Here is a 57,373-nt window from a genome sequence, read left to right as displayed (position 1 = left end):
AAAATAGATAATTTCAGGATACTTCAAAGTACTGTAAAACACTTTGCTCAATAAATTCAGTGAGAGACTGATATGCCTGTTTTCAGGACCTCTCTGACTACCTACTGAATAGCAAACATTTTTACTGGATAGATTTGGAGATTTTTCAAAGTAAAGTCCAACATTTTCACTGTGGAATAGATCATTTCAGGATTTTCACTGAACAAAAAAAGTAAGTGACCGATTTGGACCAAACTCGATGGAGAGATGTGTCACTATTCAAAAAGAAGTACAGATTTAAAAGTTTGTAAGAAACTGAATCTCTTGTTTTCTTGTCGTCTCCGTTCCCTGGAGTTAATCCTCCGGGGCTCTGCCAAATGAAAACAGATTAGGATCTCATTAAAACAGGGGAGTTCTCAATTTGGAAGATGCTGGGCGACATGTGTGATGCCCAACTGCTGTGTGTTTGGGGAAAGCTGTCAGGGTGTGAAAACGGGGCGGAGAGCGTAAATGAGCACAAACAGCTCAAGCTCCTTTTGTTTACTCAATCTCTTGACTGACATTCCCTGATAATAGTCACAATATACAGAAGGTTTAGCAACATTATCACTCAGGTGCGACATTAATTAGTTAAATGGAGGTTTTCTGTTATGTTTATCTTGTTGATAAGACACCCAGCGTGTGCCAGGATCATGAGCCAATCCCAAAAATGCTGCTACAACCGGAGCAAGGCACGTTTTCCCCTTCGTGTCACAAAGTGCAGCATTGATCTGAGCCCTTCAAATGAATCTGTACAAAGCAGCTTCTAGATTAAAACGTGAAAAACTGGTTCAAAACAGGAGCCCAGTGAAACAGATAGAGGCTCAAAGTGCTCACACACACGGGAGGCAGCATCCTGAAGGGCGGCAGCATTAACACACCGTCCTCCAGGAGCAGAACAAAATCACTGTGCGTGGTTTAATAAGCAAAAATAAGAGGATAAGGTTTTACTTAGCCCATTACTCGAAAACGATGTCATTTGCGGTTGCCTGTTGACGTGGAGAGAGGAAATTTACAACAGTCTGTGTAAGAGAGGAAGTGTGAATTACTTGGAGTTAAAAGAGGGGATAAGATCTATGAATAATAAACCAAAAGAGAAAGCACACGATGCGACGGAGAGGAGAGTGGTTGCATGAGGGAAACTTGTGAAAAGGGTTCTGGAGTTGTCAGACAAGTTCAGGCCTTTGTTCGATCTGCAGCGGGAGAAATAAAATCATCACAGAATGTGTCATGTCGTCTTTTTATATTTACATTGTCTCAAAACCACATAGGCAGCTCATCTATGTCCCTTTATCCCAGTCTCCTCCTTTCATTACCTGTTCATGATGAATACACCAACGCCGGAGAATGGCTTTCTCATGGATCGCCTCCGTGATGAGTGACCTTAATATTTGTGTGTGGTGGATGAGGTGGGGAAATGTTCGTCTCTGGAACTTGCAGAGAATTTCAATATGGCTTCATTCAGACGTGACAGAGACATCACATGCTGTCCCTGCTGCTTTTGGTTTTGTCTTTTTATTCAATCTTTTTGATCCACTTTGCTCTGTTGTCACTGAACAAAAGTTTTTGCATTCATGGGGCTGCTCTGCGGACGTCATGGCCCGATCACGTTGCATTATGTGTTTGAATAGCAAGATGATAGCGTGTTGAGTCTGTACAGGTTTGCAAATGAAGCTCACAGCAGTGCATGGTGAGTCCAGTTAGGAAGAAGGACGGAAGGAAAGAAGGACAGAGAGAAAGGGAGGCTGGAAGGAAGAATGGAGGGATGGAGGGAAGGACAGAGGGAGGGATGGAAGACAGAGAATTGTTGGCATCTTTCTAATAAAAGGGAAGGCGGGAAGGAAGGCGGAAGAGAAGGAAAGAAGGAAGGTGGGAAGTAAGGAAGGAAGGAAGGGAGGATGGATGGAAGGAAACAAGGACAGAGGGACAAACAGAAGGGAGAATGGAAAGAAGGAGAGATGGAGGGAAGGACAAATAAAATGATGGAAGGAAGGAAGGGAGAAAAGAGAAGCCTGTGAGCCTTATCAGCGTCAAGCTCTGACTGTTTTTTTAGAGAGAGATGATGGGATGTGGATGGATACACACACACACACACACACACACACACACACACACACACACAAACAAACACACACACACACTCCCATTAGTTTTGAATGACAGCTGGAGAATCTGCTCTCTGACACATACACAAGTTGCATCACATATTTGGCACATATCCCTGCAGGTGGCCTCACGCTGCCCCCTACTGGTCAACTGGGAGGAAGCATCACTTCGTTCGAATTAATGAATGAATGAATTATTAAACGATGATGGATTTTAACACGTACAATCCCCACAATGCAACAAGCACTTCGTTTCTCCTGTGTGATGCATTCGAGCTTTGCATCTGCTGAGGTGCAGCTATTACCCCCCCTGCTATTGTATGAATGGGGGGGCTGGCGCGTGTCAACCCCCCCTCGCAGTGCACGAGCCTCCTTCCATCAGCCTCCCAGCGGGGGGGGCGACAGTCGGGCACGTGTTTCTTCACACCTCCTAGACTCAAATGGCTGCGCACACTGATAGCGAAAGGTGGAGAGGTTGAAGAGTTCAATTAGGTGTTTAATTAACGTTTTAATTTAATAAACCAAACTGAACCATTACTCAATTCATTAGGGCCACAGTTAAAACCTAATTAACATCGCGTCACCTTCCCGGTTCAGACCACAGTGGAACCTGAAGGAGAGCACAGTGGACCGAGCGAGTGCGTAAAAGGCCTTTTAACCCCAAAACACAGGAAACCTTTTATACAGAGTTAATCATAGGAAACTGTCTCAACCTTAGAGGAGAATATGTTTAAAATTCCACATTCAGACTTGAGGCAGAAAGTGGCCAAATGCTCGGAGTTTGCCAACGTGTGATTTCGCACCTCGCCATCGTGGCGCATGGAAACACTTGGGGACGCGTCAAAGCGCAATTTGGCACCGGCTGCGCGGGCCCCTGATAAATAGGAGGGGTCCTGGCAGTGGACCCTCACATCCTCTCAGGACTTTACCAAGAACAGACAAGCGCAAGACAAACCATGGAGAATAACGGTGGATTACCTTCTGCTTTTAACGGAGACAACGTCCCCACCCAGCAGTCCGACATGTGGAGACCTTGGACTGGAGAGGACAAGCCCGACGCACACAAGGTGGGTTCAGTTCACTTTAAAGTCTTAAGAGGCTTTAAATTCAAATGCGTTTTCAATTTTATTGGATAAAAAGTCTAACAAGATGCTTTTTTTCTTACTTTCAGATTTATTCCGAACATGGAGACCCCTCTGATCCCAAATCCTCAAAACCTCCTCAATTCGTCCACCCAGTCAAGTAAGTTCCGTTCATTACTTTGTTTTTTACAATACCGTTATTTCTAATGTTTTATATCCCCTTGTGTGCATCGTTTATTGATTATTTATTCCTTTTTTTGTAGGTTGTATTGGCCAAAGTCGAGATGCTTCGATTACCTGTTCCAGGACGCGGAAATGCTCCTGCGCAACTATCCGGTCCAAGCGACCATCTGCGTCTACGAGGACTCGAGCAGCGATGAAGACAGTGATGATGAAGAGGAGGAGATGGACAAGGAGCTGAACTAACCTTCATCCTGCAAAGACTCTCTGAACTGATCCCTAATGCGACAGAGCCTGAACTAACTGTTCTCCTGCAAAGACTCTCTGAACTGTTCCCTAATGTGACAATATATTATTTTATTATTAATATTATTATTATTCTACGTCTCTTAATTTATTCCTGTACATATATGTAAATACATGTTTCTCTTTTTGATACCAAGCATGAATGCTTTAAATTATTCATTTTCTACCTCATTGGGATTTTGTCGAGAATCACAATAAAATACATAAGAAATCACATCGTTGTCTGGGATCTATTTCTCTATCATGTCAGACTTTAGGTAAACTTTGAATTATATTATCTCTAAAGCAGTTTCCCCTCCTTACTATGAATTGAAATTTAAAACAGATGTATTAAGGTTTACTTCTGTGGAGTTTCCTGGGTTTGGATTATTCATAAAAAGTTATTAAAATCTGCTCAACACACCCGCCTGTTTGAAGGCTGAGCAGCTCTGTTCCCATGGAGAAGTGCAAAGTGGTAAAGTCGCCATTTCCTGCGCAGTGTGCGTGAAGTGTGGAAACTGTTTGACACGAGGAAGGTGCTAATAAGCAGAACGTGTCATGATCCCCACTGAGCTGGAGACAGAGGTGGGAGTTCTGTGTGTGTGTGTGTGTGTGTGTGTGTGTGTGTGTGTGTGTGTGTGTGTGTGTGTGTGTGTGTGGGTGGGTGGGTGGGTGGGTGGAGCATCAATTATAGTTTTGTTAAATTATTGATTTGGTCTCTCTGTAACTCCGAGTAGATTGAATGTTCAATATATTACAGTTCAGATTTTGGTCACTTTAAGATTGTCCACAAATTCATTCTAAACTTTGTCAAAACAAGACAACATGTGATCTTCAGAGCTGAATTAAACCACAAAGACATCCTGAGGCAAACGTAAGCTCGTGGGCCTCCGATAACTCACCCTCCCTCCTACACAGACATTTTGTACTGTGCACCATCAACTGTACAAGTACAAGTGCTGCCAATAAGAAAGCATCACAACATGATTATATATTACACCCAGAGAACCAGTGAATCACAAGAAATCGATTAACTCCTGCAAAACAAAGCCACATTTGAGGTAATATGAAAAAAAGAAAGACAAGTCTTTGTGGACCTGAACTGCAAATCAGCTGATATTGTGCTGTTTTGGTTTTTAACGACATTTGCAGCCATTTCAATCCAAAAGAATAAAAGAGTAGCCCCTGAACACAGAAGTAGTACTTTTATCATTTGTTATTTAGTTATTTTATTATTTTCTTTACTGTCATTAAGTGGCTGCAGATCAGAAGTGAGTTTTACAGGTAAATAATGGTCGGGACTCTATGTATTTCAGCTGAGCAGAATATTTGTGTAATATGGCATCAATAGAAATAAACAAGAACATGATCCTTTAGCTCAGTGCCCATGCAGGTCAATCTTAAAACCAAAATATATAAATTGTTTAAATCTGCAGATCATTTTCTTTATTGTTCAAATATCAGTTTCTGACTCAACTCTTCAACTGGCCCTGGTGCAAACCCTGTGAGCTGTTTCTGTGGGAACCCTGGGGATCACCTCTGGGTGTTCAGCCGGGTGCAAAGTCTCCACACCTCTCGTGATGGGAGACACGGCGGCCTCGGGCTGCAGCAAGGCGCCTACACTGAACTGGTGACCTCAACTGGACTGATGGCTAACTCCGATGGTTTCAATGATTTGACATATGCACTCGCATTTTATCTTTCACAGGGGAATACAGCTTATTGTAGATTTAGCTTCCATCCAGACTGAGGAGGTGTGAAGCAACAAAAACAGGGATGTGCTGCCTCCTGGAGAAAGATGTTTCAAAGTGGTTTTAAATCACAATGTGAGCATCACAATAAAAAGTAATGACCACATCGAGAGGTCTGATATCAGGAGATGTGATGGAGAGATGGAGCTCTGATAACCTCTGGACCCCCGGCCTGGACCTTCCCAGGGTTGGGTGTCAGAGCCGGTGGAGTGTCACTTACTGGGGTGTGAGATTTGCTCACCTCCGAGAGTTAAATAGAAAACCAGGGGCCTAGTCTGATGAACTTATAACCTCCAGTGCACAAAGCTGAGGTCAAGTGACGTTTAAACCCTGCAGCTTCTCACTGGGTTCATTCATATCAGCATCAAATCTCTGCACGTTTCAAAGGGTTTTCAAGTTACACGTGAAACACGGTTTAAATGTTCAACTGAAAGTGATGCAGTGACACAAAACTGAGCAGTTTCCTTCTGTAAATGTGTATGTGTTAGTGTGTGTGTGTGTGTGTGTGTGTGTGTGTGTGTGTGTGTGTGTGTGTGAGATTGGGAAAACATGCAAATCTACGGAGGACTGAAACTGCCAAAATTAATAAAGAAATAACTAGATTGATAAATGAATGCACATCTCAATTATGTCCAAATAAACACTCATTTATTTCTGTATTTCATTTCACTTCTCCATTTTTATTTTTGTTATTTTTGTCTGTATTTAAAATATTTAAAACATACTTATTACTTTATTTTTAGATTCCCTCATTCATTTATTCCTGTATCTATTTATCTATTACGGCAGCTTCGGTGATAACTGATATATTAACGTTATTTCAAAAGCAGTTTTTGTGATTTTGCTCTCTGCACAAGCTCGGCCATCTTATCCCTGTTTGACTTTGTGACCCCTGGTGAATTGCACAACCTTGTTTTGGACTTTTCAGGCACATGCCGCCCGTTTTCCCAGGAGCTGGTGTGAACGTGGGTGTGAGGAATGCACACCTCCAGGTACGGAGAGCGTTCGATCCCCGAGGTTGACCTCTGTGGTGACATGTGTCACCTCTGCCACACACCCTCTCTCCTACAGCGGCTCCTGATCAGCTGGAGCCAGTTTCTAATACAACTATAAAGATGTTGATATAAGTTCTTCACTCTTGTTGTTGATCTACTGATCTTTGTACATTCTACAAACATGTATAATTCCCTATGTAGGTGTTTTAAATCAACAGAATTTGCTGATGCTCATAATTGGATATTTATTATTATGCAAATTTCTTTCCCAGGGGAGATGTTCCTGTTTTCTAATTTGTGTTTCTTTATTTCTGCTGAGAGTTAATCTAGAGAGAGTGGGACTGGTGGCAGGACCCTGGGAACTTTGCTGGAGCTGCTGCGGGTGCGATCGCAGACACCAGCCGAGGTGACGAAGTGTGACTCGGCCGAGCTGAGGCCTCGGCCCACAGCCCCGGATTCCCACCGTCACACCTCTGCAGAGAGAGAGAGAGAGCTGTCCTGTCGTGACCATTACTGACTGAGCAGGTGATTTATGACTTGTTGTGCAACATTATTAATTCTCAGATGTAGTTCTATGGTCAGCCAGAGTGGGGGCGCTGTGTCTCTGCTAACATACAAATTTGTGTGCCCCTGACAGGAAGTGCTGGTTTGAATGGAGAAAGGAGAATGTGGCCACCTTCCACCTCAGTGTTTGGAGCTGAAAGTGTTTGTTAGTTCAATGTCAAACTGCTGTGCACATGGGAAATATGAGTTTCAAAGGGATTTGAGTTTTTATTTTTTTATTTTATTATTTATTTTGTTTGATTTACTTTGGTTCTTGTGGAGGAATCTTTTAAAAAACTTTTGAAGGTTTCCTTAAAGACACAACTTTATCAAAGAACCAGTGTCATATATATTGAATTAATTGTGATAATGTTTGTGGTGAGCAGCTGTGTGAAACAACCTGTCTGGTGGTGCTAGGTGTGAGTCACATGTACCTGACTGTGTATTTATACCAGTATCTATTCTTTGTTCATGGTGGAACCAGCAGGATTTCACGTTTCTTCTTATTCACAGTAAAATAAACAAGAGAATTCTATCAGGGCCCAAATCCACATGTTGTCTGCAGGGTACAATGAGTGCATGTGACCAGCAGATGGTGGAAGGGAGCCATCACCTGCTCAAGGTTGATGTGGTGCAACTTCGCAAAGTTTCCACCAGGGGGCTGTGTTGCACTTGCCCAGTTTTAAAAGTAAGGGAAATTTAGAGTCTGTATTAACTGGGAGGTTTTCAGAAAATTCTGCATGTTACAGAAAATAGTAGGTGTCATAAAATCTATTGATTTTGTATCTGTATTATCTAAAATGTATAATATAAACACTTATTACTGGTGAGTTGCTGTTGGAAAATGGTTTGAATGTGACCTTCATGGCATTTTTACAGCAATCAGATTAATAAGTTTCAAATAAAAAAATTACTTACAAAAAATATTTCATCTTATGTCAGAACTGAATTTCATTAGAGTAAAATACTGAACCAAAATTATACATTTTATGTTAGGTAGATCAAATATTTGGTTTTATCTACAGGTTTCAGCACTAATTACTTTTTGAGCTTGTAAAGGATAATAATGTGATTTAAATATAAATTATATACTGTGAATATAAAGAGTATATATTGTAAAAAATATATAAACATATTGGGAAATGTATTAGTTCTCTCTTTAAAAGGCAACTTCAATTAAGATTAGTATTTATTAATACAAACTGTAAAAATTATTTTAGCTTATAACATTGCATATTTATACTACATGATATTTTCTGTATATGCTGCTATAATTGGTGTTTTTGACATTTATTTATTTTACAAATTTCACTGTTCTTATTTTAGTCTTATCTAATCATTTCCACTTAATATGTTTGCACACTTCTAAACACTGGAGGCATCACAGCTCCAGCTCTTGTCATTCATGCGTTTCTCGCTCCAACGTGATGCACGAGCAGCAAACAGGTGTGATGAGCGAGTAATGAAGCCGAGGACGAGAGGCACCGCTCCGTCGGAGGAGAGAAACCACAGAGTTGCTGCTGCTCCTCTCTCTCGGCAACATAAAAGATTCAGGCTCTCGCCGCCGTCGCCTCAGACTTGTAGCTGTTGTGCTTTTCTATTCCTTGTTATCTCGCCCTCCACTTAAATAGTTAGTTTGGTCTCCTCTCTCTGAGATGTGTGCAGTGGAGATAATTACAATTTCAGCAGCGTTTGCCAGGTGATTACCTCATAATCCCCTATTTCATTTGATAAGTCACGCATTGATTTAACTCAGAGTTGGACCTAATGGAGTATCTTTTCCACCGCCACAGTGATTTGTATGCTGGGGCGAAAGGACAACGGCGGATTGGAGGCAGAAAAACAGTCGCCTGCCGTTCCCATTCGCTCGAGTCACCGGTGAAAGATGAGCAACGGAGAGAGGCCGGTTTATTCACAGCAACCTGAATGCAAACAGTAAATCACCGCTGTGGCTGATACAGTAATGTGTGCTGGTGTTGTTTAGAGTTTCTCTTTATTTTCTCCCCCCTCTCTCGGGCAGGCGGGGAGGGGGATGGAGTGATGAGAGCGGTGCATGAGAGATAAGGTGAGTGAAGGGAAGACAGGCCTGCTTGGTATTCACCTGTCTCTCTGGATCAATAAAGGTAATTTGGGCTGATTCCTCCCCGTAGGCCTCTTAGCAGACAGAAGGGGAGAGGGGTCAGCCACTGCTGAGCTGCGGGAGCTGGAATAACTTAGAAACACACTCTGCAAATTACTGCCCCTGTTTGAGAATCTCTCATTCAGCTGTTCCTCCGCCGTGACGAGAGCTGCAGTGTGATGCATAGTCCTCACGCAAATGTGCCTGGAGCAATAAGACGGGTGTGTGCAGATTCTCTTGTGTGTGTGTAACTGCTTTCAGACAGGCAAGGAAGATGTTTTCCTGAATTTTACCGGAGAGGCTCTGCAGAATTTACAGAAACTCCTCCTGCCAGGGCCAGAAATGTCCGGAAAATGACAGAGTGACAAAAATATCTCAGGTTTAAAAAGAGGTGACGTTCACGTAGGAGACACCAAGGAAAGATGTGAGCGAGATTCTAGAGCTTTCGGCGTTAAAGGTTCAGTGTGTAGAATTTAGTGACATCTAGTGGTGAAGTTGCATCTTGCAGCTGAATACCCCTCCCCTTCGGGTGTTTAGTTTGTCCAGTCTGGGCTACTGTAAAAAAACAGGGTGGCCTCCGTAGAGAGGATCCACTCCCGATGTAAATATGAAGTATTTAAATATAAATATACAAACATCTTGAGAAATGCGTTTTGTTGGTGTTGATGGTTAATTTACGACTTTATGGCCGAAGGGAAAGTTTCCCAGGAGAAGCTCTGAATGAATCCTTATCATAACCAGAACAAAAAGAGGGAAACCTTAAGTTTTTGGTCACGACTATCGGTTTTCGCGTTCGGGGCCGTGTCAGAGCTGTGGTGGTTACCAAACAGTTCAAAGAAGGGATGTGATACCCATGAAGAAGACGGGTTTTGGAGGTGGGACCTGGGTGTTCGCATTCACAGGTCAGGCCTCATAAATCACCATGGAAACAGGGCTTTGGGGTTGAATGAAGAAAGACAAAAAAAATTGCAATATGTACACAAACGTTCAACAACCCATACGGACAAATAACAAACAAAATTTAAGATTTTGCTCGTGTACTTTCATCTCATTTGCTCTGTACATTATCTGGCAACTTTTTCCATTTTTTTTCCCCCTTCACATTCCTGATCACAACCTCGGCCTGTCGGTCTCTGGAGGCGACCGCGGGTCTCATCGCTCGGTTATAGGCATGGAGGATGCCGTCCGTCATTGTGGGGTCACCAGTCTGGTAGGAATGCTCCATGTCAGGGGTGTCAGCAGTGAGGGGGGGTCCCAAGGGACACAGAGCCCAGGAAGGGGGGAACCCCAACTATGGCCGGTCACTTTTGCTTCTCCTACATGTTGTGTATTTCACTGGAGTACACAGGTGTAGCCCCAGCACCTGCATGAACATGTATCCACACAGTGTCAGTCTCCACCTTTAGCTTGTGTAGTATTTATATTTGAGAGCTCGTGTTTTAGTGCTTATATGTTAGTGCAGCACATGCTCCCTTTGAAACAGGTTGTTGTTACAGTCTGTGATAAACCAGGCCCCCTTGAGTTTTCATGCACTTCACTAAAGAGAAGGACGAGGGCCCTCGGGTTCCCAAACATCAAAACATCAAACTAACTGTCACCCCCCCCCCCCCCGGAAAACGTAACGTAAAAGTGCAAGAAGAGATTAAAAATGATTTAAACAAACAGAGTAAATAAACCCTTTGACATTCTGAAGAACTTTTCTGATGTTTCACAATAAAGTACGTTATCAAGACTAAATTCTGTGTTTAGAATAATTCCAAAATAAAATATGTTTTGGAGAATTTAGTTTGCTGTCAACATTGATACCTCTCACTGAGGTAATTTATATGAATTCATGTTTCTCTACATACACATTTATACAGCCCTTGTATAATGCTACTGTGCTTCTCAATCACTCTTCAATGTCATTTGGACAAATTTGGGGATGTGTCCCTCGTTCCATTTCACCTCGGAGCTCGGCCCTTTGGAAGGACATCACACCACAATTACCCGAGTTGATAGTATTCCAATGTTTACGTTAGCCAGTCAGCCATTGTTATCAAAACCAGTTTGTAATAACGCACTACGCGTCATTTCACACACAGTAACGCCAGCTTTCACTGCTGGTGATATACGGAGCGGCCATCTTGGATTTCGAATTGGCGGGTGGTGAGGTTCCTTCCGACTTGAGGGGTTGTTCCAGTTTCAACTTCTGATATACATACTTCATGGAATAATGAAACACGGCATAAGTGTCCTGCATGTTGACTGGAGGAGTCTGGGATCGGACCGTAGTTCTTATCCCACTGACGTTTGTTCAAGTTACTGACTGGCTCCATATGCGGAAAACGGCTTCTGCACGTCATAACATTTTAACGTCATTTCTGGATAGCGGCAGGAAGTGGAGACGCGTCTTCCATCTTTAAGTTCAGTCTATGATCCGGTATAACCCACATCCATCAATGACGTCTGTAGATTCAGAAAAAAGGACTTTTTTCCCCCACGTGCAACAACATCAGAGCTCACGTGTGAGGATTTTCCACGTAACATATTTAATATATAACATGAAGGATGAAATTAGGAGTTTTGCACACGTGTAATTTACGACCAGAACCCTGCTAAAGCGTCAAGTGTCTCGCATAAATTGCATTAATAGTCTCCTTTTGCTTCCGCTGCCTACTATCAAACTTCCATTATCTTCCAACATCATTAATTGTTTCTGGAGGAAGCCCGTCCAACGTGTGCGGAACCGTTTGAGGCTGACAAGTCATTTCCATTCTAGTACCCTGACCTAATCACCATGTCTTATTATCATTCACATGAAAACACTAATTACAAAGGCAGGGTGAACCTGATTTATGCTAATGGAAACGTGAATATGCGACGGATGCATTAATCTAGAGTATAGGACCCTGCGCTGGTGTTAACTGTGATTAGCATGTGATTACCATAGCATGGGTTATATCTACTGGAGGCCCTGCGTCTGATGGGCTGCGGAAAATCTCTGTGCTCACGGGCAGCGAATGAGACTGTGACTCTTCACAGCAAGAGGAAATAACATTAATAGTACAAAATGAACAATTTTGATTGTTTTCATCCACAAAAATATGTCATTAGCAGCCAGTCGCTTCTCTTTTAACACCGCCTGCGTGAGGACGAGTGTGGTAACAAGGCAGCTTGTTGTGATGGCTCATTTAGAGGATAAGGATGTAAAGAGGAGTGAGAGCAGCAAAGAAATATGTTAAAGGCTCAGAGCTACTAATTGGAGAAAGAAAAATTGTTTTTATTTGTTTTATCCGTCTGAGATTTCTGCCCCCACACAGATGTGCTTTTATAAGTGAGGGGAATCTTTTATTGCAGCACTGAAAAATAACAGAAAAAATATTTCTGAAATCAACTGTGTACTCGGTTCGTTCAACATCTTTGTGGCACAATACCTGCAGAAACCATTCCTTCCTCCTGAATCTGTCAATCTACAAAAACAAGTTACAGATGTGTCATTTCAATTATTAATGTAGAATGAACCATCCCACACATGATTGTCTTGTTCTCAGAATATAGAATATATAAGTACAAATATATCATATCAAAATGATGGCGGTCTAATTACCATGTTTGGAAAGGGACTTTTTTTTTTCTTTTATGGATTAGTTTGATAATGAGTGTTTACAACGCCAGTGAGATGGAAGGATGAGTTTGTGCTTTTCGTCTGTGGCCGATCAACAAGTTCTGCACATGTTGGGATTCATTAAGGATAAGAAAACACATCAAATTTATTCTTTAAATGCATTTAAGTGTATTGAGATGTAGGGTTTTGCTAAAACCCAGATAGAAAGCCATCAGCACATCCCTCCACAGTTTATGATCATTATAGTTTTATTACTGATGTGGACGTGTTGGACACGATGGCTCCTTTCAGTGCAGGTGTCTCCCAGCGGCCGTCCCCTGCACCATCTGTCCCCGCGGCCGGACCTCCTCCGTGCGGCTTCCAGCGGACAAGAGGATGCGTTTGTCTCGGGGAGACACGAGAGCACAAAGAGAGGGGGCCCATCCTTCCACTCCTCCTTTGATCCCTCCATTGAGCGGACCCAGGCGTGGCCCCGGCCTGCTTGCCTCCTGCCCGGATGGCTGGTCTGACGCCGGGTCCGAGGCTGGGGGGGGGGCTAGCGGAGCCCGGCGCCCTCGTGCACATGGCACTCCAGCAGAAGGGGCCTATTGACGAGGCGACAGATTGGCTTTGAGTGCACCTGATGGTTATCCCCCCCTCTTCTCTCTCTCTCTCTCTCTCTCTCTCTCTCTCTCTCTCCTTCTCTCAACTCAACCAAAGACAATCCCCGCGTCTCCATCTTTCTCATACAAATTGCCGGTGTGTAGTGGATTTAAGAGAGTGGCAGAAGCCATTGTCGGGTAATCTGCAGCAGAAAGGAGAGGTGATGTCGAGTGCCGTCCTTTTCTTAGTCGGGATTAGGCCTCGGGTTCGCCCTGCTCGGCTGCTGCGTTTGGCTTTAGCAGCAGCTTGGCAGAGATGGAACAACCCTGCGATGGCGACTAACCCAGCGAGCAGGCTGAGGATAAGCGTGTGTTTGTGTGTGTGTGTGTGTGTGTGTGTGTGTCTGTGTGTGTGTGTGTGTGTTTGAGGAGTGCGGAGGAGGGGTGGGGATTCATCATTAGCCGAGCACAGGGTCATCTGGCTTTAATAGGTGTTCTCAGGTGTTGGTTCTGATGTCTGCAGCAATGGTGTTGTTTGCTGTTGGGAATCAGATCCCGGCTCTCCACCTTCCCCCCCCCCCCGCTCCGGTCCCTCTGCAGCCCGGCTAATACCAGGCTCATTACAGCGCTATCGATCGGACCCTGCTGCACACCAAAGGGCAAAAAGAAGTCTCCTCTCTCCCCGTCCTTTCTCTCTTTTTGTCAGCATCCCCTCTTTTTCACCACTTTTTCACCCTTTTTTATAATCTGCTCTCTTTTCCTGCCTGCCCTTTCTCCTCTCGGCGCACACCGCTGTTATTGCAATTATGTTTCTGTCTGGAGAGATGAACGGTTTCGAGAAACCGAGAGTGCACGGGGCGAAAGCTGAGGAGATGCATGCACTGGAGAAGAAATGGCGAGGGCTTTGTCAGAGCGTTGTTTACGGCTCGTGTCGTGTGTGTGTGTGTAGCAATGTAGAGAAGCTGATTTGAGATCCCGAGGAAAAGAATACTCAACCCCCTGCCTCCGTCACTCCACCCCTCCTAGCTCCCTTGTCCTTCTTTCTCTTCCCCTTTTCTCTACCTTGCAAGAGATTGGGTGACTTGTAAAATAACACCCAATTTATTATCCAAATCTCTGTGAAAGAATGCAGCCTTGTGTGGGCTGGAGTGTAAACACTGCGAGAGGTGGCTTTGAAGCGAAGGAAGGACGGGTGTTGAATTACAACACTTGCCAGTGTAACGTGGTGGTGCAGTGAGTCGCATCAGATCTGCCTCATACCGCCGCTCACAGATGTGTCTGCATTACATGGGGACGTGCTGAGATTAAGCTAATGAGGGAAATTTGGTGGGTTGGGAATCTTGGATTGGGGATTTGTTGCTCATGGGATTCTATTATGAGGGAGAGCACCACCTAAATTAATTGTTGATAGAGGGAAAGAAGTCTAAATTCTATGATTTCAGCTTCTTAAATATTAATATTTTCTGGTTTCTTTGTTCCTCTATTGACAGATAAGTGAACTCCATGTTGGGCCTTGGGAAAATTCGCACATCAAAATTTTTTGACATTTTATGCACCAAACAACTAGAATAAAATAATCAAGAGTTTAATTCCGTAATGAAAATTACCATTAATTGCAGCCCTGTTCTCTTCAGGCTACGTCCTTATGGTGCTGGAGTTTTGTTGGTAAAGAGATAAAGTGAATCCTTCACAAATCAAAAAAACACTTTTGATGCATTAATGTATTGTGTTACTTCTCAATTCAGATCATTTCAAAGACGGAGAAAATCTGCTTTTGTTTTCAGTCAATACGTTGATATTGATATGATCTGATATTGTACTGCAGTTAAATGTTGTTTCATCTGTTTCATACAAATATCAATCTCAAAAATAACCACATGTTGAAAATGTAAAATAAACACATCACACTGAATCGTGGAGCAACTAAAACTATGTAGACAAATTCAACGGATCCTCTTTTCTTTTTTTAACTCTGTTTTTATAATGACTCTTTTCTCCGTCATGTGCAGTTAAAAGGCTCCACATGACACATCTTGCAGCGAAGACCTTCCCTTTATGTTGACAGAATTTATTTGAATTTCTGCGGCTACAGTAACTCAGCAAGGGGTCGCTCGTCCTCTGACCTCCGAGCTCACAAGCTGCATCGCATGTTTTACCATAATTGTTTGCACACCATATTACTGCCGACTTCGCGACTTTGCCGTTGTAGTTTTCTGGTGCATCCTTCAGTTACTTCACCCACGTTTACAGTCTTCTAGTTTCTTTAATAAAGGGCTGCTGGTGTTACAGAGGTGCTGCTGCTCGGGTCTCCTGTTGTTAGCCAGGTTGGCTACCTCTGACCCCCCGCTACCTCTACGTCTTTGTTTCACGGCTGACAGAAGGAGTGCCAGAGCTCCTCCAGCTCGGGTGATTTATGACCAGCAGCTGCTTTTGCAGCCCATGGCCCACACAGCTGGGTGTCAGATGTGGTCTCCCTGTAAGCAGAAACTTATCTGGCAACCCGACGTCGGTTGAGTGCCGGACGGAGAGGGAGGAGGGCTGAGAAGAGGAGAGAGAGAAGACCAAGTGGGAGAAAGATGGAGTGGCAGGAGGGATCGTAGAAAAAACACACACATTAGGAACGAGAAGAGGATGAGGCTGCGAGTTAGCAAGACAAATACTGAAAGATTAAACGGCATAGAATGGAGTGATAATGCTGAAAACATGAATTCAGTCCTGACAGAGGGAAAAAGAGTGAGACATGTGGTTCAAGACAATTGATTTGAATGCACCGGCTCAGCTCTGCATTGATTTCCGCTGGTGTAGAGAAAGCAAAATGTTTGTATTATGTCATAAGCCAATTAGCTGCAAGGAGACTTCTCTCCCCGTGTGCATATTGACCCACAGTCGGTGGCTGCAGCTTTATTGTCTGGGGGGTGCTCTATAAAAGATCAATAACAGGCGAGTGATTGGATTATGGGGTAATCAATGCATTGTACTAATATATCACCAGAGTGATTACAGAGCACTGGCTAATCGGAGGCCTTAGAGAGCTGTAATGACATCACACTCCTGCTGAGAAAAAGTGTGCATCTCAAATGAAGTGCGTGTGCGTGTGGGTGAAATTGTTGCACGTGTGCAGGTGCATTTCACATGTGCGCACCGGCGTGTTGTGTGTGTGTGAGTGCAGGGGGTAGTGTCGGGGGTAGATGATGGGTTGATTTTCTTCAAACAGGTAGGAGGAGTGCTACCAGATGGTTCTTAGAAGAGGCCGTCATCAGATTCCTGCTGCAGCTCTGACGCTCAGCGCAGCAACATGTGTGGAGACCGGGAGAGAGAGGGGAACGCACAGTGTGTGGACACCACCTCTGCAGTCGCATTTTCTCGATTGTGTATTTGTGTTTTTTGTTTTGGTCACATTGTCAATTCAAATCACCAATGGGCGATAAATCTGTTTTCTTTCTTAGAAGATTGTTTTTTGTTCGAACATGAACATTGACGTTCGTCTTTCTTCTCAGTGTTTGTGAGGGGAAATAGTCACCAGATGTTTCACAACACCAACAACCGTTTGGATGATTGTGTGTGTGTGTGTGTGTGTGTGTGTGTGTGATGTCCGTGATCATAGTTTTCTGTGCAGAAGACTCAAGAGAGTTAATAACATCAGAGGTTGTTTTTCCCCCCTCACATGCCACAACACAATTTTGTCAGAATATTTCAAGCTGTGGACATTTCCCTTTCAAATTAAATTCTGTCCCGGGCCTGAGAAAGTTATGCAGGTACATTTAGCTTAAACTTTACAGTCTTAAAGTTCCATTCATTCATTTAAAGGAGGTTATGTTTTTGCCCATGTTTGTTTGTTTTTCTGTTTGTTTGTTTGTTAGTTTGTTCCTGAGCAGGATTATGCGAAAAATACTTCACTGATTTGTATGAAACTTGGTGGAAGGATGTGTTATGGGTCAGGAAAGACATCATTAAATTCTGGTGCAGATCTGGATCAGGGAGCAGATGCAGGTTTTTTCTTTTTAACTTTCTTTTTGATTAAATATATGATTAAGAACATAATGCACATTGAGGGGACTGTTATATGTAAGTTTGTGCAGTTTATGTGCAGCCTGATTGAATCTAAGGGGACTGTTGGGTTTTGGTGTTTGATAAGTGACACAACATTTTAAAGAGATTTCAAGCTCTATTAACATTTCGGAGGAAGCAAGATCCATGAATTATCCTATGAAATCTATGAAAATGAAAGAAATATGAAAAATCTTGCAATGTTAAGGAAAGAGGAAAAAATACATCCTGGCTCTGACTCCTGATCCTGATCCGCACCAAAATTTAACAGATTCATCCCTGAACTAAACCAGATGTTTCCTCCTGGTTTTAGGGTAATCCGTCCGGAGGGGGGGGGGGTGGTGCCTAATCCTGCTAATTAACAAACAATAAAAACCCAAACACGGATTAAAACACAACATCTAACTGTTGGGTCTAAAATAGTTTCAACAAAACCTTATGGTATTAGTTTAACCTGAATGCACCTAATAAACTGACAACCTCAATAAGCATCACTTTACTCAAATTGGAGACGCGTACATTTCAGGAGAGACTGTGATCATTTTCACTTTTTCTCCCATCCTGGAATGTTTGTCCCAAAGTTCGGAGAGTCCGTGAAGAAGCGACGTGGAGGAGCCGGCAGCTGGTGAAGTCGTCCATTGTCTGCAGGACTGAGAGGAGAAACGTGACCGGCAGCCTAATCCTGTTAGACACTCAGCAGCAGAATGCCAGAACCTGATGGTGTAATGATGATGATGAACCTTTTCACGAGTAATTAACGCCGTCCAACATGTGTCGGCCCGTTTGCGTTAATAGACTGAGCGCTGGAGCCACCAGTCACTTTCCTGCCATTCATAACTTGTGTTCAAAAGCTGGACGGGCGATGATATCAACAGAGTGAGGTCGTGTTGGTGCAGCCGGCCGCCACACACTGGGAAATGTGGCGGGAGCTCTGCTTTTGTCCCTTTTTTATCCAGCGTTTTTATTCCTGAGGAGAGAGGAGAAAGTGGCAGGATGAATAAGATGTGGTTAAACACCTTAAATCCTCTTTAAGGTGTCTTTGTTTGGCTTCGTCTTAGCTGCTTTGTCCCGCGTCTCCTGCTCAAACACGGGGCCGAGACGTCAGCCCGGCCTGCAGACGTGGACCCGGAGAGGGGGGGGGGGGCTTTAGTAAAGTTCCTGTTTGCTCAAGAGTTTAGGAGGCTTTTCGGTGACAAAATGTAAAAAAGAGAGTTTTTAGAGGGCATAATGAAAAGCATGATCTTTTAAACTGGGGAAGAATAGTGGATTGAAATGTAAACGTGTTTAAATTGTAAAGTAAAACTTGGAAAGATTTTAAAAAAAGGGGGATAATACAAACAAGTCTGCCGAGGAGGTTGTTTTCCCTCCTCTCTGATTTTTCGTCTGAACTGGATGAATTTCCGCGAAACTTGGTGGAAGGAAGTGGTTTGGCTCAGGAAAGAGTCCGTTCAAGTTTGGTGTGGATCTGGAACACGGAGCAGATCCAGGAATTGTTTGAATCACTTTCTTACCATAGGACGTTTTTTATCATTTCCATCAATTTCCCAGGGGATAAAAAAATCCAGGCACATTTAGAGAATTGAAATCTATACGTTTGCAATTTGGCGAAGGTATATTATAGTTATTGGCTATTTTAATGGGTAAATATAATTCACTTTTTAAATTATTTATGATATATTTCAAAAAATTCTATAAAATAAATTCCACTGATTGACCATTACCGACTTTAAATATTTGTAAACGCCACACGGAGGCACTTCTTCTTATCGTATAGTTTAATATTGAAACTGGTAATTACACGCTCTGTGTGAAATCCGACACGTGTAGGTTATCTGAATCTTTATGCTTAACCCTTGTCTTCTTTAACACGACATGCACACCTCCGGTTTCCCTATCAGCGTGGCGCTCTGACGCCCGTGTTCCTCTGCTGTCAGTTCCCCGGCTGTTTAAGTGTCCGTTTAAAAGCTGCTCCGTCCCGGAGGGCTTGTCTTTTACCCGTCAGCCCTGTCGAAAACACTAATCACTGCTCAAAGCTGAGCGAGCGCCCGCCATGCGCTTGTTAGCCCTCGTCCCAATCTTCTGCCAACGTCCCCCTTTGACATCCACACGGGCACTTAATTCCCCCCTATTATGTTCTTATGTTTCTATAGCCTCCTAATGAGACAAGAAAAGGGAGTATCAGGTTGTGTCCATTGATGCGTCGGAGCCGGCGTGCGTTGAATGTGTGTGAATGCATGTGCCGGTGCGCCGAGCCATCTGCCCATCACGGGAACATGGCGTGTAATAACAGAATCATGACCGTGGAGATCAGGGCCGCCGCGGGGTGTCTTGTATTCATGGAGCTTTAAAGGCAGCCATCCAACACTGATCAGACACGCCCAGCTCGTACCCCCCTCCCCACCCCCCCCCCCCCCCCACCCTCCTCACTGCTTCTTTATGTGCATCCCGAACCCCTCACAGATCCCCCCCCCCCCGGGTTCCATCCTCCCAGCGGCGCGGGCCTCAGGCTCCATGTTGCCAGGGGTGACGTGGCCGTCGGGGTCAGAGGTGCTTGTTGAAGGTGAGGTTCAGACAGTGGGCCCATCTGATGCCACCATCTGGAAGAGTGACCTGACATAATTAGTTATTAATTCTTCTCTAGGGGGGGAGAGGAGGTGGCTACACTCTGCTAATGCTCTTATTCACACTGCTGCTGCTGCTGCTGCTGCTGCTGGCACCATCATTATGGATGTAACTGGTGTCGCAGGCCTGTACTGTCTAAAGCAGAGAGGGGGAAAAAACCCATGTGTCTACTCCTGAATTTGTTTCGAACACAAAACCTGCTCGGTGGATCTGTGTCAGTGTATTTGTTCTGTTGCTCTCATTCACTGCAGCTAAACGGCTGAGCTCGAAACAATGTGACTTCACAGTGAGATACTTTGAATCCAGCCGTAATTGAGTTTGAAGGACGAGCTCAAAAATGTTCAAGTCTGCCCTAAAACAACAGTGAAGTGCCCACGTGAAGCAAAGGAGATTTTGCTCATCGCTCCTACTGTAACTGTTCTTATCATGTAAGTGACGGGGGACAGAATCCTCTGTTGTTGTCACAACTTTAAGTATAATCCAGTTGAGCTTCACATGAACCTTTTAATAACGTTTTGCACATAATGGCAAACTGTAGATTTTGTCCACTGTCTTTTACATTTTAAAACACATTAGGAAGGTATCTAGATGAATTGGAGCCCTGGGTACACGGAGCAAAGCTTCTGCTTCATAATTGCTAACATGAAAAGTTGTGAACTTATTCTTTTGATGCATAAAATTGCTGAAATGCCAACAAACAGTAGATTCTGGTGCCAGTTGCTCATGGTGAAAGAGAAAAGGTATTTTTTACATCAAGAAGAAACAACATTCCCAGAGAAATTGGTCAAAATACCTATATATACCAATATCTCGCTATTTTAAAGAAAGGGGGAAAGAAATCCTGGATTTCTCCATGGAGGGTACTCTATCTCATAGTTTCGCTCTCTGCCCCAAACTTCAGAACTATTGGCATGAAATATTTGATTTCTTTTCGTTGATTTTGGGGATCCAACTAGATCCAGATCCTATCTTAATAATTCTGGGAACATCTGAGGGGCTAAGGAAGCTCAATAGTGCACAAAAGCACCTTATGACATATGGCCTTATAACAGCAAAACAACTGATCCTACTTAACTGGAAGAAGAGAGAGGTCCCTTCATTTAAGCATTGGTTGACTGATTTGACAGACACCTTACATTTGGAGAGAATTCGATTTTATTCTGAAAGACAAGTTGAGGGACTTTGATAAAATCTGGCAACCTTTGGTCTCTCATCTCGAAATAGAATCTGATTGAGTCCCTAGTTGGGTGCACTCCTTGGGGGGTGGGAGGGTACGCATTGTTGTTTTTTTTCTTTTCTTTTTTGTCCTGTCCTTTTTGTTTCATCTGTTTTGTTGATGCAGGGCATTGCTTGTTTACTTGCTATTCTTTTTTGTCATTAGTCTTTTTTGAAACATACCTGTCGACTGTTAATTTCTCTGTTATGGGATTGGTTTCCCAATAAGCAGATTTGAAACAAGGAATCCTGGATTTTCCCCTTTGTCTCTATCCACCCTAACATGTCACTGGTTCCTTGTTGACCTATGTCTCATCCTTCCACCAAGTTTTGATCAGACGTGTTCAGTAGTTTTTGCTCAATTCCGCTGACAAACCATCCGATGGACAGACTCGCTGGAACTGTCATCGAGCTGTCATCGGGCTTAAAGAACGACCGTGTGAGAGGTTTGCTCTGTGATGAAAAGGTGAAAGTCGAACTCAGATAATTCGATAATTCGGATCAATGTTGTCGTTACACACAGAGAAACATCAGCAGCCTTTTTGCTTTCAGTTTTTCTGGAATTTGTTATTCGACGACTCCTCCATGCTCTGCTCCTGGAATCCATCTGGCGTTCAGCTCTTTTGTGACGAGTGTGTAATGTGACCATCAAGGACTATCGTGGTACAGTGTCACCCCCCCCACCCCCCACCCCCCCCACCCCCCCCACCCCCCCCACCCCTGCTGCTGCTGCTGCAGGGGAATCTCCTCATTGGCATGCAGGGCGGCGACTTGGAGCTGTGGAGCACCGGCACCTTCTCTCTAGGGACTCTCTCCACGCACTTTCCCTCTCTCCTTCTTTCTCCTTGGCTGTCCCCCCCCAACCCAGCCCCCCCTCCCCTTACTCCTCCTCATGCAGCTGTCACAATATCTGCTCGGTACGAATGCTACAGGGATCGTACGAGTGGAAGAGCCTGACTGACGAGCCTGCATTCGAAAACGGGAAGATTTCAAAAGAGAACGGCTGAAAGGCCTCTCGTGAGGGGAGTTGAATCAATCTTAAGACTTCTGAACGATTTGCGGCCGTGCAGGTAGTTTGGTTGCACCGGGGGATTATCCTCCAAACTCTGCAGGAAATTACAGAATGAAGATATATATGTCAGGAAGACGTATGCGTACATATAATCTACATGAAATTAGTTTAAAAACACTGTCCAATGCAAAAATGACAGTATCAGAATCCACTCTGATCCGATCTTGGCAGATTGATGGGGTGTTTGCATCGAGAGGGAGCCGAATGCAAACAAACAAACACACAAACACAACTCCTTTGGCTTGTGTGAAGAGTGTTTATCTGCAGGGAGATGTTAGAAGGAACAATGGCAGACGAGAGAGCAGAGAGAGAGAGAGAGAGAGAGAGAGAGAGAGAGAGAGAGAGAGAGAGAGAGGGGACATGGATGGGCTGTGGCTCTGTGGATTTGGCAGCAGTGAAAGCAGTGAGAAGAGCGCTGATACCAGCCAGACTCAAGCTGTGGGCAAATCAAGTGTGAAATCAGGAACAAAGGGATTCACGGGATTGGGGGGCATTAGATTCACACTGTCTGAGCCCTGCTGGGGGGTGTGTGTGTGTGTTAAAGCGTGTGTGTGTGTGTGTGTGTGTGACAGGGGCTCAGGATGTTGTACTTGTACTCGCTTTAATAGCCTTATTGCTGAGAGATTAGCGAGTTTTAAATTAAAGGGGTTTTGTTACGGTTTTGTAAAAACTGATCACGCCTTTGTTGGGATTTTTGATTCAACACACAAAAAGATCCATCGAAATCATTTTCAGCAACTTTGTTCCTAAATTAGTTGGATTCATTGTGTGTGTTTTTGTCGATTTTAAAACTTTTGAATCACCTTCATGCAGTGGAGCTGTGAGATCTGAATCCTGCAGGTTTCTTTGGTCCAAAGATGATTAACTGACTGAAACCTGAGAGAGACAAACATTTCTAGTTTGTGTGGATGTTGAGATGAAGATTCATCCGTTCATCTGTTGGCTGTTTGGTGATAGTTCTGTATTTTTCACATTATATAGTGACTACTATTGGCTTTGATTTCCTCTGTGCCATAGACTTTCACTAAAAAAACACTAAAGCACATTCTGGCTGAAGCCTCATTTATATCGTTTAATTTGAATCCTTTTAAATAAGCAGTTAAACGTACAATATGTAACTTGGACCTCTAGGGGTCTCTCAAACAAAACAATAACGTAAGAGTTCTAAATCTATCTGACGCAACTCGGGCACAAATCCTGTTCTCGGGGGAAATCTAGTTAAGTTTTCTTCGCGTTACAAATGGCGATGAATAGTCGTGATCCACTACGAGTGACTAATACAAACAGTGGAAGGGAATCAACAGGCTAACTGGCTAACAGGGTGGTTTTCATTCGTCATTTGAATTTATCGCAGAGACGGTCAAAGCCACACGTAAAACAGGATGTGATATAAATGCCAACCAGAATGAAACGTCCTGTAACCTTGAATAAAATTTAGGATTTGTCTGTGTTTGAACATTGTTGGAAACATTTTGAATCAAGTAAGGCATAGCTGTTTTTATTAATCTTAGTATGTAGCCTTAAGTTAATGAAAGACATCATATAATTACCAGGAGTAAAGAAATTGCAACACATCAAGATAATTCAAAGATCTTAACTTGGCCTGTGATTAGGATTTCTATCTCAGGTGCTGTGCAATAAACAGAAACCCCATTTCCTCCCCACTTTGCAAACTGACCCCAGTCTCCCGGCTCAGCCAATCAGATCGACCAGGTGACCTCAATATCCCGGTCCACCCAATCAGAACATCTAAATGTGTCGTGGTGCGGTGAGCTCTGCTGTCGAGGTGTCACTAAGTGCCCTGGTTGAGTGGTTTTCCCAGGTCCTGAACTGTTCCTGCCCCTGGTTGACTGCTTGTTGATGGCTGCATGGAAAAGGCTTGTTGTGCACGGCTCAATATTTCCCTGATTTCTCACTTTGCAGTTATTTTTTTTTTTTATGAGCAGACCATCCAAAGGCTGCAGCTCTGTAGCGGAATAGTTGGAGACGTGAGAGACGGCGAAGAATTAAACAATTATACGATGTCAGTTCGCGAGCGGAGAGGTCGTAAAGTATGCACGAGCAGAAAACATGTTGAAACATTTTCCTCTGCTCTGGTCTGAAGCCGCTTCATAAGGATGACTCTTCGCTAAGTGCCAGGTTGAATTATGGAGGCACTAGCCCAGGAACACTTTAACTGATGTATGAATATGCAATCGTGCCTCAATCCCGGGCCTGAAATCAATCAAACAGACATTCAGGGGCTATTCTGAGCCTCCGCCACCTGCCCCCCCCGCACTCTGTGGTCGTCTGTGAGGTTAGGATCCGTCTCTCCTTCGCTGCTGTGCTAAAAACTCTGGGATCTGGTGGTTCTACAGTTTACCTCCGTATAGATTTCGACCGCATGACACGTCCGACATCTTTATCTCCTCTGACTGTTAATGCCGTGTGTTTTTTATTTTCAGTAGCGTATGGAAGCAAGATTAACTGCAAATGCTTTCATTTAGCAGCGCCGAGGTTCGTCGTGAGGGGTTCCTGAGAGTAAGGAAGTGATTAACATTACACATCTGTTCGAGCAGTGACATCATCACACAATCCTTTGTTTTATTCCTGATTGAAATTATTCCGTTTCTAGAATCGGCGATCCTCCAGTAACTTCTGGAATCACTCCTAAAAAATCGAATCCACCTCAGCTGTGGTTTAAGAAGGTCTCTCTCTCTCCTCCAAATTTAGTTTTTACTCTTTGGCAGTGCTGGATACTAAGACATTATTTTGCTAAAGTACTATACATTGGATTTGAAGGTACTTTACTGCAGTTTTTCCATTTTGTGAGACTTTACACTTCTACTCTGCTACATTTCAGAGGAGGGTTTTAACCTTGCAACCTAAACGTTGTTAAAACAACTGATCTGCAAAGATCTAGTGACTGATTCCATGTAATCATTAATAGAACCACTGATAATACCAGTTTCGTTTAGCTCCACCTTCATGAGCTACAATGTTACAGTTCTGCTTTACACATATTTGTAGTCATGCAATGATTGCGTACATCTGCTAAGGCCTCTTTTGTCACATTTTAATTCACTGTAACCAGAGTTTAATCAGGATTCACATTCCACATACTCATAAATACTAGTCCTGTTAACACGCCAGATTTTTATTTTTCTATTCAAGATCTTTTGACATTTGGAAAATGCCAAAAAAACGCTCACCAAGTTAAAAGGAAAAATATCCCACATTCGCTCACTGATCCAGATCCAAACCAAAATAAACTCCAAGTTTGATGGAAGTCCGTCCAGTAATATTTGTTTAATTAGTGGAAGTAATAACTCTTTCCTTTTACTTAAATACTTTGACTTTTTACTGAAAGTTCTGAATGCAAGACCTTTATTTGGAACAGAGTATTTGTACAAAGTGGTATTTCTAGATTTGCTTCTTCCACCGCGGCTCCTCTGTATAATGATTTTTAGGCCTGTTTCTCTCTGTAGGACTGAGGGACAGAAAGCATCCAGGGTGGAAGGGTGAGGAGAGGGGTGATGAGGGGCGAGGAGAGGGGTGATGAGGGGTGAGGTGAGTGTCCAGGCTCATGCAAGTGTGCAAAGTCTGGGCCCTTTGCCCAGACTTTGGCTGCACGTGAAAGCCTCCAGGGCACATCAGGAAAAAGCCCCAGTGTTTAGAAGAAGGAAAAAAAATAGGCTTCTTATTTTTGAAGTAACTCACCAATAAACACACACACACACACACACACACACTTCCCAGACCTCAGTGATGTCAACAGCAGAGTGGTGTAGTAGCTCTACCTCCTGGAATGACAGCAGCGGTGATATCTGGCAGACCATCACATGCTCGTGTCACCCGGTGAATGATGGGAGGTGTGCGTCCGGGCCCAGACCGCGTCCAGGTCCCGCTCAGCTCCGACAGGCGCCCAGGCCGGTTCTCCAGCTACAGGGGAATTACTCGCATACATTAACATACATGGCAGAGAAATTGCCTGAGAGCGTAGGTCAGAGCAGCTAAATGTGCGAGTTCAGCTGCGCCGACAGAAGGAACGTGTTGCTGCAAGTGCATTTAGAATGTGTCAGCTCAGTAGTCACAGTAGTTTGCTGTTGTAGTGATTTGTACTCATTTCTTCCTCTAGAGGTTTGTGATTACTGCCTCTGTGAATCCACTTGTCAGGGATTTTTTCTAAAAGAATAAGGATAATGCTTTTGAAATTTTATGTCTTTCTTATCGGTAAGACCTATATGTCTGGAACATTTAGTTTGTGTATCTAAAGTCTGATATAACATCTATGAGCACCTTCGTTGTTACATTGGAAAAACCTTGGCCACTGTAGTTTGAGTCAAGACCAACATTCACCGTTGTGCTGCCATAAATTATGTCAACATACTTAAAGTGTATTCATACAATGTTTGCTAAAAAAACTACAGTGACCCGCAGTTTGAAGAAATTACCTTTTTCACAAATTAAACTATTTATATGTGGCTTATTTTTGAAGATTTACATCTATGCATTATCAGTTTTGGTCTTTTAATGGGGAGTTAGTAAAATAAAGTCTAACTCGAGGCCTGCTCTTTAAGGGTGTAGACTTGTTTTCATTTACTAGTGTTTTTATCAAATGCAAAATTAAACTTTCATGGCCATCATCATAAATTATTGTCTGTATATTTCAATATTTTTAGCCTATATCTGTATATCATGTTAGATTTTTTTCTATGCTTGATAAATAGCCGAGTGTGTTATGACCCTGTATTGAATTGGCCTAATCCAATGGCCTACCTGGCGTTACGTGGAAATAACTGACCAACATAGTATCTTTATCAGTGATAATATATATATATATATATATGGCCCATGACACATTACTTTATCCAGGTTGTAAGATAGTTCACATTATATACAACATAAAAATATAAAAATTGTCATCTTCAGCAATAATTATTTTTCTGCGATAAAAAAGGAAATAATATAAAGGAGGGGACGAACTTCACCTTCAGGTCCAACTGGATCCCTGCTGGGTCAAGACCAGGGTGAATTAAACTTAATTCAGACTGTTACATGTGACTGTCAGCAAAAAAAACGGTAAATGTGGAATGATTATTTTTGTGTGTAAAAGATGAGCTAATTTCGGTTGTGGTGATGAAAAAGACTAATTATCCATGTTATACTGGGTGAATTGTTCGGACAATCACACAACCACACTGTGACAGAGCCAGCGTTATGAAGACAAGTTATGTGGTGAGCGGACTGGTAGCTAAGAATCTGAAAACCTCATTTAAAACTAGAATCCATGCTGTAGAAGATTGTTGCCTGTCTGGACATTTCTATGTATAAATAACAACCTGCTGTGAATAACATCATCTTCGCTACCGTCAGATGCTTGGCCAACGGGAAACAGTTCGAGCCTCAGAGACGTTAGTGTGATATATGTTCTCAGTAATTTAGTATGAACTGTGAAGGATGTTCCCTACCTTGAGCTATATGTATATTAATATTGTATGAGTGTATGTGTTTAATTTGCATTATTGTACAAAGTTGTTGTGAATATTTATTATTGGTGAACGATATATATCTGTAGTATCTATATAGCAGCATTATTTGTGATGTCGGACAGTTGACGGACAAAAAACTCAACAGACAAGTTACTCGTTTGCAACAGTATTCAGATTTAAGACTTTTTAACCAATTAATAAATAATCTTGCCACTCCTAGTCCAAAAGTTCATTGTGTGATGATATTTACATCATAAATTAAATAAGAAACTAAAGACATTCAACATATTTTTTTAGATAAGTTGGTATCAATCATTTTTATCCCTTAGGCCCTCATGACGATACAAAAACAGATGGTTTTCAATTGCATGTGGAGCAGAATTTAAATTGTTTTAAAGCATACTCAACATATGCTAATATGTCGGGTAAAGCTTAAAATAAAAACAGGAAAAAAAAATCATACTCTGATATGTAAACAATATCATTTGAGCCACAGCTGTAAATCAATACATACAATATCTATGTTTAGAGGTCACGGGGAGATTACACGTTGGTTTTGTGATCTCTTCGTGCTCTAAGTGCGGGCGTTTCACATACACGTTAAAACAGTTTAAAGTTGTCCTGCATAATTTACACTTTTACATATCAGAGGCCTTTTTCCTTCTTTCTGTTTTTCCACTAGATTATTTTTTTCTAGTCTATTGTTGGTGTCATCCAAACATCAAAACTAATTTAATGCCACCGGTAAAGTTTCTACTTGGACAGGAAGAAATGACACATACAGAAAATAGCCCACTGACAAATAAATACCAGGAAACACTGACACCTAACAATAGCGAATTGCTCGCCGTTTCCCATGATGCACTTCATGTGTAAAACATTACGCTCTGTGCAATGGAGTTTTCAGGTGAAGGGGCAATGGAACAACACATTTGCTTACGGCCTTTGGAAATTGTGTCCTGGACAGATTAACTCACATGGCCAATGATGCGTAAGACATTTGGAACAGAAACACTGGCTTGATGTTTAACCAGATTCAAAACTTGGGTCGCCTGCGCAAGGGGGGGGAATTCACTGCCATTAGAGTAGTACTGTATTCCTATGTAATGGAGCAAACCTCCGCCCTGTGCCAGGTGGCGTTTCAAATATTAGTTCTTAAACACGAGTCCTTTAGAGTCTTGGGAAATCGTCCTCTGATGACGGAGAGGGAGAATGTCATGATACACAGGCCGGATGAAAACAGAAATTGCACTGACTGAGCCAGAGAGGGCGCATGGACCCAGTGCAGGTACCTCACAGTCTTTTTTTTTATTGTCTTGTCTTTCCCATCAAGCCCATGGCCAGTGTTTAATGTGCACACAGCACCACCTTCATTTAATATCCTCATTTAGAGAACAAAAATCTGTCTGCAATCGATATCGTCAGCTCCCGTTGGTTATGATAACTGAGGTGGCTTTGTGTCCCTGCATCTGCTCTGCCTGCATCCTCACGTGAGAGGCCACGTCATACTGGACTCCTCCACAGGCCAGTCCCGAGTAACTCCGCAGGTTCTCCGGGTCATACAGGTGCTCCAGGGAGTACCCAGTCAAAGCGTAGGCTGCTTGTCTGTCCAACGGCTGCCTCTCCTGGGTCGGATAGATCAGCGGGCTCCCCTGGGGCTGTGAATGGTGGGGGGACAGATCAGTCGCCATGTAGTCTTTGGTGAGGGAAAGGCCCGACCGGGGCATCCCATCAGAGCTGGGGCTGCTGAGACGAGATAAAGAAGCGGGACTGGTCGTGTTTTCGTCATTGTCATGGGGGCCAAGCACTTTGATGACGTCCCGGTGATGTAGGCGCTCAGAGGGGAGGTCGATGCTGGGCGCTCCGGGGCCTCGGCACACCACACTGGGCATGTTGAGCTGGGAGTGGTGGGGTAATGAGGAGTTGAAGCATGGGCTGTGAGCTTTGGCGAGCCCCGAGACGTCCAGCGGCGCCTTGTGTTGGTGCAGACGGCTCTCTTCCTCTTTGATCATCTGCTGCGTGGCACGAATCAGGGTCTCCATCTTGCTCGGCTCTCGGGGGCTTGCCCGAAAGTGGTCACCGTGGTAACGCTCACCTGAATCGCTGGTGGACCCGCCTCCATCAGGTGAGCTCACAACACTGTCTTCATCCCAGTGACCCCGACCTGTGAGGAGAGTTGGGTTAATTAAAATAATACATTACACTCATATATTTGATGTGCCTCAAACCATGACTCTGGTATAGCTGTGCACAATTCTGCTTTACATGCATATAGAATCTTGATCTATCAGACTGGATGTCTTGGCAGAAACTCAGTGGGGGTTTTTTCACTGTTTTTGAGGATGTGAAATGTGAAATAACTTGGCTTTCAATTGCAGGCAATTTTTGAACAGATGGTAGCCATCGGCACCCTGGCAAGAGACGCCGTAAACAACTTAGCATGTCTCATAATAACATTTGAAAAACAGCTACCAGGAGAAGCCAGGCCAGAACTATTTGCAGAGACAGATGGTTGTGGTCTCAACCCTAACACCTCACCATGAATGGCTCCATGGTACGATGTGATTTCGTAGGCTTCGTTGTTCTCCACCGAGGGTTTGGGCAGCGAGAGAACGGAGCGTGTGGCATCCCACCAAACCTCTCTTCCCGACTGGGGGGTTCCTAGGAAGTATCGGCTGCTCTGGCATCGCACGCGGTCACATGTGGTGGTGTGCGGATGTGCTTGGGCATGGGCGAGATCTTCTTCAGATAAACCAAGGCCATAGCACAAGGAGCCAGAGTCTGGATACAGTCGGTAGGCACAAGACGTCTCGGTCGCCTCACCGGGATCCAACAGCTGAGGAGAGGCGGAGTCAGTCAGAGGGCTTCCTCCCCATTGGCTGTCTTGGTCTGACTCCGAGCGCTCTGGATTGAAAGCGGAAAACTGCTGGAGAGAGAACCAAGAAAATCACAGTTCCGTGAGTTTGTGATTTGATGAGCTTTCTAACAATTAGGCTTGTCTCTTTTCTTGATTGAGCTCTGCAAAACAGGCTGTTTATTACCTGTGGGTAGGGGGACACTCTGGCCTTGGCCTTCGCCGGGGGCAGACGTGACTTGGTGCTCTTCCTGTCTTCTGTGTGACTGTTGGCGTAGGGGAAGGCTGGCTTGGTCGGGCTCATTTGGTCCAAGGACAGCTGCATACCCTTGTACTCAGTGTCCCTTTTGACAAAAACAAAATATATGTTACAGATAAGAATAATAATTTTGATCCTATATTTATCCAAGTTGGGACATTTAAGTTCTGCCAGTAGCTTAAAAAAACCTCCATCTTGGCTAGCTATTTTAGTTGGTTCACCGCGTTTGTCAAAACTAAAATATCTCAACTACTGGATGGATTTCCAGGACAGATTTGTGGTCTCAAAAGCATGAAGCTCACAGACTTTGATGATCCTCTTATATCCCCCCAGCACGACCACAAGGTTGACATTTAGAGTTTTAAATGAAATAACCTGAAAACTATTTGCAGGATTAAATCAGCTGCAAACATTCATACTGTACATGTCCCATTGAAACAAGGATAGATTCAAAACATTTCTTTTAGCACCAAAGATATTACCATCAGCCAGCTGTAATTATGTTTTGTGCTTATAGCTAGAACATTAACATGCTAATTGCTAAACTTAGATGATGCACATAATACCTGCTACAAATGGGCATAATAGCATTGTCATTGTGAAAGTGTTAGCATGCTGAAGCTAACAATATGTGCAACCTGCTAGCATTACTGTTAATACCTTGTTTTTTTCATACTGTAACAAATCTAACTTTTTTGGTACATTACTTTTGCCGCAGGCCACTGAGCCACTTAATACCCAAGCCTTGCTGAAGGACACTTTGAATAAGTGCATCGCGCCAACTTTTAAAACCTTTAAGCATTTTCTCCCCTCATAATCCGATGTACAGTCGTGGTAGTTGTATTGTGCTTAATAAGTGATTACTCTGCAGCAGACGTCTCGACCAATATTGAATAGCGATAGCGGAACAGAGTTGTTTAACAAACAAACTTCTAATGGCCTGAATGGTATCAAGACTATGAGAAGTGAAAACCACTATACAGATAACTTCCAGAGATTGAGCCCTCCCCCTTCTGAGATAAATAACAGGTAACCTGAAGAAAGTTAATAATTATTTTCTGCCAGAACGGTGCCAGAAAGCAACACAAGGAAATGTGCAAACAGACACACACACACCCACACACACACACACAATCTCTGCACTGAATCTCCTCCTCGAGCGTCTTTAGGTAAAAATACAGTTTCCTTCAACGCAGACGCTCTTCTTAATGTGTCGAGCTTGTGCAGCGTCTTTGACATTTTAACCCACTGTCCTGCGGCTGAACTCGGTCCAAGTGACACTGTCGAGGGAGTGAAAAGGCTCCTGTGTCAAGTGTTCAGCAAACATGAGCCTATTCTTAACTTATCACATCAACAGTATGTAATAGCAGCTGCCTGGCATTTTAAACCCTGTGGCCCAACCCTGACCCTGCGCAGCCAGCCTCTTTAATATGACTCTAAATATGACCCATTCTTTATGTACAACACCTCAGGGGAAAGGCTGTGTTTGGATAGCCAGTACACGGTGTGAGTGCTATTTGCTCTTGCAGGTATAGTTGCGGGGGCTGGTTCTGCATCCTATCTGTGCCCTGGCTGACTTCTGTCTGAGCCAATAATGTTGGGCCTTTGTGCAAACTCAGCTGTGTTGGCTGAATTCCACCTCAGGGTCAATGTCAGAGCTCCAGCCCAGCTCCAAACATGATTTATTAATGGATTCTTGTTTGGCTAAAAATGCGGTCGGTGCGAGGTGATTGAATCACATTGGTTTGTTTTTTGATGTACTTTTTTTTATTTGTTATTGGTGTTGTTATTGTTCTTTGTGTGTGTGTGTGTGTGTGTGTGTGTGTGTGTGTGTGTGTGTGTGTGTGTGTGTGTGTGTGTGTGTGTGTGTGTGTGTGTGTGTGTGTGTGTGTGAGCGTTTGAAAACCTCTGTGTTAGACCCAATTGTGCGTTTGGAAATTCACTGTCATTTTAATGCAGTCACTTTGTTTTCTCCTTACTGCATTGAGGAAATCAATATTTGAAGTGCTGCCATATGCATGCATGCACGTACAGAGACTTGCACAAACACACCATCTCTTTTACTCACACACCCACACACACACACACACAAGTGAGATTTGGATCAACCCAACCTAACAAGGAAAATACAACATGTGCTACAGCTATGAGATGGCTATTGATTCCTAGTTCACCGTTTGATCGATTTAGCTTCCCTCGGCCTGCGGATCGATGGTGACAGTAGAGGTTTTTTGATGGGGTTGAACCGTGATGTTTGTCTTGTCTTGTCTCAAAGGGCCCTAGTGTGCTTTGTGCTCTCATAACACACAACTGCCTGAGCCCTGCAGCCGCCGAAATTCGGAGGATTTGTACAGAGAGGCTGCAGAGGGATAAAGTGAAGGATTTCTCCAAGAGACAAAGACCCATCACATCATTGAGTGAGCTTCCAGCGTGGATCACGAGAGTCTATGATATGATTGTACCTAATCTAGTTAAATATTCAACGCTGCTCCCTCGGCAAACACATGAAAAATGCAGCTGCGTTTAGACCACAAACACAAAACCCTGTAAACCTTGTGTTGGGATTCTTGCGTCGCTGTAATTTCAGGGATTTTAGTTCGAAATGCAACAAATGTAATGACTTAATATCTGAAAAGTGGGATTCAAATAAAATAGTTGTATATGCATGCATGCAAACATCTGTGGCTTTACAGTGGGACTCACGTGAGGACGTAGTTGACACTGACGATGCAGTGAGGCCTTGAGGATCGGCTGTTGTGGACGATTGTGGCGTAACTCTGGACCCAGACCCAGCCACCGTGCTTGGCCAGGAAACGATAATACTTAGTGGTGACTTGGCCTTTTACCAGCACTGAGGGAGATGAAAGAAACGGAGAGAAAACAGAGTTTAGCGTATTTAATGCGATGCCTGTTTGTGTGCGTCTGTGTGTGATTGTCTGCATGTGGTGGCTGCAGCAGGTTGCCAGAGCAGACAAAAAAAGGGTCTGTTGTAAAGGGAATAATGGAGGAGGCTGGTAACTCACAGAGGTGGTGAGCACAGCGGAGGTGGAAGGTGTCACAGCTGTGGACATGATGGTACAGAGTTTTCTCTATTAGGTCCTGGGGCTCATAACCCGTCAGCTCGGCAACCCTGGAGAGGAATTAAGGATGGATGTTAAAAAATATACTTGCAATTCAGGGATATTTTAAAATTTGCCTGTAGGAGAAAAAGCTTATTGTATTTTGCTGGTATTTTGTCGACCTGGAAATTCAGTGTACCTGGAGTCGAGGAAGATGAGCTTCATGTCCAGACTGGCTCTGAACATGAACATGTTGCTGTGCAGTTTGATCTCCGTCACGGCGCTGGGCGGCAGAGAGTGGCCCACAGCAACCAGACCCACGTTCTGGTAGCAGCTCTCGAAAGGTGACATGTCCAGACTGTACTGACGGATCTTCAGGTAGCCGCTGCAGTGGATCACCTGTGATGAAGCACAGAGACATGTGAGAATAGATTATTCATACAAATTAATATTGAAGAAGCAATGTGCACAAATTAATGTTGTAGGATAGCTACCAAATTTAAAATTCAGGGTATTATAATATATAATATAAAATATAATATTTCTTCTAATATTTATACAAAGTACAGATGTGAAAATATTTAAATTGCAATTATTATACAATTGTTAACTTATCTATTAATTGCACTTTAATTAATTTCTCAATTAACACTGAGTCAATTAAACACAGTGACAAAACCTCACCGCCTACCTTGTATCCACCGCTGGTGAGGCCTGCGTTTCTCTTTGCCAGAACACATTTCATCCGCAGAAAGAAAGATCGCTCCATTTCATATTCTGCAGGAGGAAAAAAACGAATGTAAACAAAAATCCAATCAGAAAGTCATATTTGCGTAAAAGACGCATAGAATATGTGTGCATAGTAAAATAGAGACGCGTCATTAGGCCTACTGCGCACATGTTCATTTCAAAAACGAGTAATTATTACAAAATAAAGGTATTATTTAGCATTGCATAAAAATAAATAATAGCATTGAAACGTATTAAGCGATTATCTGGTTTGCAAATGCTTCCTTCAGGAATCTTCAGTGCGTTTCTCTCCAATGTCAAACACACGAATTTGTGCAGATTATATTAATTTCCCACGTGTGACATTATTATAACAATATCAGTGTAATGTTGATTTAAAAATGAATAATCCGTGGCATTTATTTTAGCTTCGTCCTGGTTGCAACACAATCCGCAACACGTCGACACGTCGGCAGTGTCAGAAAGAGTTGTTACCGTGGGCGAGGGGAGAGTAGGGCTGGTGAGGAGTGAGCACAGCGGTCATCTCATCGTGGTCGGCAGGATGGACGTATTCATAAATACTGTTCCCAGTCAACTCTACCTGTGGAGATTGAATTATCAGAATAACAGAAATGCAGGAATACTACTACCACGAATTATGATAATAACGTTAAATTGCTCAGACGGACCTGAGACAGTCCTAGATGCACCGACGCCGTCTCCGAGATGTACATGATCTTTCCATCCGGGGCCACAACGAAGATGAATCCGTCTAACGTCTGTAAATAAACGACACGTGTTCAGTCACGACCACCCTCCCCCCCCTCCTGTTAAAGATGATGAATAATACTGGAGATATGAATGTACCTGCAGCAAATGAGAGCCCAGCTCTCGACCTATGTTGTCGTGAGATCTTGTTCGACTGGTGTGACCCCAGGCCTCCCCCAGACCTGCACACACACACATCACACTGTCTCACTGCTGAGCTGCACATTACAATCACATTACAGTCTTGTTGTTATTAATAATGCACAAAATCTAAGATACAACTTTGGTAAAGATGATATGGTTTTATAAATCGACAGCATTTTATTATTATTATTAGTCAGTACCTTGTTTGTGTCACACACATAAAAACATACACAATTTCAAGCCATATATACTGGTGTGCATTCATGCTCTTATTTTATAGCTCTTTTGTTAAATTTTAATATTATTTCATTATATTTGATCACATGTATATATATCATAGACTTTATTTTATTAGATTGTTTAGTGTTGAGGCATTAACACTGTCCCTTTTACTGTTAGTAATAGCCTAAATTACTTTATGGGCTCTCAAGAGATGACAGGAATTTACTATAATATTTAAATTAATACTCATGATATTATGAATATTAATGTTGTTGTTATTCCACATATATATAAATTGTTGTGTTCTACGCTGTTTAAAAACAACCTCTTCCATATGTCACTGCTCAGATATCCTCCATCTTTGGATGTGTGGGTCCAGTGAACCTCTCACAGTGTAGGCCATGGTTTTTCAGTGTAAGTGGAACAAAGCAGATCGCCTGTGTCCCTCGGTGAAATTCATTCGGCTTTATTAGAAAAATGTGCTGGAGCTCAGGCATCATCAGTAAATTAGTGATCCGTCTCCCCTGCTGCAGCCTGATTGAAAATAAAAATAGGTCTCTGCTTATACGGACATGTCGAATATTGCCATGCCCTCACATGAGAGGATGCAGAAATAGTGTATTTCTGCTGAGGTATAAAATTATATAAACAATCCTACAATTGCAAAATGTGTCTTGTTTAAATAGATCTATATCAATTGATTCTGGTGTGTTTTAATAGTGTTTTATGTTGCATGTCATGACCTGTGTGTTAGCTATACTGTAGTGTACATGTAGCAAAAACCTGGGCTTATGATCTGGCTTTCTGGGAGAGCATTTTCCCTGTATGTGTGTGTGCCTTTGTGTGTCTGTGTGTGTGTGTGTGTGTGTGTGTGTGTGTGTGTGTGTGTGTGTGTGTGTGTGTGTGTGTGTGCCTCCTGCTCACATGGCTTTAGGTGATTAGAAGCCTTGCAGGGCCTTTTTACTAATTGCTACATCTTGTTCTCAGTCACGCAGACGGAGGAGCCTGCAGAGACCTGTGTAAAAAGATGGAGGCAGATTGTCTCCTCTGGCCACAGCGAATTAAAACACGCATCATAATCCATTTGTAAAGACGTCCTGTAGTTCGACGAGGAGTCGCTATTATATTCCTGTAATATTTGTGTGTAGATTCAAATGAGTCTTGCAGCACTAGTATGGAAACAACAGGACTTTAAATATTTTATTATATATTTTTAGAATCTACTTCTAAAGAATTTAGCTATTATTATTAACTTGAATAATATGATTTATATTTCTGTATTTGCACAAATCCACACTTGTTTCAAGATTCAATCACTGTTATTATATTATTAGAATTGTTATTATTTCCACTACAACACAGATTAGCAAGACTCAACTAAAATATATACATATATATATATTTATATATATATGAATATTTCTGTTGTGGTATTTTTACCAGGAAATCACACTGACTAATTGAGTAGTGATGGTATTATGGGAAGAAGTTATTTGCATTTATATAGTTTGAATTTAATTTTAAAATAATATTTTTGTCAGATTTTGTCATGTGAATTTAATAATAATCCCGATTTATGCATATAATTTTTAATATAATTGAACTTTATATTTAATATTTCATTCATAATTTAATATATAATAAACTATTTGAATTATAATAATATTTTGGGCTGCATAAAGTTAAAAATAAATATATGCCTGAATGCATTGAATTCCCATTAAACTGAATTCATGCAGAGAGGAAGAAAAGTCACAAAGTAAAAGATGGTGGAAGTGCATTGGACCAGTCGCTCACCCTGAGGGAAAACTATCCTCATCTTCAGGTAACTGGTGGTGAGTCTGATGATGGAGGCCTTGTCCAGCTGGGAGGTGATGGCGGACGGTAGAGGCAACATTTTGGCCAGCTCGTAAAATTCACTGTTCTCCTTTTCCCGTCTAGTCCTTGCGGCCGTTTTGGATTTCTCCTTCATCTCGCAGCCTTTTTATTTTTTCCCCTGCAGCTCTTTCTTCCTGGAGTCGTTCCTTCCCGTCAGCAGCTCCACTCACTCCTCTGGCCCGTCTGCCTCCTTCTCATTGTACTTCTCAACTTCAAAAACAAATCTTTATTTCTCTCTCTATATATATAAATACCAATAAACGAATCCAGATTGTGAGAGTATCCCTGGTAAAGCTCCTCCTGATGAACTCAGTGGTTTAATTCTCCTCGGTGAAGCGCCTGATGTTCATCCATGACCTGTGCAACACATGGGACAGGAAGAAAAAACACGTTATTCCTGCATCCAGAGAGAAAAACATCTTTGCATTTTCATCTGCATGCAGGAGGCCTGCGTTTGCACCAACACTGACATGGTGTAAGGTCCCCTGTGTTATTTCTGATGCATAAATAAAATGACACATCAAAATGAAGGAGCTGTCTGTATGTGTAAAGAAAACAACGCTGTGGATGAAATTATTCCATTTAGTCGTGAATCAAAACACAGGTTTAATTTAATGTGAGTGTGAAAACAATAAATTAAGAATATAAGCAACAGTTACAGCAGCAACACGTTAGTGTATTTTAGGAAATCATCACAGTACATGAGGTGTAATTTAATTTCTGAAATATTTTAAAGAGCAGATTTAAATGCGTGCACAGTCAAAAAGATTAGTCAAAACTTTGTCTCAATTTTTTCAGGCAGCACAACAAACAGCTCTAGTCATTTTATACATGTTCTTAATGTTTCGACTAAATTAAATGTCACAAACGCCCGCTTAAAATAAATCTGCATTTTGCATTTATCCATCTTTGGTCTTTAACGAACAATAAGACATTTTGAGGCGTCTTGTGTGTGTGATCACTGCAGCAGGATCGAGGAAATGACATGGAACACTATTCCTGAAACCTGCGCTGGAGGAGGAAATAAAACTACTGTGACACAATATCCCCACAATCCTCTACAATATATGATTTTTTTTTTAAGAATAAAAAATATGTCAACATCCAGAACGATAATGGTCAGACTCGTCCAGAGGAGAGAACATGTGCAGTGTGTGTCGTTTCCCTACCCGCGGGGAGACGCGCCGCATTTCCGTGCGTCTGGATCAATCCATGTGGCCTTGCGGGGCAGCCTGCTGGGAATTTCACCTGTCCTGACGCGGGTTCACCCAGTCCTCCCAGTTCACTCCGGTGTCGGGCTCCTCCTGGATTCTCCACCTGGAAAGGCGAACGGGGCCGTGCGCTGCATACACCTCCCCAAATTATAAGGACGCGCAACGAGTGGCATTCGTGCCCAACAAGCCTCCTTGTCCACGACCATCTCCCAGTGCCTCTCCGGAGCAGCCCGGGACCCGCCCACCTCGCTCTGATTGGACGAGGCCATGGAAAGTCGTGCTGCGATTGGACGGTGGCCGTGGGGCGTCGATTTGGTGCACGGCCGATGGGAGCCTATGCGTGCGTGCGCGGCACTTGGCCGTGCGCGTACAGTGCGCTTGGATGTGATCTTGTGTTTTTGTCATTAGCGTGGAGATCACGGATCAAGCTGGTGGAAAAAAATAAATATAAAATCCGCGTAAAACATCATGACAGGAGAAATATTGTGAAGCTGAGAGTCCGAATCAAACCTCTACAGACCTCTCTAGGGATTATTTAAAGAAATGTTGAGAATAAAATCTGCTGTTATATGTCTACTAGAAGAGAAAAGGAAATATAATCACTTAAATGCCAATTTCGTGCGTAAAATCAACATTTTTTAGATTTTCTGGACATTAGATTGAAATGAGAAAATGTGAAATTGTTTTAATTCAAATGGAAAATATTTAATCCATTCATAAATGGTATTTTTTTTTCTCCAGTCACTAAATGCACTTGCCCAAATATTCAGTTAAATCTGGGTAGAACTAATAAAATATTAATAATAATATAAAACACAAGCAGTAAATAAATAAGTGTGTCGGTGTTGTGAGCTGTGCTGCTCGTTCTGCTGCTGCTGGTTTGGCTGAACAGGCCTTAAACCCTCCTCCTCGCCTTCTCAGCATCTGGCCAGATCTCTGTGTTTCTGGTCACACTGTGCATGTGCTGACCAAAAAAAACATGGAGCCCTCCACCTGTTCGTACTGGTTACACCACATGTTCCACTGGTTTGCATGGTGCTGCACGAACCTCGTCTGGATTTCAGAAAGGCATTTGCTGCTGGAGAGGAATCAGCTCTGAAGTGGAGACTGGAACTTTGCATTTCAAATAGATTTTTTTCTGTTAATATTTCTAGTTTGGTCTCCTTGCAAATTTACTCTCCAATCCTTTATATATTTATATATATTTTAATTTTTTTTATTTTTAAATCTTGAGCTATTTCTGAAAGTGCATGTGGGTTTTCTTTGTTTTTGGTGTTTTCTTCCTTCCCAGCACAGCTCCAGTCCTCCAGCCCTGCAGCACCAGTTCGGTCTGGTGTCCGTCCGTCAAACGCGTTTATCTCGGGATTAATTTCCATGGTGTGAATCAAATGAGAGCGCCGCGGTGCATGTAGTTTTTTAATTAGACACCAGGCGCTCAGGTGGAGGAGGGGGGGCGTGTGTGTGGGGGGGGGGCGAGCAGCGGGCGCGGGGACGGGGGCGCGGACGCATGATGGTGAGCTCATTGCGCACGTAATTAGTCCTTAAATTGATGCTGCATCCTTCTATAATTGGAGATTCTCCTGCTGCCTGGGAACAGATTTCTCCCTCTGTCCTCGTGTGTGTGTGTGTAATGTGTGTGTGTGTAATGTGTGTGTGGGTAATGTGTGTGTGTGTGATCCATGTATTACTCACGTGGTTGGGACCTAAATCTGTTTACACAGTCACATTATGGGGACTTGTCTTCCTCGTGGGGACAAAAAGCAAGTCACCATAATGTAAATAGTTTAAGTTTAATTTGAAGACGTTTTTTATGAGTTTGGTTTTGGTTAAGTTTAAGTTTTAAGTAGGTGTAAGTTATAGGTGTAGGGTTAAGTTAAGGCTAAGGTTAGGTTTAGTTATGTCAAAGTTCATTTCAGTCTGAGTCTTTAAGTCTATGTTCAAGTTTTGTAGGGTTAAGATTGGTCAGGCATAGGTTAAAGTTAGGTTTAGGTTAAGTTAATAGGTTCAGGTTAGGTTTAGGGTTTAGGTTAAGCTTTGGTTGAGATTCATGTTAAGGTCGGGTTTGGGTTAAGCAAGTAGTAACTAAGGTTAGAGTAAATCAATGTAAGTCAAGGATTAGGGTTAGGGTTAGGGTTATAATAGGGTTGTAATGTCCTCTGTAGCCATGGAGACAGGTGTGTCTTTATGTTTATGTGTGAGAGAAAATACTAAATGGCGTCTTCTTCACATAAAATCAGTGTGAAGCCGTAACTTTCCATATTTCTCTCGTCTCTGACAGATAAAAACAGTGAACAGGTCACTGAAGTGCGGCTCTAGATGTTCAGCCTCCTTCACAGCTGATGTTTCCAGAAGAGGTCTTTGAAGCGTTTGAAGTATAGAGCAGCCTCTCGGATCCATATCCCACATCACTTTTCTGTGACCAATCCCTCATCACTGGCTCCCATTTCCTCCCCATTCTGTACACCAGCCAGCCCCAGGTCAAAGGTCACCGTGCTTTGTTTACGGCGTAGATCCGTCTCCATGCAAAGGATTAGAATTCCATACTTGGGGATCGACTCTCTCGCCGCAGTTGTTGCTTTACGTCGGCAAACAATAAACATTTCTCACTAATAAAAAGAAGTAATGCAGCTTCCGCTCAGCAGCGCCCCCCAGTGACTGACAACCTGTCAGGCGTGATTGGGAAAGCGCGAGTTTTCTCGAAGCTGGTAGAAGATTTACCCGGCAGGACCTCCTGTTAATGCCCCACCGCAGGCTGCACAACAGGGGGGCTCGCTTTGGTGTCCTTCCAACCCCCCCCTCCACCACCGCCGCCGCAGTCTCGCCCGTCTTTCCATTTTTATGGTGTATTACGAATCCTGTTTCTCTGCGGGAAACCAGCATGGAAAGAAAGAAAAAAATAAAAGGTGGGAGCGAGGCAGGTTAGTGAAGGGGATTTAGGAGAAAGGATTTGAGGAAACTGAGGGAAGGAGGTGAGGGGATGAAGGTAGAGACTCAGTGAGGAACACGGTGCATCGTTTTGTGTGATGAGGCCTGATAGTGAAACTGTGGAGAGTTTTCTGTGTCGTATGATCCGAGTCGGGCACTTAAATGAGAAACTACCCTTGAGCAAGGCACTTAAAGACCTTAAAATAAACATTTTCTCACAAGGAGGTAGAATGTCCTTTCACGTCTCTGTACTCGATTCTTTATTATCACTAATGGAATCTGCTGGTGACCACCTCAGGTTTTTGTGATGCAGTTGAAGGAGAATTTATTTTGTGCGTGTCAAGAGTACTCAATGGCTTTTTGGTTAAATAAATATATCTGGTTATACGAAGCTATGGATGGAATTGTCACAGATTTATGATGACAAGTGATTGGTTAATCTAAACTGTAGAACACGTATTCAATGTTATTGGCTGAAAAAATGTATGGATTATATGATTTCGTCCAAATAATGATTATGTTTTTCATTCAATATAATCTTTAGGTTGTGTGTCTATTGTCCTGGAGGATGCAGAAAAACATGCATAAAATATAGTTTAATATTTTTTGAACTAAGCATGATGTCGTTCTCTAACTTGTTTGGGACTTCCTCATGATGTCACTTTTGATATCATGTGATGTGGAATAATCTTTGCTCCACATAAGCTGTGGATTGTCTCTCTAGCCCAGACATGGGCAGGGTACGGCCCGCCGAACTTTTCCAAATAATTTTTTTTTTTTTAAACCAACAATTTAGTAGCACTTAAATGGCATATACTAATAGCACTTTGTAGTTTTGCCTTATTTTTTAAGAAATCATACTTCTTGATTCTTGTTCTGGGTTTGAACCCTCGGGGTTGAATGCACTTATTGTAAGTCGCTTTGGATAAAAGCGTCAGCTAAATTAAATTTGCTCGGGAGTGTGGTGTATAGGGCTCGAAAGGGCACATGATCTCCCTTTACTTTTTCCGTTTGCCCTGTGAGCCCTTCTGTAAAATGAGAGGATTAAGGAAACGAAAAGTGGACAATGAGTGCCGAGTGTTTAACACGGAGTCGGCAACAAAATACTTTTTTCACTGAAGTCCAATCGAAGGCTGTATGCCTGATATGCCGAGAAACTGCAGTTTTCATGGAGTACAACAGCCGTCACTTTGCTAAGAAGTATGCTAACTACGCTAGCAAGCAGTCAATGCAAGAACGGGCGGCTGCAGCTCAGAGGTTGGCGACTAATTTACAGACTCAGCAACATTTTTTTTCACAGACAAACTGCGATTAAAGAGTCATCTACCAAGTCATGTTTTTTGGGGGGCATTCGAAATAGCAAAGGCTAGCAAGCCTTTCTCTGAAGGCGAGTTTTTGTTAAATGGCCTTGCAAATAAGTGCTTTGCTAATTGGTAAATGCCAAATCATTTCATGTAATGATTTTTCCATGTCATCTATATTAGTTCACAAAAACAGTCCATCCATCTGTTCCTGGCCCGGCCCCTCTGTCAAATTTTAGAACCCATTGTGGCCCGCGAGTCACAATGTTTGCCCACCCCTGCTCTAGCCTCATTATTTGCAGAGATATCTTGGAATTTGTGTTTCCCCCGAGCATATTTCTGACCTTGATCTGTGACCGATCAACTGCAAAAGTGGAATAATATGGAAGATAACCCCCTAAAGTAACGTCCCCTGGTGAAAATCCATCCATGCATTGTTGAGTTATTTTACACACACACATGCACACGGCCACCCGGCGTGCCGTATAATGATGCTAAGTAAACACATGGGCTTTAACATGCTAAACCTGTATGATTTTTACCATGACCTCATTGTGCTGCCCCGTGTCATCCATGTCATGCATGTACAGTAGTTCAATTCGTCCGTGGAGATCCACCTCTGTATTTATAACCTCCACCTCTCTCACATTTCCTCTTCAACACTCTCACACATGACTTCATCACAAACTAATACTCTGCCATTACAGATTCACACAACCTGATTAGATGCGTCACACAGTATGTAGCCCGCAGATGGAAGAGCTCCAGTGTCTTCACATGTATGTGTGGGATGTTCAGGAAGAACCGTGGCTCTGACAGGATGTACGCTAACAAGATGTGAAAGAGCAGGAGAAGAGAGGAGAGAGGGAAATAACCAGGCATTCAATTCTAAATGCGTTAGCAAAAGATTTCGCCGAACAAGTGAAAAGCAATGAGCCGGCGGCACCATGTCGGGTTCCACTCGGTGCTGCGAGATTGAAACGGTCGGGCATATGTAAACAGGCTGCATGTTTGACCAAGATTTGCCAGTTGTGTTTTCTGTAAGCAATTACTGACTCTTTGTTTTCCCTAAAAGACTGAAATGTCTTTTTAGTGCTCCCCGCCTCCATTACCTGTTGGTTTGGAAAGCAGCCTTTTTCATCTGAAGGCTGGAAATTTCTACGCCGCGCACTATTTTCTCCCCATTAGCGGTGACTCCTTTCCCTCCGACTGGCGCTCGCCGTGTCTCTTCCCGCCAGGCCCTTCACCGAGCCCATCTGCTGTGTGCGAGCGTTAATTAACCGCGCTGCCATTTCCTCTGTGCGCGCCCCGTTTGAAAGTGCTTAGAGTGCACGAGTCAGCCCCGCAAGTTCATCAAAATGCTAATTCAGCCCAAATTAAAGTTGTGATTAACATTACACAGTTTCCTGTGCAGACAAATTGATCCTTGCACGAGCTCTCCCTCGCTCACCCTCTCTGGGTGATGAGTGTCTGGGGAGGGAGGGGGGGGGGGGGAGACTTTCCTCTTGGGTCTCCTTGTCGTCGTCGCCAAACAGCAAGAAAAACAGAAATATAGGAAGCCAACTTAAACCAAGATTTCTTCCTGTATGTATATCATGGGGGTCAAAATAAATCTTGCACCACCACAATCAATTTTGTGGTATAAAAAAATACGAGTTCCTGTTATCTGTCCCCTGCCTTCTAGTCCTTTAAATGCATATGAGTCCATGTTTGTTTCTGCACCTCTGTGTATGCCTCCAGCTTCTCCCACAGTGTGTACACATGTGAGGAAACCAATAAGCTGTGGCACTGATGCTGTGACACATTTCTGACTGTATTTACCCTGCTCTCCAGCTGTCCCCGCGCCTCCCAGCCCTGACAGCGACATGGAAACGAGGCCCTGAGAGGTTAAAGAAAGCCCCGCCAAAATAATAGTGGTTTTAAAGTGTGTTTAATTTTCTAACTCCTACCTATTTGTTTTCCACGTTTGAACCTTTAGTCACGGTGACATTTCCACATCCACAGATCTCTGCTGTCAGAGTAAGCTGTAAAATGTTGAGCACAAAATAAATTTGTAATGCTGAAAGACTAGATTAGCAGCACCTCCGACGGGTTAGTTGTGCTAATTCACGGGCGCAAATCGGCGAGCCGCGTTCTCCCGGTGCAACGGAGGCGTATGTATGTTTTAAAATAAAACGACAAACAGCTTGACATTCCCGGTGGGTAAATAACAGGAGGACGCTTGTTTAGGTGCAATACTGTACGCGCACACACTTAAACACACACGTGCGGATAATGGCGGTGGTAATGAAAGCCCCTGGCGTTCATCACTCTGTCTTAAGCAGTGGTTATTGAGGCATTAAATATGTCTACACAGGGCTCAGTGAAAGGCTGCCAGATCAGTGTTCTCCTCTGAGGGGCTCTGTTTGCATACAGACAGGTTGGGGGATTGGGAACGTGCACCGAATGGAGGCTGGGAGTCGTAACTGGGTGCCCACCACTCTGATGTTAGTGCCATTATGGGATGTCACTGTGGGAGAACTGCGGCTCTTCAGCGGGATTACTGAGATTCTTGCTGAAATTGAGCGGAATTGGAAACGTGGCTGACGGATTCTCTCCCGAGTGATGCGTGCGCACCACACACACACACACACACACACGCACACACACACACACACACACACACGCACACACACACACACACACACACACACACACACACACACACACGCACACCAGACTCACACACATGTTAAAATAAATGCAAATGCATATTTAGGAAGACATTTAGTCACTACAGGAACCCTGATGAGGTTGATGCTCGTGTAAACAGAGAAGCAGACACACTGCTGTACGCCGTCGATTTGATTCAACAATGACATTTCTCATCTTTTTTTTCTTTCTTTTGATTTCTTCTCACAGCACGACAACAAATGCAAAACAGCACTGGTGCATAGCTCAGCAGCCTCCTCTGTCTTTGGTGCATGTTTGCATAGAATAAAATGTGGTGGTCTGGTGTGTGTGTGTTTTTTATTTTTTTATTCCACACTTGCAAAACAAAGGATTTGAATCGTATTAAAATGAGGCGATGAAGCGAATGGAATCTGCAGCGTAAAAGAAAAACACTGACTTAGATTCTGATGAAAACTGTAAGAAAATGCACGTCAAGTGATTTTTGTTTTTTAATTTCTAAACTAGCGTGAAATCTATTCCGGTGAAACTCATCCAACACTTGTTTACCTTGAATTGTACAACTGAGTAAGTTTTGATCATCAGAACTTTAATGAATTATTTTCACCTCTGCCATTTGTTTATTTGAAAGCAAGATTACGCTGAAACTAATTGACAGATTCCAACGAAACCTGGTGGAAGGTCGTGGTATCGATTGTTACATTTTTGTACAAATCCGGATTAGGAGACCGATCCAGGATTATTTATCCTATAACAGTTCAACACAGGGCGTTTCCCAGTTAATAACTAATGGGTCTTGATGGCAAAAAATCTGACATATTTAGGGGACTGATATCGATGAGTGAGCCCAATTTGGTGCAGCTTGATTGATTTTAAGGAGCCTATTTGTCGAAGCTACGCTAGGTTGTTGAACGAAAGCCCTACAACAGCATCAGGACAAACAAGGCTCAGTCAGAAGTAAAGGGCCTTTACACCTCAGTAGCCTCCTCTCTAATGGGTTTTTGGGGGGTCAGTGTGCTAGAGGCCACACTCCTTTCTGAGGTCCCTTCTCCTGTGTCATAAAATAAACATGCTGGGTGCGACCCTGGTGAGGGTGAGCATTAACACCCCAGCCGCTGGCCCAGGGGTCGGCGGGGGGTCAGCAGCCTGCAGTGGAGGCAAAGGACGGGGATTATTCTTCCACGCCGACAGCCGCAACAACGTGGCAGCGGGCGCTTTGCATCGTGGGGTTTGAGACACTCTCACCCCTGAATGTAAATTCTGTCTGTCGGGTCAAAACCGTGTCTTTGGGCCTCTTGGTAACTCTGAGCACATGGTAGACTCACAAATGATAATTATTTCAGGTGATTGTTCAATTTTGAACATTTAATAATTTTTCCTCCTCAATATCTCACTCTTATAATTTACTTCATAGTACTTTGAGTAAAGGGAACCAAAAGTCTGAAACCTGCGATACTTTAACACATTATGATGTTTTATGTTGATGCGGTGAACTTACTACTTATTTACACATTCATCAGGTTTGTAGCAACCTCATAATTCATGTTGATGTGTTTCTTGCCTCCTTATGCCTACAAATCTGACATTTAATCTCCTTTTTGCTTTGTTTTGGTCCTTGCCAACTTCTCTGTAGCTGCTCAACGCATCACTCCATCCACCAGCTAGCTGCGAACACTCACTTTATGAAAAGCAGATATATAGTTCATTGTTGATTTGAAAAGCATTAGTCACAGTTCTTTTAACGACCCATTTTCGGTGGATTTGTTCGTGAACTGTTCGCAGCACGTTGCAAAGTGCAGAAACCAGAAGAGGCAGAGCAGAGTGCCGTGTGCTTCCCCCAACAGTGCTGCCCCTGGTGCATTATTCAGCCTGGCATTCACCCTAACTGTGGGGAGCCACAGATGTCAGACATGGCTAACCAGCTACTGTAGAGAGCAGGCACGGACATCAGACCTGCAACACTGGTCGGACTCGATAGTGAACTGCATTCTTACATTTAGAAAAGAGGGGAAAAAAAGAGAGAGCAGAAAGCGAGGAAATTATCGACCACAATTCAGACGGAGGCCAATTAGCGATTTGTAAATAATTCTTACGGCTCCTATTGCATTCCTCCTTATAATGAAGATGTAGGTTTTCTTACTTTCTGCAGAGGATTATTTCCAAAGTGTTTTTTTGTCCCTGTGCTGCAGCTAGAAGACATTACAATTTCAAAACAAGACAGAAAGTCAGGATTTATAAGCAGACTGCGAGCCATAGGATTTATATGCCCTGTTAGCCTATCCGCAGTGTGCTTATAAAACCTCCCCCTGCAACAATTAGGGGGGCATAGATCACATTCTTGCCTTTACAAAGGCCCGATAACACCACAAGGCTTTGGGACATCTCATTCGCATTGGGGACGGTCTGGAAGATGCTTTACTAGATGGATTTATACGTTGCCCTGCGCTGCTTCTCCGGTGATTGAATGTCTGTGTGCATGTGTTGAGCGGACTCTGCGTGGATCTGTCAGGGGACTCATAAGGCAGGTTTGAATTAGGCATGAGATCGGAGGAGGATGTGTCCGCGTTCGCCCGTGTGTGCATGTGGGACTCTGGGTACTTTATGGTGAAAGAGCGTGTAAGTAGTGACGGAGACAGATGTGGTCTCATCCCCGGAAAAAAGGCCAGAGGATAAAAAATGATCAGGACAAGACCTCGGGATCAGGGCAGAGCGGGTCGTTTCCCGAGACCACATATTTCCAGCGTGTTACACGTGGAAAAAAAAGAAGTATGCAAAATGGACAAATACTCTTTAAACACACATATGCAAGGACACAAAGCACTTAGTCTTCCCTCTCTGTTGGATGGCATTACCGGTTAATAATATCCAGTTGCACAAAGTGAAATCAAATCTGTGAAATCTTCCCAGAAACCTTCTTCATGTGAGCAGCTTAGAGGTTTTCCGAAGAGGTTCGCTTCAGCCCTAAACACCACAAAGCCCATAAAACATGAGCTGGAGAGTTGTAAGAGACATAAAAGTGAGTTCTTTTAATGTAATATTGATTTACAGACCACATATTAAAACTTCCCCTGGTCATGGGTTATTACTTTCAACGCCCTAACAAATCGCACGGGGGGCTGAACTGGAGCCGGGGCATTCGAGGCACTGGAAGTTTTGAGATCAGCATGCAGAGGTTTTGGGTGTCCCAGTCTAGACGGTAGCACCCTGAGGGCACGGGCTCGGACTGCAGGAAAAAACACTACACAGCGAAAGTAAGGAGGAAATATCGTGTAAATGTGTGAAGAGGTTTTACAGTGTACTGCTGCTAAATGTATAACAATCGAGATGTTTCTGTTCTATCATATTTCTTCGATGCGATGACAGGCTGTGGGGAGAGGATCCGATTACCCGTCAACATCTTCCTGCCCCCGATCAGTTTTCACTGATCAGTCATCCTGAGGTTTTTATTTTTTACCTGTCCATATTGATTAATGCAATTAAAACAATTTAGCGGGATGAGTGTCTGTGTTGTGACCTCACAGCACAGTGTTGTGACAGCAGGGACGACAACAGGGAGAAATTAATCAGTTCACTCAGTTCATGTTTTAGAGCTGTTAGGAATGTTCACAGAAACAAGGGTGGGTTATTAGGGTTTGGTTTGGAAACAATCAGGCAATATATATTTAGAAAAATACAACATATCAAGTTCCAGAATTAAAACATCGTCCCTGGTCGACCAACAAGTCATCAAGCTGCTGACTGAAAGACGAGTGAATCACAGGATTGAACAAATGATTGGTTTGATTTAATTGAGTCTTTCCAGAAAAGTAAAATGCATCAAACACATCCAGGAAAAACAGATCAAAAAAGAAAACAGTGAAATTAGATGAAGATAACAGGATCAGTCATAACCCATTTATTAGGCAGTATAGAAACATTGAATAAGTGTTAATAAAACACTAAACATCGCTAGGATTTTAGGTCTTATTGACATGAAGTATCTGCCAAAAATTATATTACTTTTATCTACATATTGTATATTGTTACAACTTTGTGTTTTACTTTATTGTTATTCATTATTTGTTTATACACCAGCTTCTTCTAATGTTTGGCCATAGGAGAAGTTATTTTTTGAAAATCTCTTAATTAACTCTCTCTTTCTACTTTAACCTCAATTCAACCTTTTTAATTTTGATTTACGGTCTTTGATAGCTTTTCAAAAAATGTATACTGTAACTATATTTAGTCTTCACTCCGTCTGTTAACTTATACAGGTAAACTTTAATTTTTACACTGTGAAACTGTTGTTTAATTAGCACAATGTGCTTGAGTTAAATTACATTAAAGGTTAATGTTAGAATTTTTCACATAAAGTGAAATTATATTTTTTATAACACCTTGTATTAATAGTTGTACTGTTGAGAACACCAAGATCGTTGATGGGAATTGCTATTATTTGTTTAAAAAGATACGTGGGGTCTAATTGTATGATTCTTGTATTTTAAAACTCAATATAAACGAGTTCAACTGCTTTTAATCTGATTTAAATGTGTATATATATAAATATATATGTATATTTGGCCTCAGCGTGATTTCGAATTATCATTTAAATTTGTAGAAATAAAATGTAGAGATATTACAAAAGAAAGGTTAAGTGAAACATGAGATTAAGTGAAGTCCAGACAAATGAGAAATGGGGGGGGGTTTGCTGCTGCTGCTTTAGAAGGAACTAAGTATTCCCAAACACTAGGCTCGGCTTGGATGTAATAGTACTGGTAGTTAATTCAACTTTATTTGCTCAATGCATGAGAGCATAGTTCCTGAATAAATTGCAAAGCAAATATTGTAAAAAGCAAACTTTCCTTGTGTTTTCACCAGATTGACTAAACAAGCAGGAAACACTCGACAATCCTCGGGCAAATATGGCTCCCATTTCCATTTTAATTCACCGACTGGTAAACGCTTCCACGTGAGACTCAAATCTCACAGGAGAGTTGTGTTTTTTTCAATCCAAACTATTCACAATTTGTTTACATGCTCCTAGAACACACACGTTTATATGTGGAGTTTATTTATAGGCACCGGTCGAACCACGACAGCAATAGCAACAGCAGTGAGTCCTTTTTCCATGTCTCATGCAAATCTTCGCAGAAACACCCCCAGCACGCTTTGTTTTTTTCCGTGGCAACACAGCATTTACATTTCATGAGCTCACTAACCTTTTTTTTGTGCGTGTGTGTGCGTCCCTCTGCATTGACTTGTCACTGGTCTGATTTAGTGCACCAGTCATTTCCATGCAGGCCAGAGGCTGAAACGCTCTCCCTGCTCCAGATGAATATTTACATGGCAGTTAACAGGTGGCGAGTAGTTTAATGGCGGTAATTGCTCGGCGGCACGTGTGGCAGCAGAGGAGGTGTTGGATGTGTGTTGCCGGGGGGCCGTCCCGTTTCTGAGATGGTGCGTCCCAGGGGAAGCTGGAGCATGTGGCAGCGGGTGTGTGTGTGTTTGTTCACCATATTTTATACATTCAATGGTGACATATAGGCTGCTCGGCCTGTTTGCCAAATAAAAGAAGCATTGTGAACTGGTGTGGACGCCAAAACATGCTTCCACGTCAGCACTTGACATTAGCATCTATAGCGAATGTCTCTTTCTTTGCAGATGATAATGGTCGATTTGTTGGACGGCAATTAATTAAGTTTTTTAGTGTTTTTTGAAGCGGTCAAATTGGTTAAATAAGCCAAATATGAGGGTGAGATCAAGACGTTTACTTCACGTCCTCATTTTGAGCCGATAGAGATCTACCTTCTCTACATTTGTTATTTCACACCAGCTTCATTTCTCTCTTCGTCGGAGAGAGATTAGTGTTCATTGTCGGCCTGACAGCCATGCAAATGCTAAAGCGCTGGAATGCTCCACGAACCGGAGCAGATGGACACAACAGGCCCATCCTTCTCACTCTCAAGGAAAATGACATCACCACATATGGTCGCGGGGATTGATCTGTCGTTGGAGAGTGATGGCCGGCGGAGTGGAGAGAATGGGGAAGGGAGATGTGCCGGGGCAGAGCCAAAGCGCCGGCGTTATGTTTTCCATGGTGGAACTCATGCAGTCGAAAAAGGATGAATGTGTTAGTGGACAGACTGTTTATGAAATTGATTTGCGGGGGGGGGGGGGGGGGGGGGTTGTCGTGTGGCTTGGTGAAAACAAGAGAGACCTTCAAATGGAGGCCTGTTGGTTAAAGTGAGATTTCCTTTTTTTATATATTTTAATTAAGCCTCATTATCCAGCTTTCCTTATATTCTACATGTATTAAGCAAATTATGGTTTAATCAGAGAAGACGTCCTTAATATATATATATATATATATATAATATTAAGATTTCCCTCTTATTGCCTCAAGGCACTGACTGGAAAACACAGAGCTGTCAGTCCGCCGTGTCTCGATCGGTAAACACCTTCAAACAGCAGAAAATAAATTAGTCATCATTTAGAAGTTGGAGCTAAAAGTAGCACGAAGCACATGTGATTTATCTCCTTTTAAAAAGTGCAATCATCGCATCTCGGTGACCGCGAACTGGAAAAAGATGCAGATGCAGAATCAAAGCAGGAGAATGAGTTGGAGGGAGAGAGAGTGATGATGTTGGAGGGAGAGGAAATGGGATGGATATGCAGCTCCAGACACAGACCAGAAGCTGGGAGCTTGTCTTGTCCTGCTGTGTGTCTGGCAGATTGCTATGGAGCCTGTCATTGCGGCCAGCGGGGTGTCCAGCCACTACATGGCATTCAGCAGGGGAGCTGAATAAATCACTGGAACACACACAGTCCAGCTTACGAGCGCCTGACAAAGGCAAAGACTGCCCTCTAGTCACACCTACACTTTGTTTGACTGTGGTATCAGCACTATTCTGACTGCTGAAGTAGCACCGCTTATTCAATTTATGGCTTTAAACAAAGGCGAGAAGATCTCTGGTTGTTACTCAAAACCTTCAATGTGGATACATTAGAGTGTAAAACCCATATAGAAGGACATTCATCAGACTGTGACGGATATTCTAACGTCAAACTAAATATTCACCAACCTAACGTCGCTTCAGGTAAACATTTGAACAGACATTGCTTCTGTGAGCACAAAAGGCAAAATCTAAAAGGCCCCAAACTCTGTCACTCTCATCTGTAGCTCAACTTATCCTCACTCTAAACCTTTGATTATTTCTACGTCAGTCACACGTCCAATACGCAGCGAGATGCACATCAAAGACAATTTTTCAATCAGTTTAACTGTGTTATCTCGTTCCAGAGTTTTCTCTCACTTTGCAGAACATGTTGAACCAATGGAAAACCAACAACAACCACCGGCTAATTGTTTGAAGATGTTAGTCTGTCCATCAGCGCTGCTCCGATGAGTCGGGGGGGCCCCTTCAGTCGACTGAGGTTCATCGGGTCAGGCATTTGTTTGTGAGGTGGTTTTCTGAGGTGCACGGGATAAAATCATTTCTTTATCTCAAGTCGTCCTGTCCGCTGGGTGAAGACGTCTACGACTACAGGCAGCTGCATTGGCTCGGAAGGCTAACTTACCTTTTTTACAATGTTACGTGAACATCCCACTCAACCTCCTAAAAATCAGGCACTAAAATGAATTATTGCTTGAAATTATATGATAGATGAATATTTGTAATAAACATACTACATGCACTTTCAAAAAATTCTGTTTTAGAGTAGACAAAATAGATTTTTAGAGCAACAGAATCAAGTCGTACATCTTTAATCACGTGTCATCTGCAGTATTGCAGAGTTACATTAGCGACAAGCTGTCAGGAAACAATTCCTTTCAGTTTTGTTAGCGCTTGGTGTTGTATACGTTACAAGAAATCATTGTCTCATCTTGATAGCTACGATTGGTTGCAAACAAATCATTGATGTCTTGTATTTTAAGACCCTGCTGAGCAATTTACGAGTCGGACCAAGTCATTACCTGTGAAACGGCTTTGTTCCAGCTCATAAAGAACAAACTGTCCTGCAGATCGAGTGTCACAAACGTCCCTGAAGGTTAATGTATACCTGACATCAACACTGCAGGGAGGAAGTACCGAATGTTTATGAGAAAATTGAAAATAACCTTCTTAATATGGGTTTTAAGATGTTTAGTATGTCTCTTGCTTATTAAGGCAGCGAGCAGTAAACCCAGATCCAGAGCGTTTCTTCAGAAACCTATTGGCTTCCTCTTTATCCCTAAAATGACTTTCACCCAATAAAACCTGATTTAATACGAGTGTTGATTATTTCAACCAAAGTGAAATTTTGGAAAATTCACATTTAATTGAATTCATGTTTTGATCAATTCCCTTAGCATTTCATTTTCATAAGTTTCACGGATCACCAGACAAGTCACAGCCATCGGATGTTTCCTCGAGGTTCAGCCTGTTTAGAGTCCATCACAGCAGCATCAGTGTTTCTAACTATCAAACTCCACGATATGAGCTTTTAGATAATCAACGCTACACAGAACAGTCAGTTTCCAGAGGGAAATGGAGTTGTGTGGTCCTCAGTTTCCCAGACAGATTTCCGAGGGGCACAGAGATGTCAGTGTCACCTCGTATCATCCTGAAAAGCAACAAGGAAAGACGTGAGAACCCTGCAATTGCACCAGAATAATAAAAGACTGCACTCCTGGAAAGACCGGCTCGTTGGTTTGGGTTGAGGAATGGCTGCTGACGATGAAGACGAGCATGTATTTACCCGAGACACCCACACCGGCCTCTGTAATCAATCTTCCAATCTCTCAGGCTGCGGAGACACAGCCAAGAATCAGTGTGTGGGATGGAAGTCCTGACAAACAGCATGAATCTTCTGCAGCCTATTTAAAACCATTAGTTATCCACAGAACTGCAAATCTTTTCCTGCAGTGTTAAACCAAACATAATGCTTCTTATGCCCATGTTGGCATTTGGTGGAATACTGTAAGTTGGTGATCTTGCCAGGAGACAGATAACAAAATTTCAGATCCATCAAAAAAACAACTAATGATGCTAGAACCATCATATTTCCATCATATCTGGTCACAAACACATCCTAGAAGCTTCCCTTCAGTGGTCATTTTGCAGAGTTGGCTCCTTCGATGTGCAGAGGACTCCTGCCATCACGGTTGTTGGACCGTGTGGATGCTGGTCAGGAAACAGCTCCACTCTGAAGGCTGTGCTCCTAAAGCCGATGATCTCCGATGCACCATTTTGGATGCTCTCTCTGCTGAGGGATTCAGATGCTGCTTCCAGACCTGCACTAAACTGCGACAGACACAAGATGAAATAAACAAAAAGACAACATGTCTCCCGGTGAAAACGCGGTGTCATACATGTAGAGAGACACCGACGAAGATGTCAGGAGAGTTTGTGGTGATACGTGCCGTCACTGGTGTCTGTGTGTTGTAAAGAAAGTGTGTGAAAGTGTGTGAGAGTTAATACGTCGCTTCCTGCCTTCGTCTGCCGGGTATTTCTACCTTCATTGTAAGATGGAAACAAATCTCTGTACATGTTGAGTACGTGTGTGCACCCTCTCTACCAGGTGAGCTGTCGTTAGGCCCTGGATTTTCCTTTTTAAAGCAAATTCCAGTATTGTTTAACATCTTTGACACAACGTCCACCACAACATCTTCCGTCTCGGGTGGAAACACAGTTTTTTTAGTGCGAATTATTTACCTTCTTCTCTTTTCCCTTTTATACATAGATTTAGACAAGGAGATTGCGACCACTCTCACATCGGTCTGTTAAATATTAACCTGCAACAACCTCTAACACTGACAAATTAACATTTCAAGTCTAAATTCTGTTCAAAAGACAAAGTGATAAATGGGGGTAGAAAATAAGTTGAGGACACAGCAGGGGGGGGGAGCAGCCAAGCTTCATCACTCGTCTCCATTTATCAACACCAGGTCGATGTGCACATCTCCGTAAATATCACCACCAATAAAGAATAACAGAGGTTCACATACTGCTGTGTACATTTCACTCTGAAACACACGGCACGGCGAGGAGATGAAGTTGAGAGCCGCGACGCCGTCGACCCGATCAACAAGCAGAGACCTGAGAAAAGCTCCGGATTAGAGGATGGAGGAAATGTTTGTGAATCCCAGACGCTAGTGGTCATTTAAAATGACCAGTCATGAACACTTCAGGGTGAATGAGTTCTCTGTTGCAATTACCAGGCCGACCTCGGCGTGACTCACCGGAGCTTAGCCTCGCCGCAACACGAAAGGAAGCCTGAGTGTTCATGTGTAAAAAGTGAGTGTTTTTCCATTTGCATTAGGAAGATAGAGAGGTGAGAGAGTGGAATGGGTCAATAGTTTGACTAATAATTGCTTATTGCAGAGTGTTGTTCATGCTGTCTCATTTTCTTGTCCTCTAATTTTCTCTGTTCTCACTAATTCCTCCTCTCCGTCTTGCTTTTCCTCGCCTCCTCTCCACACGTCTCCTTCCTCCTCTCCCTGACTTCAGCCCAGCAGACCAGAGTGAGAGCATGTTTTTACATAATCTCAAAGCATGAGCAACAGATCTGCTGCCTGATGCAGGGGGGGCCAGATGCCAGATTTATGACTTGGCACAATCGGCGTAGCTGGCAATCTCATACTTGTTGCCCAATAACATCCAGAAATCCAAATCCTCCCTGTGCCTCTCACAGTTGGACAAACAACATTGGTAAATACATTAACAGTTTGTCTTGGCCTGTAGGTGGTGGAGATTTTACAGAAATAGGAGTCCCAGTGAATTTAAATAACCTACATGGACGTATGTTGAAAAACAACCAACGGGATTTATTCATATTTGTTAATTCAGAAACATTCAGAGCTCTGTTCTAGTAAGAGTAGAGGCTCTATTTATTCAGTCAACCCCAATAATTGAAAAACAGCTCCTTTATTCCCCTTTTTTGTACCACAAACATCCCTTAAATCATATTTACTCTCCTGAATTGGAAAATGTCTTTGGACACAAGTTGGGAATGACTTTGATTTTACCCTAAACATAAAGTGCATTATTTTATAACTAAGCAAATCCTGTAATTTCCTCACAGGAGATTTTATAAGTAGTTTATTTGTGTGATCATATTTATCTGCCTTATTGATTCGGATATACCTAGGGCTCCTTTCTGAGGTAATACAATTTAAAGTTGTTTTAAAGTTTACCGACTGAAATGCTGACTATTCACAACTAGATGCTGTTGCATTTAAAATATGTTCAGTACACATTTCATATTTTAAAGTAAAGTAACTGTGAAATGAAGAAAACAAACACTCAATCACAGAGTCAGTTTTTTTTATTCAATCCACCACATGGTTGTAATAACCTTGCGCAAATCAAAGCTCAATCGTCGTGTTTACCATCATATCCATGAAACTTCAAACCTTATTTAAACAAAAAAAATCACAATATTTCCCCAGTTTGTCAAAGACTTATTTGTGTATGTCTGCTTTATTTTTTATCACCACAAACATCAACCCCCGTCGTTCTGCTTCCAGATGGACGCCTGCCAGCAAAGAAAGGTGTTCGCTACAAAGCCAGCTGTGTAAATTGTTAATTTTGAATCAGTAAACAAAAACCTGAGTCGTCCACTGAGGCAAATATGATAATTGTTTGCGGATTATGGAGATCTGGCTGGCAACGCGGCGGAGGCTGTGAGTAAACGAG

The 57,373-nt window shown here is 42.9% G+C and overlaps 2 protein-coding genes across 2 annotated transcripts; one reads left to right on the top strand and one right to left on the bottom strand.

Moving 5' to 3' along the window:
• The first annotated feature begins 2,447 nt into the window (after positions 1-2,447).
• Positions 2,448-3,631, top strand: LOC133024852 (protein ripply2-like). Its single transcript, XM_061092017.1, has 4 exons — positions 2,448-2,589; positions 3,045-3,190; positions 3,295-3,365; positions 3,469-3,631. The coding sequence occupies exons 1-4, from the start codon at positions 2,448-2,450 to the stop codon at positions 3,629-3,631; spliced, it is 522 nt and encodes a 173-aa protein (XP_060948000.1).
• Positions 3,632-29,114: 25,483 nt separating this feature from the next.
• Positions 29,115-37,700, bottom strand: LOC133024668 (single-minded homolog 1-like). The gene is made up of 11 exons (XM_061091832.1): positions 37,526-37,700; positions 35,462-35,544; positions 35,284-35,373; positions 35,090-35,195; positions 34,557-34,642; positions 34,065-34,264; positions 33,830-33,936; positions 33,510-33,657; positions 30,735-30,891; positions 30,232-30,616; positions 29,115-29,857 (listed from the first exon to the last, which is right to left on the bottom strand). The coding sequence occupies exons 1-11, from the start codon at positions 37,698-37,700 to the stop codon at positions 29,115-29,117; spliced, it is 2,280 nt and encodes a 759-aa protein (XP_060947815.1).
• Between the last annotated feature and the right edge of the window lie 19,673 nt (positions 37,701-57,373).

The sequence above is a fragment of the Limanda limanda genome, chromosome 18 (genome assembly GCF_963576545.1).
Source record: "Limanda limanda chromosome 18, fLimLim1.1, whole genome shotgun sequence".
Classification (NCBI taxonomy): Eukaryota; Metazoa; Chordata; class Actinopteri; order Pleuronectiformes; family Pleuronectidae; genus Limanda; species Limanda limanda.
This window is presented reverse-complemented; position numbering and strand designations above follow the sequence as displayed.

Coding starts and splice junctions, on each gene's coding strand:
- LOC133024852 (XM_061092017.1), top strand. CDS start 2,448: ATGGGGGGGCTGGCGCGTGTCAACCCCCCCTCGCAGTGCACGAGCCTC. Junction 2,590..3,044: donor GCGCACACTGATAGCGAAAG/GTGGAGAGGTTG, acceptor ACATCCTCTCAG/GACTTTACCAAGAACAGACA. Junction 3,191..3,294: donor ACAAGCCCGACGCACACAAG/GTGGGTTCAGTT, acceptor TCTTACTTTCAG/ATTTATTCCGAACATGGAGA.
- LOC133024668 (XM_061091832.1), bottom strand. CDS start 37,700: ATGAAGGAGAAATCCAAAACGGCCGCAAGGACTAGACGGGAAAAGGAG. Junction 35,374..35,461: donor TGGGCTCTCATTTGCTGCAG/GTACATTCATAT, acceptor GTTTATTTACAG/ACGTTAGACGGATTCATCTT. Junction 34,643..35,089: donor CTACTCTCCCCTCGCCCACG/GTAACAACTCTT, acceptor TTCCTCCTGCAG/AATATGAAATGGAGCGATCT.